The following is a 72,089-nucleotide window of genomic DNA, read 5'->3' as shown; positions in this document are numbered from 1 at the left end:
GCGCGGGTGCTCCAACGAGGACTAGTGGGGAGTGGCGACTCTCCGATACCTCGGCAAAACATCGCCGCGTTCCTTTCTCTCCCTATTTACTTTGAGCACTTACTTTGAGTATTTACTTTGAGCAATTCAATACTTGTTTTACATTCATAGAATTGCTATGCTAGAGTAAGTTTGAAACATAGGGTGCAAGTCATTTGTGCGTTGATTTGATAGAAACACTTTTCTAGGCACAAGGGGTTAATTGGGCTATCTATAGGATTTGATTATTGAAAGAAAATTTAGAATTAGCCCAATTCACCCCCCTCTTGGACATCTTGATCCTTTCAGATACAAAATTATAAAAGGGTCACACTCAATCTCAAAGGAGTCAACCTTGACTCCTAGTATAATGCCCCTAGATCAACCTTTTGGTTGGATCCATTCCCAGTCGACTACCTTAACGACCAACAAGAACAAAAGATAGCCACAGTAGCAACAAGAACAAAATACAGCCGCGGCCCGCCATATGTGGGAAGACCACCAAATTCTTGCTTCCTAGCACCATAAGCACAAAAAACTATCAATGAAAATAGATTGCAACCAACAAAGTTAACCCAGTTTAGATACCATACTGAAGAATAAATAGGGTCAAGAGGATTTTAGAGATTTAGGGTTTGCGAGAGAAGAGCCATCAATAGCCAGTTGGGTAATTCTGCAACGATCCTTTTAGTGTTCTTTTATTTAATATCAATTTACAGTTATCTCCTTTTAGTCCTTACAAATTAAGTAATTACATAACACGGCTTACACTTACATACACACCAAAGGAACATGCAAGATTGTCTAACAGGCAACATATAAATCGATCTGAACTAATTTTCTGTCATGACAAGCTTCCTCTAGTAGAACTTAATGCCCTAATGACACATACTTAGTAACATAAAATCCTTTAGGCATTGGACATCCTGCACAATTTGATTTTCCTTGCTAAAGATCTATTATATTGCAAAGAAATCAACATGATTGGACAATCATCGACACAGGCACTACTACAGAAATGAGTGTAGTCCCGGTTGGGAACTAGCTTTACTCCCGGTTTCCCAACCGGGACTAGCAATCTGGGGCTAAAGGTGTTGTTCTTTAGTCCCGGTTTGCCACAATCGGGACTAAAGATCCTCCTAGCTTTAAAAAAAATAATGCCTCCTACCGCTGCGCCCCGTGAGATTCGAACCCAAGACCTCATGTACTACCTCGCGCATAGCTTACCACCCCACCTACACAACACATCTAACAATGGATGGGATGCTTTCCTTTTGAACTAACCCATCCGGGGACCTTTAGTCCCGGTTGGTGTTACCAACCGGGACTAAAGGGTGTACCTTTAGTCTGGGTTGGTATTACCAACCGGGACTAAAGGTTGGAGGACTTTTAGTCCTGGTTTAGCCGTTGGGCAGGGACCTTTAGTCTCGGTTGGAGACACCAACCGGGACTAAAGCCTCTCTAGTCCCGGAGGCAAAAAATGCCGAGGCTAATGCCAAATTGGGATATCGTTCTAAAGTCTGTTCTCTAGTAGTGAGGGATTATTTTTAAATAATAAGGGTAGCGACAATCGCTTTTCTTTTTGAACCCAGTACATGACTGTGCCCTGCAAGTGGGCAGGCGCGTGGGCAACCCACGAGCTCAAGAAATCTTTGTTCGCACTTGCCCATCCCTGTACCTTCTTGCCCTGTCGGTGTTTAGGATGTTTTCCACCCATGCCTCTCCTAGTGGTTAGTCCCCATGAGATTTTCTCGACTTGAAGGTATGCGCCGCCATGCTTGGACTTCCAAAGCATCTGATACGAGGTAGCTGCCGCACTCTCGTGAAGGCAATCTACTGCCTTTGGTATCATAAAGTCGCCCAACTGTTCAAAGCAAATTTTTGCATACAAGCCATGTTTCACGGCTGCCCCATTGATCATTTCAGTTGCCGAACCCTCGACTCCAGGTGATAAATCTTCATAAGGGGCATGGGGATAGAAATGCACTCCATGTTTCAGATAAGGAAATTCACTCAATAAGGGGCTTGTTTTGCTTTCACCATCGGCGACTGGTCTCTGCATGTTGTTCCCAACAGACAGTGCGACATGGCCTAGCAAATACACTTGGATAACGGGTTCCAAGTATATATCACATGGCAATGATTCTGACGATGAGCTCTTGGAATTGTAGCTCTGGGAGTAGTGATGATCTTGCTGCTGGCAACAAATAGGGTTTGGTCGAAACCATTTGGACCAGACGGTGTGAAGATTGTTCTGCTGTTCAACACAATGGCTAAAAACCGGATAAGCATCGGACACCCAGCATAAGTATTGTGTTGGTACCTGAGTGAGCTTTGTCTTCACAGTCTCGACTGTTGAGCCTAAGTAAGGTATGAACAGGTGCTGGCATCCGACTGCAATCCTAACTATGTCTGTACTTTCTGAAAGCCGTAAGTTGAGGGCAAGAGCAAAATCATTCTCTGGTGCACTGGTACCTTCAAGTAACAATATTAGGCCAACCTCCATCCCATGCTCTTGTAGTGAACTACAGGGTTGTAGAAGAAATGAGAGATGCTGACCATTGCTAACAAAGCAATACTTAGTTCCTTTGCCAGTGATAAGATTGCGTATAAGAGGGTCGGAAAACATGTATCTGTGTGGTGTTCCACCAAGCTCCACGTATCTCAAGAATTCGCTAGCACCTTCTGCAAACCATTCGAATCGCAGGGCGACAGCGGATCCTTTCAGCCCATCATCGTTATCATGACTAAAGATTAATGAAACAAACGACATGGCTGTATGAGCAATCCTCTTCGGAAAGGAGGAGCTCCTTACCGCTTGCTGTACTTCTTCCTCTTCTTGCAAGCGCTGCCTACAGCTGCGCCGAGTGTTGTCCGCCAACGTAGCAGTGGCACGCTGGTAACGTTCCACTTGTTGGAGGTCTCAAGGGCGGCCTCCAGCTTGATGTGTGCCATCTCCATCCTCTCTATGTTCTCCTTTGCATCTGACTTGTCCTGGTAACCCTCCTTGATTCTTGATAAGATTTGGTTAACAGCCTCCTGGGCCACTGCAGAACTGATCATCTGTGCAGCCATTAGCATTGATCAAAGCAACGTGTAGAACTCTACTATCCTGCATGCTCAACCGGGAAGAAAGCAAAATACTATCAGTCGATACATATAGGAGTCAGAATGTCCCTGTTCATCAGTTTTGCAAGAACAGAGGAAATCAGAACCTGGTGAGGTTGAACTAGCTGTATCCTGTAGGGTTGCTAACTTCTGAATGTGACGATATGTAGTCCTGTTTATTTGAAGAAAAAAGGTTGCAGGGTTGTGGCCAGCACCAACATGAGTTTGTGAATCTATCCAGCCCGGCCAGCTAGTTGTACGAGGATAGACACGGAGAGGTACATTATTTGAGAGCGACATCGTGGAAATTTGTCATGAGTGATATGCACACAGGAAGACTTTGAAGACTTTGGAGTAGAGGGCAACAAGCACTGAGGTCGACACCTCTAGGAACGCGCCAGGCATGGTCCAGAATTATTCATCGCGTAGGACCAAACCAGAGTCAAAGTCGATGGTGACTGAAGGTAGATATCTTGGCTGGAAAGCTTGGAGCAAAAAAAAAAAAAAAAAAAAAAAAAAAAAAAAAAAAAAAAAAAACCGAAGCTGACGGCAAGCCCGCAGCTGCGAACCTGTGTCATGGGTGTTACCACTACAAGCAGGGCCGTGAAAAAAAATCAAGATAATAATAGAAACAAAGAAAGTTAGAAATATAACAAAATGAGTAATCCTGAATAATACATATGCCATTGAAGATTAATTCGGAGTGAGAGCAAACAAGTAAAAGACTAATTACATTAATTAACTAGGTTATTTGAGGATGTACGCTAGGGACTAACTAGAACGACGGACAGGCAATACTTAAAAGAACAAAAGAACTGGGGGAAATGTTAGGACACTGACCCGATACTAAATTGTATACATTGCTATTAGAGATTAACTAATCCATCAATTCGGACTCTCGCACGGGTTAGATTCTTAGAAGACAGTTCTATTTTTTTGAACCGAAACTGTGGGGAGAAAAAACCTATGATTTTACTGAAACCAAAAACCGAACAAGAGGCTAGTGAGAAGGTAACCAAAAAGGAAAACAACCACACAAAGACACAAAGAAAAGGAGAAGAAACATAAGAGAAGGAAAATATTAAAATTTGTTTAATACCGCTAAATATTAAAAATTATTTATACTAAAATGTGTTTTTCCTCCTTACTCATTTTCTAATACAATAAACATAATAAATATTTACGGGTTACTTTATGCTACTTTCACGAGGTAAGTAATATTGGGATTGATGGTTACTTTAGTCAAATCTTTTATAATAATGACAAGGGTTGGTAATTTGTATACAAATTTTTGGGTGTTTGTTGGTATATATTAATGCACACAGAATAATCCGCAAGCACACGGATATTATACCGATGTAGCACTTCACTAGGAGTACCCAGTTTTATATTGAACTCGAGGAAACGTGTGTGACAATAACCAAATCTAGCTTAGCCCAACTTCACAATCAAGGCTAGATAATAGGAGCGTAGAGGAGATCACAAAGGTCTTCTAGTTCTAACTTCGGTAAGCGTTGTCTTCTATTGTTAAGTTCTAGGGATATTACTAGAGAAAACACAGGCAGAGTATGTTTCATATAGCAACGATGTCCTGTTAGGCCTACTAACGGGAGGTGGACTACAAAGGATTCAACGAGGCCATAAGAGTCACCCTCGTGATCTACCACCGATCCGGAAAGTAGGGTACATCCACGAGTAATTGAGTCTAAGCACCACGCTTACACTACGAATACTACTTTAATCCAGGAGCTACAGCGATTAAAGTACTCAAAAGAGAGTCGCAAACCTGAAGAAGAATATGAACAAGATGCTTACTTGAATTAAAAGTCGATTACTAGAGAAATCTTAGAAACAAGCTCAAGAAGAACTTGATTCTGCTAGGGTACAAGACGTAAAGAGAGTACCGACAGGCCGGGACTCCTCCTAAGCTCTTCCATCTCACTCTATCTCTATATCTCTAATACAAGACTAGATCCTATGAAGGACTAATCTTCTCTTGATTGCTAGCTCTGATCCTAGTGAAAATATGAATTGGGGTTTTTGGCCCTCAAGCTCTTAGGATCAAATGCATGGCATATACCCCAAAGGGGGGGGGCACATGCAGGTATATATAGGCTGGAGCATCAATTCTGAGCCCTCGGATCAAACCGACTTGAATAAACAGCGTAGATGCAATCTAGGAGGCTGTGGAAAACCGACGTAGGAAGCTGGAGGCTCAAGGACACGCTGGCTGGCCTGCATGTGGGACCGGCCGGCCCCACATGTCAGTGGCTCAGGCTCCGCTTCGATGGAGAGCCTCCTAGAGTCTTCCCACGTTGTTTATCCTACGGAATTACGCGATTTCCTTTGACGAATAAGTCCTCCTTGGCGGTTTTCTCATTAAATCCTGCTGAAAACACAGATTCACCAAAACTCGTGGAATTTATTAGTTAAAACCCCTAAGTCTATGTTGGTGATCCATTTTAATCATTTATGACAGTTATATTGATGGTTTGTGATGAATATTAACTACCGTCAACAAACTCCCCCACACTTAGGCTTTTACTCGTCCTCGATAAAAGGATGGATTACTCATGACATAACTTTGGGACAAGACATGAACATAAAAACATTCCTAATCATACATGCTCTGCAGGATTCAAAGTGTCTACCATGAAACTTTGGACGGTTGAAGAATGGAATAGCTTGAAATAGATCACCATCTTCCTTCAGTCAAGTCAATTGGAGAAACATTTTAAGATTATTTGAAAACAAATCATAGCTTACCTTCTCCTTTTGTGGTACTCTTAAATCACTCTGTATATGTGGTATTTTTGGATCCTCGCCAAGGCATTAATGATCTTTGCCTTCTTTTTGCCTACTTCTAACAATTTATGTGGAGCTCAGGTACGGATAAATATGAGAACATACTTGCATTGCATATATTGTAAAGTCAAAACAATGATCCAAGGAGAAAAATATCATACTCTTAGATCAAGATGTGCATGTGTGTGGATATCTATATGGTGGCTATCCTAATTCTACTATGCTCCTTGAAACATATCTCTCTTGTTTGAAACTTAGAAAACTTTTGTAAGAAAACATGGGCTATCTTATTCATTTCTTTCTTCTTCTTTTTTCAGGTGGGCATCTGAGTACCCATTGTTTTAGATAACTCGGACACTTGTCCATTTTTTTCAATACTTTTCCTTTCTTTTATGAATAACTTTTGCATAGCCCATGCCTCTTTTTCTGCAATTGAAACTTTCAAGAGAGGTTTTTACAAGAACTTGGAGCATTTATCCTAACAAACATTTTTTTGTGTCTAATCCCAATGTAGGAGTAGAACATTTTTGGGTGGATAGAAAACATGTTTTTGCATACTCCCAATGTAGGAATAGCAGATATATGTGGAGTGTACGTGATCTTGATCTTGAGAGCATGATAAATTTCTCAACAAGGGTCACATGGTTTGACCAAACTCAATACAATGACAAGTAGTATATGTAGAAGGTTTTCCTAGTCTATGTATGGCTCTGGTGGGATATTGTTTTACCACAAAGGAGAGGTATAGCTACTCACTTAACTTTTTAAAATAAAATTCTCCAACAACAAGACATCAAGAATCAAGTTCTCATTATTTTACTATATCTCATTCCACAACAACTTAAGTAACATGGTGTTGACGGTAGTTATCAACCATTATAAATCATCAATTAAACATGGATAAGGGCATAAATATAATCACCAATGAAGGTTTTGGGGTTTAAACTAATAAATTCCATGTGTTTTGGTGAATCTGTGTTTTCAGCAGGGTTTAACCTGAAAACCGCCAAGGAGGACCTAAACATCAAAGGAAAATACGGATTTCCACCGCGGCACCAACGTGGGAAGGTTCTAGAAGGACCTAGAAGCCACATCACTAAAGCAGAGGGTGAGACGCTGCCAGGTGGGGCCGGCTGGCCCCACCTGTAGGTCGGCCGGCCTCCCTCGAGCGCACTTCTCAGTCATCTTCGAGGGTCAGTTTCCCACCAGCTTTGAGGACACATCTAGGTCGTTGCCTAAGTCAGTTTGATCCAAGGGCTCACATTGCAAGCTCAGGGCTATATAACCAGGCTCTGCCCCCTCCCTAGAGGCCATCCTGAAACCCTAATTCATATTCTCCTCATGAGAATCAGAGCTAGCGATCAAGAGAAGATTAGACCTCCATAGGATCTAGTCTTTAGAGATAGAGAGGTGGAGAGTGAGGGAAGAGTTTGGAGGAGATGTCGGCCTCTCGGTGCTCTCTCTATGGCTTGTACCTTGGCAGAAGTTAACCTACGTCTGAGATTTCTCTAGTAATTAACTTCTAATTTAAGTAAGCATCGTGTTTATATTGTTCATCTGGTTCATAGCTCTTTGAGTGCTTTAATCTATAGGACCCTATAGGTTAAAGTAGTAATTGTATGTGTAAGCATAGTGCTTAGACCGGGTTACTTGTGGATGTACCCTATATTCCGGATCGGTGGTAGCTTACAAGGGTGAATCATATAGCCTCGTTGAATCCTCTGTAGTCCACCTCCAATTTGTAGGCCTAGCAGGACAATTTTGCTATAGGAATCATACTCTGTCTATGTTTCTATAGTAATATCCCCAGTTGAACAATAGAAGTCTTGTTGTTACTCCGGGTTAAGTTGGACCGTAGTTAACCTCACACGTTTCCCTGTGGATACGATACTTGGAATACCTCTAGGTGAAAGCTACAGCGGTATTCGTGCGCTTTGCGGATTTATCTGTGTGCGTTAAAATATACCAACAAGCTTTCTGGCGCCGTTGCCGAGGAAACGGTTGCTGAATTAACTACGAATCTAGCCTAACCTTGTATCATATTCTTTTATCTTTTTATTCTTTCATTCTTTTTCTTTTCTTTTTCATTATGAATTCCACTCCTATCTATCAATACACTAAACCCACGAGCGTGAGCTTTGGGCCACCTAAATCTATAGAGCCTATCCTAACACCTGGCTATGAGCTGCGCCTGTGTTTAATAAAACTGATTCGAGATCAATCCTTCTTGGGAGAAGGCGATGAAAACCCATACTCACACCCGCGAGAGTTTGAGCAGACCTGTGCATGCTTGCATATCGTTGGTATGTCTGACAAGACTTTAAGATGGAAGTTGTTTCTATTCTCTTTGATGGGAAGAGCTAAACATTGGTATAGTCAAATCATTGGAAGTATGCAAGGAGATTGGGAAACTTTATGTTCTAAATTTTGTTTACGTTTCTTTCCCATCTCTAAGGTGGTTAGCCTTCGGAATGAGGTTCTAAATTTTAGACAACTAGAAGAAGAATCTCTTGGTACATCGTGGGATTGTTTTAATGAGGTCATCATCACTAGCCCAGACCTTGCCATTCAAGACCCTGTACTTCTTCAACATTTTTACATGGGTCTTAGCAAGGATTCCAGGGAATCCCTTGATGTAGCCTCTAGAGGTTTTCCTTCATTTGTCTACTAGTAAAGCAAGGGCTATGCTTAATAGAATTAGTGGAATCACTCCCTGCACTAGCATTCATAATGAACTCCTCGAGAAAGAGAAGGAATCACCTCCCGAACAAGAAGAGGAAGTTTTGATAGCCAAATCACAACCACTCCAATCCCAAGATTTAGCTATCAATCCCGAACCATCAATGCCCCAAAATCCCCTAAGAGAAGATGGAATTCCACCTTTAGAAATCCCTATTGAAATTAAGGATGATCTCTTTGGTGCTGATTTTGGGAGAACATTAAATTCTCATCTTCATAAGAGACCTTTGAGTGAATATAATTCAAATCCTTTCAAGAAGGGATCTCTTAGGAAGCGTCCTTATTCATCAAGAAGAATACGAGGATGGCATGTCTAGTGATGCCATAGAAGGAGAGCCAAGCTATTCAGAAGCCAATCTTATCTTCTCCCCTTCTATGCCCACATTAGATTTCTCATCTGAACCCATCTTTTAACCCATCCTTGACCCTGATGATCCCTCTTATACTCTTTCTCCTCAGTCTCATGATGACCCTAGAAATTCACTAAGACAACCAAAGCATAGGAATCATGAAGGTCACAAGGAAGACCAAGGAGAGCGACAACAATGGCTGGAGGATATTAAGAACTTATGTGTCGTTGCCATTGAATGGATGGACGAGATTTTAGATAAGATTGACCCGAGAGTCACCAATCCAAGGGAGATCTTGGACAATAAAATGTCCAATGATTGTCTTAGGCATGGAATGATGGAGACAATGTTTTTGCCTATAGACATTCATGAAGAAACACCCTTGCAGATTGAAAAGGAAGATGACATCAACGAACATGGAAGTCATTTCATGAGAACCTCATCAAATCCATGTTCGCATGAGAGATCTCCTGAATCAATCGGTGTCTCCAACATGGCCACACATGAGATCTTCAACCCCCTTATACTTTCTGTTCATAAAGACTTTGAAGGGGTGGTTGTAGATGCATATGTTTATCATAAATATTGCAAATCTCATAGGCATGAATCTTGAGATAGGTACACAAAGGTTGGTGTTGGAGGGGAAACCACTTCACCAACCTGAGTGCAATTAGAAGGTTTCCCAAGGACAAGCTTCTGTCCTAAAACAAACACTTTTGGTAGATAACATGAGCTTTTACCCTTTTTGCTGTGATGCCCTTGTGAAATAAGCATAGAAACATAATTGTGAAAATATTCCTTCAGGTATCATTGTCACTCAGGGACGGACCCACAGGGTATGCAGGGTGGGCCACTGCATACCCTGGGGTCCGCCAGTCATAGAGATAGGTACAAATTCTCAATGTAAAAAAAAATTTCACCGAATTGCATAAGAATTTTTTTTGCTGCGCATACCTAGAGGTAAAAACCTAGGTCCGTCACTATTGTCACTAACCATTCAGGGTTTAAAGCAAAAAGGATGAAGGATGACGACTCAAGGTATGTCCAACAAATCACCATGCAACATTGAATCACATCCATCCAAACTTGATTTTGCCTTGCAAAATTCAAGCATGGGGGATGGACTTCTCTAAAAAAAATTATGCCATGTTGATAATCCACCTTGGTTATCTCTACCTTTAAATTGTACTCAATTTGCTAAGTAACAATCATGCTCTTTCATCTCCATTTGAGTAAATCTCTATAATGCTTTCATGCTACCTTTGTTTACTATAGTATGTGTATGTTTTGAAGTATTTTCAAACGCCTTTTAAATTAGGCATGGTGCTTAGTTTAAACTATTTTCCTGAATTAAAGTAGGCAAGGTGTCTAGTTTGATTCTTGAACCAAAAGGTGTGCTGATTTTACTTCCAAAGGCTTCTAAATTGAGCATGGTGCTTAGGTTAAAATGCCTTCCTAAATCAAATTAGACGTGATGTCTAGGTTGATTTTTGAGCCGATAGTATGCTTTAGTAGACAATGGATATTTTGTTGGACTAACCTCTACAGGAAATTCCTAACTCAATTTGGGTAAGTCACGAGATGAATTCAAATCAAAGATGAAGCAAGGCTCATGATGAGTTCCAATAACATTGCACAAAGTAGACATAGCTCATTCATTATGGACGAAAGGACTGTAAGTATCAAAGGTCATTCACTTTGTCTTCTGCTGCAAGTTACCTTTGCCTTGAGCCATGTCCATATAGAACATGATAAACAAAAACTATGCTAAAATAATTCTAACGCTATCTTTTCATTAGCATAGAGGGAAATTACAAAATTATGGACAAACAACCCATGTTTCAAAATTGTATATTTCTTCGGGTATGTATTGTCCACTAATCCTTTGCAGGCATAAAACAATGAGATCTAAAAGGTGTAAAAAGATCGAAGAGTAGAAAGATGGCATGACAAAAGGATGAGAAAGAAAAGTGTGATCTAGGAAATAAGAAGCTCATGAACAGCTCAAGCTGTGAGGCTAGCCAAACAAAAAAACTTCAAGAAAAAGGGAAGGGCCATCATGAGTCATCTACCCTTCATCATATTGTGTCATTACGCTCCAATGACAAAGGAAACATCCTAAGGTAAATGGTTATTATTCAAAAAGCTTTTCCTTGATTCTTGTAGACACATAAATAAGAAACAAACATGTTTGAGTTACAACTTATCTGATCAAACCTGATTAGCTCAACATATCTTGTTCTTTAAGCTTGTTCCTAGCACCACTTTCTTGATCACATAGTTTTAACCAAATTAGCTAAAACATTGCGCCTCTTATCTCTGTAAGATGATAGTCATAATCATGTAAAGATTGATACATTATGCAGAGATAGACAATCCTTCCATCGGTTAAGCAATTCAACCCTTTCTGCCAAATGAACAATAATGCTACATTCATGCTCAATCTTCTGATCTTATCACCTATGCTATAATTAAACACAGCATATAACATCAACTTCATCTTGTTAAGTGCGCCTAAGGCTAGAGAAGAATAAATAAAGTTTTGGTTATGTTGGTGTTTTCCCACAAATAGAGCCCATACACTTGATCTCTACCTTGTTTGTATGAGCAGGACACACTTCAAGCTGAGTGTGGGAGAGTTATTGATTTCCCAATTTCTACAAGTGAAGGTTTTGAACCTGCTAAGCCAAAAATCAAAACTCAAACCCAAGATGGATTTGACGGAACAAGGTAACATCATCATTAGAGACACCGTCATAAGATATGCAGCCATCTAGGTCTCCATCGCTGAGACTGGATGATACACCCGAAAGGTAAATGACTCTTCTCTAACCAAGTCCTTTCAAGAGGACTTAAAAATCTGAACCCTGGCTATGAGGTAACATCGGTAGTTATCCATATTTCATTTTTAGCATTGCATGAATTATTTTCACTCTTAGCATATTTATTTTTTTGCATTAGCATTGCATTTAGAAAAGGAAAATAATAAAAAGTTTTTCATTACTGCATTACATCATTGCATCATTAAAGCTTAAAGCCCCATGTGAAAATTTTCTTGGAGTGTACCCAAGGGAATATTCATCGTGGTGGCATAAAAATAAAAATAAACATGCATACATATTTTTTCTACATTATATAAATAATAAAATCCAAAAATATTAAATAGACATCCTGTTAGAACTTGATCAACTAGGAAATCTTTCTAAACCTCCAAGGACAACAAATCTCTAAATGACTGACCGCTAACCCTTATCCTAATATGTGCCATGAGTTTTGGTGTTCTTGTTGGAGTATTTTGCAGGATGATCAAGAGGAACGCCATCTATCCGAAGTACATTCTTCCAAACCATTGCTACACCCGCTATGCGAGGAACACAACTTCTGGATGGATAAGAGACCACGACAACATCCAGCTTGGGGGAGGAGCATCCTCCATGTATCTAGCTAAGTATTTCTTTCTCTTTTTGGTTCTACTATTTTTTAAGTTTGCTTCATATTTGCAAAAGAAATAAAAAGATGCATAACAAACTAAAACAAAAAAAATTATCTTAGCTATATATCATAGTAAGGTGTGATTTTAAATTATGAAAACAAAATAAAAAGTATGTGTCTAGTTTTCTATTTTTTAAGAGTTAAATAAAATAAAGATGACTCAGAGAAATCTCTTAAATGGAAATGATAAATAGTTGCTCTGTTGTAATTCCTTTCAAGTACCTAGTTTTCATACTTGAATTCTTTAGAGTTTTTAATACAACTAATTTGATATAAAGATTTATTCTGAACTTGAAACTCATGGGTAGCGAATGTCTGATCTAAGTCTAGGTAATTGACGGATATGATATGAGAAGGTCTGGGCTGCTATTTATCTTGTTCCTAGTGACACTAAAGTTCTGGAGATTTTACTTTTTGAAAAACATAAAAATGTTACATGATGAGTTCATGTATGACAAAGATTAAATTCCCACCAGAGCCATATATGTTATTTTGGCTAGGAAAATTCCCATGTATATGCTGTTTGCTTTTGCATTACGTTTTTTCAAGCTTTGTTGACCCTTATGAGAGGTTTGTCATACTCTTAAAATCAAGATCACGTACACACCACCCAAATATGCACTACTCCTACACTGGGGGTAGGCGCAAGAACATGCATCCCATCTAGATCCACAAAAAAATGTTTTACTCCTACACTAGGAGTAAACACAAAAACATGCTTGATAGGTTTTTTATCCACCAAATAAATGCTCCAAGTTCTTGTTACTATCTCTCAAAAGTTTTGTTGTAGAAAAGAGGCATGGGGCTATGCAAAAGTTATTCATGAAAAAAAGACAGAAAAAGAGATTTGAGAAAAAAATGGACAAGTGTCCAAATTATCAAAATAATGGGTACTTAGATGCCGCCTAAAAAAGATGAATAAGATAGCCCCTACTCTCTAGCAAGTGTTTCCAAGTTTCAAAAAGAGAGATAAGTTTTCAAGGAGCATAGTACAATTAAGTTAGCCACTATATATATCCACCATATATTCCACACACATGCACATCTTGATTTGATTGTATGACTCAACTCTCTTTGGATCCAAGGTTTTACTTTACAATATATGCATTGCAAGTATGTTCTAGCTTTCTCCCTACCTATGAACTCTACATAAGCCTTAGTGGTAGGAAGAGAAAAAGGCATAACATCATTATTGCCTTGGTGATGATCCATAAATACAACATATATTGAGAGACTTGAGAGTGTCATACAATGGAAGATCTGAGTTTTATTTAGAAAACTTATAAAAACTCTAGAACAATGGTTGAATAAAGAACTTGAGACATAGTGCTTGACTTGATTGTTCTATCTTTCAATTGCTCAAGACCCAAGTGAAGGCTAAGAAGCCCCATGGTTGAAGGTAATATGGGTAAGTTTGAAAGTCAGATCAGTTTATTCTAATCTGGAGGAGAATTTTTGATTGAACAGCTATGTACTTTTGAGGCGTGAAAGCATAGTAGCAACTCCTGATCCATTGCTGAGTTGAACTTTGCTATGGGACTAGCAAAGGTTAAGCTTGGGGGAATTGTTGATGGTAGTTATCAACCATTATAAACCATCAATTAAACATGGATAAGGGCATAAATATAATCACCAATGAAGGTATAGGGGTTTAAACTAATAAATTCCATGAGTTTTGGTGAATCTGTGTTTCCAGTAGGGTTTAATTTGAAAACCGCCAAGGAGGACGTAAACGTCAAAGGAAAATACGGATTTCCACCGCGACACCAACGTGGGAAGGTTCTAGAAGGACCCAGAAGCCACATCACTGAAGCAGAGGGCGAGACGCCGCTAGGTGGGGTCGGCTGGCCTCCCCCAGGCCCACCTATCAGCCATCTTCGAGGGTTGGTTTCCCACCACCTTTGAGGACGCATGTAGGCCGTTGCTTAAGTCGGTTTGATCCAAGGGCTCACGTTGCAAGCTTTGGGCTATATAACTAGGCCCTGCCCCCCTCCTAGGAGGCCATCCTAAAACCCTAATTCATATTCTCCTCTTGAGGATCAGAGCTAGCTATCAAGAGAAGATTAGACCTCCATAGGATCTAGTCTTTAGAAATAGAGAGGTGGAGTGTGAGGGAAGTGTTTGGAGGAGATGTCGGCCTATCGGTGCTCTCTCTACGGCTTGTACCTTGGAGGAAGTTAACCTACATTTGAGATTTCTCTAGTAATCAACTTCTAATTTAAGTAAGCATCGTGTTTATATTGTTCATCTGGTTCATAGCTCTTTGAGTGCTTTAATATATAGGACCCTATAAGTTAAAGTAGTAAATGTAGGTGTAAGAATGGTGCTTAGACCAGGTTACTTGTGGATGTACCCTATATTCCGGATCGGTAGTAGCTCACGAGGGTGACTCTTATAGCCTCATTGAATCCTCTATAGTCCACCTCTCGTTTGTAGGCCTAGTAGGACAGTTTTGCTATAGGAATCATACCCTGTCTATGTTTCTATAGTAATATCTGTAGTTGAACAATAGAAGACATAGCTTATTGAGATTAGAATTAGAAGACCTTAGCAATCTCCTCTATAGTCCCGACTTTCTTAAGTCTTGTTGTTACTCTAGGTTAAGTTGGACCATAGTTAACCTCACACGTTTCCCTGTGGATATGATACTTGGAAAACCTCCGGGTGAAAGCTACAGTGGTATTCGTGCGCTTGCGGATTTATCTGTGTGCGTTAAAATATACCAACACATGGGGTCCCTAATAATAAGTTCCCAATAGTAGCATGACTTCTAGGAAAAGTATTATGTGAGAGTATCCTTGAGTCATGACTGAAATAATCTTACCTTAGGTTTTAAGTTGTTTTATCAAAGGATTTTCAATTCGGTTTGAGATAGAAAGTATAACATGTGAAAATAGAACATATGGGCCACAAACCTGACCGTGGACGAAATGCGAGGCGGGAGGCTAGTAGTGGGCCAGCTGGCCCATAGAGGAGACTAGGTGGCCTAGCGCGAAGCCTGTTCGGGTCCATCTTTGGTCAACGTGATTCTTGGTCCATTACTTTCTGAATTTCACAATTTTTGCGATCGAATTCCATCTTGTTGTCGCGCTGTGCTTCCCCCACACTAGTTTCCTGTTTACCTTTATGCACAACAAGTGGAGACAAACACATAGACAAAAAGAAATAGAGAGCAGGTAATAACAAGATTCCATTGATATCATAAGGCACTTTATTACACAATCAAAACAAAGCGCAAACTTTTGACGAGCTAACACAAACTTCAACCACTCTAGCAACTGAGCTAAATGATTAACCTAAATGTACGATCTTAAACACTTGACTTAACCACTTGTGCCTTATCATAACCTATCTCACTCTTACTTCCTAGGCTTGGTAACATAATGATTTAAGACGTTTACATCGTGTTGTAGGCTTTTGCGATAAACGTGTTCTTCGTCAATCCTCTATTCTAAGGTATGAACAAAATCGGTAAGATTTTCAATCGTCTTCTACAAGAGTGCCATTGTCATCCGTGGACGCTTCTCCTCATTCTCTAGAACAGCTGATGGCGCCCTCCTCTTCTTCTCCTTAGGAGGAACAACCTTGATCTACTTCGGCATAGCCCGGACTCCATCAATGGGTTGTACGTGGGGTGACCGACTTATACTTTGCACATGTGACATCCCCGAACTTATTGGTCTTCACTCTGGTCAGCACCTCGTGCCCCTTTGGAGGAAGGACGTTGATTTCTTTCGTCACCTTGATCAATTTCAGGACATCTATCTGAGGCTCTTGCTGACATGGATTGCCTTCAAGAAGTAGATGTGGAGGCGGCAGAGCGATCACCGGACGATGGACATTTTGGGAAAAAAAGGATTGGCTTTGACGAATGGGAGCTATCTCTTTTGGAGGAACGGCACTCAACGCAAGCGTGTCAGGCTTCTTGTTTAGATTAAATCCTAAGGGGACGATCTCTCTATCGGCCATTGGAACTAGGGAGGAGAAGAGCTTTGCTGCTGTTGGAGATGGAATGCTTTGATGGCATGGCTTTGGAGGCAGGCAGGGGCTCATTTTTATAGGGGAGAACAACTTGCAGCAGGGGTCAAGATATATCCATTAAGGTCTCATAACGAAGGAATATGCGAATGCGGCGAAAACTATGGGATTGTAGAGGGGAAGGTTCTAGAAGACACGAGAAAATTGATCGGACGCGAGGTGGCTGACAGTGGGGCCGACATGTCTGGAGGTGGGACTGGCTGGTCCCACATGGTGTCCTCCCTGGGAGATTTTTCTCACGGCGGTTTCTAATCCCTAACTAATCCCAAAAACAATATTTATCCATTACAAAACATAAAGAGAATACAGTGGTGTAAATCTATGGTAAAATCAGAAAATCTACCTCATCCAAATCCTCAGGTGGTTTTTTAGGTTTTAGAAAGATCTTAAGACAGTAGCCATTTACCTTGAGTAATGTACCTTCGTCATTTTGATGTGTTACCGCTCCATGCAACAAAGTGCTTATGACCTTGAATGGTCCTTCACATTTTCTTTGAAGTTTTCCGTGCCCAAATAATTTCATCCTAGAATTAAAAAGTAATACGTTATCTCTGGGCCGAACTCCTTCTTTTTGATCCTCTTATCATGCCATCTTTTGGTTCTCTCCTTATATATCTTGGCGTTATGATATGCTTTTTCACGCCATTCATCAAGCTCAGAGCTTTGAATTCTAGCTCAACAGGTAGATGACAGGTCTTCCCTTTGACAAGTTGATATGGTGACAGAATTTTCTACTCCCTTTTTTCTTTTATTTCTAAGTCAAATTCTTGGAGTAAAAAATCCATCTTTTAAGTCTAGGTTTAGCATCTTTCTTAGTGAGTGAGTATTTTAAAGCAGCATGATCAGTATAGACAATCACCTTAGCTCCTACTAAGTAAGATCTAAACTTATCAATAGCAAAAACAACAGCTAGGAGATCTTTTTCAGTTGTTGCATAATTAAGTTGAGGTCCTATCAGTGTTTTACTAGCATAAGCAATTGCATGATGCTTCTTATCTTTTGTTTGTCCCAAAACTGCCCCCATAACATAATCACTAGCATCACACATGATTTCCAAAGGTAGCGACCAATCAGGGGGTTGAATGATTGGTGCAGAGATGAGTGCTTTCTTAAGAATGTTAAAAGATTTTAAGCATACATCATCAAATTCAAAGGGACCATCCTTAGACAAAAGATTTATAAGTGGTCTAGAAATGTGTGAAAAAACTTTTATAGAGCGGCGGTAAAACCCAGCATGACCAAGAAAATAGCGGATCCCTCTGATATTTACAGGAGGAGGTAACTATTCAATTACTTCAATTTTAGCTCTATCTACCTCAATCCCTCTTTCGGACACCAAGTGTCCAAGCACTATGCCTTCTCTAACCATGAAATGACATTTTTCCCAATTAAGGACTAAGTGCTTTTCTTCACATCTTTGCAAAACCTTATCTAAATTTTTAAGACAATCATCAAAAGTTTTGCATAAACAGAAAAGTCATCCATGAAAACTTCCATGATTTCTTCAATCATATCAGAAAATATAGACACCATGTATCTTTGAAAAGAAGCTGGAGCATTACATAGTCCAAAAGACATTCTACGATAAGCATAAGTTCCATATGGACATGTAAAGGTGGTTTTGCTTTGATCATCTGGATGTATCGGTATCTGATGATAACCTGAATATCCATCAAGGAAATAGAAGAAAGAGTGATTTGTCAGTCACTCCAACATTTCATCAATGAAGAGCAACAAAAAATGATCTTTCTTTGTTGCCTTATTAAGTTTTCAGTAGTCAATACACATCTGCCATCCAATGACGGTTCTTTGGGGATTGATTCATTCTTTTCATTTTTTATAACAGTCATGCCTCCCATTTTAGGCACAACTTGAATAGGGCTTACCCACTCACTGTACGGAATGGGGTAGATGATGCCGGCGTGCAAGAGTTTTAACACCTCTTTCTTAACAACCTCTCTCATCGCATTATTAAGCCAACGTTGTGGCTCCCTAGAAGGCATAGAGTCAGGGTTTGTAGGGATATGATGGGTGCAAAGAGCAGGGCTAATTCCCTTAAGGTCTTGGAACGAGTAGCCAAAAGCAGAGGGATGCATTTCTAAGACAGTTATCAAACAGAGGGATTCTTCCTGAGAGATTTTATCACTTATGATCACAGGAGAATCCTAATCATTATTGAGAAAAGCATATCTAAGACTAGAAGGCAGAGGTTTAAGCTCAATGGTGGGCTTAGGTGGTTCCAACAGTTCATCTAGAGGTTCAGAATCTGTAGGATTTTTGTCTTCTTCTTCGATGAAGAACTGAGCATCTTCTTCAAGGTTGGGTTTGATCAAATCATCAAGAGATGCATCCTTAACCTCTTCCAATGGGTCTTCCTTGGGAATTGGCTCAGTCTCAAAGTTTAGAGAATGAGTAATAGGTATAGAAAGTTTAAAGATTTTCCCGAGACTTATCTTCAACTTCCCCGTTTGTCCTTCTTGAATAAGTCTTTGAATTAGTTGTTCTATCAACAGGTCAAACTCCATGATATCAAAGATATAAAAGATCAAATTAACCATGGTTCCTTTTACCTAGATAGGGACAACATACAGAATCCCCAAACTTGGGAGAATGTGTCCTGAAAGACCTTTCAATAACTTTGTTGTTGGGGTTCATGGCATGTGTTTCAATAAATCATGAGCAAAAGATGCAGACATGGTAGTAACACCCACAACTGGATTATAAAGAGTATCGAAAGGAGCTTTGTTGATTTGGCCACGAATGGAAATAGAAGGTGAATCTAGATGAATCACATCAGAGGAAAGCTCTCATTCTTCTAACCATTCATTGCTTATTATAGATAGTAGCTCTTTCGTAGTCTTTTTAAGGAAAGCTTCCTCATAAGGGTCTAAAGGTTCTTCATGGGATGATGATTTCCTAGGCTTCTAGGGTCTCCTCACAGTAAGGTAATTTGAGGTATCTCCATATTCATCAAAAAGTTCATCCTCTAATTCAAGCATGAAATCTAGAATTGGAGTTTCCTCCATTTTTGGTGGTTCGGGATTTGGGATAGCTGAAGCTGGTGCTGGGTTAGGTAAAAGTTTAGGTTCAGCTATCTAGGGTTCCTCCTCTAACAGCTTCTTTTCTACTTCTTCAGGGGTGTTCTTTAGGAATTTAGTAAGAATGCTTCTCCCCAAATTAGCAGATACATGGAGGAATGAGCCTCCTGAGGCCGTATCAAGATGCTTTGAGGTTTTCCTATCAAGACCCATATAAAAGTGTTGAAGAAGAATGGGATCTTGAATGGCAAGGTCAGGGCCAGTATTAATGAGAGAATTAAAACATTCCCATGATGTGCCTAGAGATTCTTGTTCTTCTTGTTTACAAGATAGAACCTCTAAACGAAGGCTGACTACTCTAGAGATGGGAAAGAATTGCGAGCAAAAGCTAGAACACAAGGCTTCCCAATCTCCTTGTCTACTCCCTATGGTGACCTTGTACCAATGTTTAGCTTTTCTCGTCAAAGGGAAAGGAAAAAGCTTCCATCATAAGGTGGGAATAGGGATTCTCATTATCTTCGCTCAAAAAAGATTGATCCTGAACCATGTTGATTAAACACGGGCGCAACTTATAGCCAGTTGTTAGGATAGGCTTTGCATATTGTAGTTGTTGTAGGCGTCCGCTTGTTGGTGCAGCGTATTGGTAGATAAGGGTGGATTCTAGATCCATGGTAAAAGAAAAGAACAAAAAGATAAAAGATAAAAGAATAATGATACAAGGATAAGCTAGGTTCGAAGTTAACTCAGCAACCGTTTCCCCGGCAACGGCGCCAGAAATGCTTGTTGGTATATATTAATGCACACAGAATAATCCGCAAGCGCACGGATATTATACCGATGTAGCACTTCACCGAGAGTACCCAGTTTTATATCGAACTCGAGGAAACGTGTGTGAGAATAACCAAATCTAGCTTAACCCAACTTCACAATCAAGGCTAGATAAAAGGAGCGTAGAGGAGATCATAAAGGTCTTCTAGTTCTAACTTCGGTAAGCTCTGTCTTCTATTGTTCAGTTCTGGGGATATTACTAGAGAAACACTACAAGGTTTTGCCCTGATGCAACTGCCTAAAAGTGTTGCAATAGGCCAAAAAGTGTTGCAATAGAAAAATTTGCAACACAAAAAAGTGTTGGGAGGCATTGCACTGTAACCGTGGTCTAAAGTTTGCACCACGGTTCATTTTGGTGTTGCAATAGGTTTTCCCTTATTGCAACACAAAGGGAGTGTTGTTGCAACACAATGGAGTGTTGCAAGACATAGTATAAGCAACCACCGTGGGCGTTGCAAACGTAACTATTGCAACAAACCCGGCGTTGCCAAAGATACCTGTTGCCACATACCCAAAGAGTAGCAATAGGGGCACTAGCAACGATAATGGGTGTTGCCATAGATCTTAATGCCATGCATCAATAGCATTGCAATAGATGGTCCCTTTATTGCCACACTATCTCTGTGGTTGCTATAGGTGGACCCTCTATTGCCATGACAAATATTTGGTTGCTACAGGTGGCCTCCCTATTGCCACACTATCTATGTGGTTGCTATAGGTGGAACCCTCTATTGCCACGAAAAATATTTGGTTGCTAGAGGTGGCCTCTATTGCCATAGTAAACATTGAGGTTGCAATAGGTTGAACCCTTTGTTGCCACGACAAACATATCATTGTTGTACTCGTACCCTCTATTGCCACACTTATTATTGTGTTACTATAGTTTGGAGACTCTATTGCCACGCCCGCTGTTTCGTTGGTTTGAGGCTTTTTTGCCACACCATTTGTTTGTTGCTATAGCATATATTGAAACACCAAATGACTATGCCAATAGTCCAAATTGCAATGTTTTGTTTGTTAGCTTCAAACAATAGTTGCACGCCGAACAATATATGATGAATGAAGCATTTAGACATCCATTAAACCAAAATATGCTTTGTTCGTACAAATCATTAATGAAACCATCCAATGTCAAACATAGTCGATAACACATGCACAACTAAAACACATAAGATATCTGACACACACTAGCTAGTTTGAACACATCAAAATGTAATGAGCTATGTCTAGCACTGCAGCAAAGGTTGGCTTGCTGTTGATCATCCCATCAATCATGTGCTCCACTCTTTCTTGCTCCTGAAAAGAATCATTAACATTAGTATATGCATTAGGTAAACTAAAATTGTATTATTTTGGCAACAATAGCATGGACTCAACAAAGTAAATTTGGAATCTTAAACTAAAGACTAACAGGTTTACAAAAAAATCACCTCTGCGTTGCTGACTTGATGGTTCCTTTTGCTTGATTGTCTCTTAGCCGTATTCTCAATGGAGGACGACCAATAGCTCCAATTACTTTTGTTGTCAAAGATTTACTCTAATCCATCAGAACCAACTAAAATGCCACCTATAGGATCTCACACAATTTAGGACATCTCAAGAAGTGTACGAATTCAGCAACTTTACCCTACTAGTATATTGCTCGTGATAACGCTACAGGCCACATTAAGTCTAAAGTTAATTCTATCAAATTTTAAGCACTTAGCTAATTGTGCTTTGTCAAAGTTGTTTGCCTGTAGGGAGTGATTATTAAATACAAGTGTAAAGTTCATACAAGAAGCTTGGAGGCCAGCTAGCTAGCTTACCGTGCGTCGTCTCAACTCTCAACTGGAAGCGCAGGTGGGCTTATGAGGGGGCAGATGGTGGTGAGATGTTCTCTGGAAAGGGGAATTAGGAACAGACCATTAGTAAGTTCAGTCTCAGTGATGGAGAAATCACATGAATTCACTCAGGTGAAGTTTGCTATATCAGGGAAAGTCATTAGTTGAACTGAGTGTTGTAATGGTCCAATGCAACTGACCTTCAGCTTGGGCATCAGAGACTCGATAGCAGCCCTTCTACTGCTGTTTGCAGCTTGCTGCAAAACACAAGCCAAAAGGAGCATGGTTAGAGACATGCGTGATTCCTGAATTCTGGAGCGTGGATTTTGTTCTCTTCTCCTCTCTGAATTCCTGAAAAGCTAGCATCAAAGGCAAGATATTTGTTTCATGAAAGAAACTGAAATGTGAAGTGGGGCAAAACACTGAAACCTCATATTGTCCTTTATGTTCCCTGTTTCCTTAATCTGCTAATTTGTTTTTATCTTGGGAGGAGAAGAGAACAAAATCCCTTTGATGTATAATTGTATATCAAAATTGATGTATAATTTTGTTATGGATCCTTCAGTTGCTACTTCTGTTTTTTGTTTCAAAACTGGACTTCTCAAGTCACTAGAACTCCCTTTGATGTATAATTGTATATCAAAATTGAGTCAAGCATTGGTCTGCAAAAGCTGAACTCTATGGATCCATGTATTAATAAGTTAAGTCCAAATGAAAACTACAAAAGGAAGTTCGTTCCGAGGCTAATAATTCAGAAATTTGTCAAAGCAACACAGGGGCAGTATTGATCCAAGTAGGCAGGTAGGGGAAATGAACAAGGCATGCATATATGTGAACCAAGTAAGTATGTGAATGAAGTAGCAACTGAAGGATTGATAACATGTGAACTGCAACCTCTACTCTTGATTCATTTTCTTTTGCCAGGAATCAAGTCAATTCACATAAATTATTGCCAAATTACCTCTACCACCATGGACTTTCTCAAGATTAATAAAATTGCAGTATTTTTGTGAGAATAAAGTTCTAGTATTGATAGATGTATATTCCAGGACTCGCTGATAATAAAAAGAAAGCTCAATTGTCATATGAATAGGATAATTAAGCAGTGATATGAAACTGTAAACCAAGAAGCATGTCCATGGCAACTTTGGATTATTCAGCATGACCAAGAAGCATGGACTCAATGGTAACTTCAACTGCGAGCACTTCAAATTGAATCGTGCTTGAACAACATTGGCACTGTAATGATTAAATGACCTTTAGCAATCAACCTATTTTTTCATAAAAAACAGTAGAGTAAACATGCACAAATCCTCACCAGGCATGTTATGGCAGAATTGGTTCAACAACTACATTAATACAAATAGTGTTTTCTGTATTGCCTAAATTTAAGATGCTTAAAATGGTTAGCAAATTCATGTGTTACAGTAAGCAAATAACAAATAGACCGTGTTTAAAAGGAAAAAATACTATCAGCCCGTGCGTTGCCCGTGAGTTATAATAGGTAACAATATTCAGAGGTGGACGGCAAAGTCATAGCCAATATTCAGAGGTGGACGGCAAAGTCATAGCCAATATTCATGCAAGTACCGAATTAGATGTCCAGAATGGCCAACTTCTTAATACTTTCTATGGACCTGTGAACTAGCAAGTACAAAATAACTAATACACATACGACATTCATAAATTGAAATCTACTTGCCCAAATCTAGCTACCATTTTTTGACTCATGGACATCACAATGTCAATAACTAATCTCATTTCATATTTCTCTACTCTTAAAAGACATAACGTCATCATAGTTTTGAGTGATAGTCACAGAGGACATTGAATTTTTTTTCTTTTAGAAATTAAGAGCTTACCAACTAAGGAGCAATGTCCTCATTGAGTATGAATATGTGCTATCTTCTCCTCTTTGTTTAAAATTCAATTCATGAGCACAAATTTGATCAATACTTGGCTGGACTTCATTCATCTGAAGAAATATATGACATGCATCTGACATTAGTTGGCATCAGAGAAGAAGAAATAGGAACCCTAACAGATGTACATAAAACATCCCTAGTTAGCAATAAAACACCAGATTCTTGTGAAGCAAAGCAACATATATAAAGTCACCCTACTGTATATAAACTAACATATATAAAATTACCCTACAGAATCAGATGTTAAAATTTCTTTTTTTTAGTGAGCATGCAAGAACCAAAACAACATAAAATTATTTTGAAAGCATGAATGGATTTTTCTCCACTGTAAATTGCAAAGGAGCTATATTCATGTCTCATTTCATATCCCCACACAACAGCTTCTACCAAAATGCATAGGAAACACGAATCAGATGTAAAGTAAAATGCAAGCAATAAATATATTTTGATGATTTAATGGTGAGATCAAACCATCTGTAGATGTGTGCTGTATGAATGAAACAAAGAAAGCACTCCTACTACCTTGCAGATCGCCTTCACAGGTTGGGATTGGAATCGACTGGATTGTAATGTTGTCCTCACCAGCAAGATCCACAAGGGGAGTGCCTCGGGCTCGAGTTCGATTGAGGGGGCGTCCATCCTCGTCTTGCGATGTGTAGAGGCAGCGGGGGAGGCAACTGGCGGCGTGCAGGCGTTGGCTGCTTCTGGTCTGGACCTTCTAGCAGCCAACGGCAGAGGCCAGCCAAGTGGAGGTGCCACTGGAGGCGGTGGGGTCGGCGTCGCGGCGTGGGGAGTCAGTCCCAGCCCCACTGCTTGCGGGCAGGAGGAGGGAAAAGTGGCGGTGGCTGACAAGATCACGGCGATGGAGGGGATCTGAAGGGGGCGGCGGCTGACGGGGGATCTAGAGAGAGAAAGGATAACGGATCGTGAGGCATCTTTTTGATTTATTAGGGTTGGAGGGATTTTTGGGTGAGGCGAGGAGCGTGCGCAGACTAAAGGAGTGGGAGGGTGGAGATTGGGATTTTTTTAAAAGAGCATGAGCGCGGGATTTAGCCAATTTTTGATTCGTGGCTGCGGTTTTCGTGTAATCGTTACAGGAAGAGCGGGATAGCCAAAGTTAGCCAAATTTTAGCTCAACAAGACAGGTACATGTTTCATAATCACAACAATGCACCATTGGCCTACATGCTTGAACAACAATAAAACTATGCAACCTAATGATTTCTAAACAGAGCAAAAATGATAGTGACATCAACATGTCATTGGGCTGGGAGGGGCATGTCACGTGAAGTCTCATCGTTGCTAGGTCGCCAGCCTTTTCCACATAATTGTGTCACACAAAGAAGCCCCGTAGCTAGCTAGGGCAGTCATACGGCCTTTTCCACGTAACTATGGACACATGAAGACATCCTGAAGCTTGTTCACAAAAAAGAAGACATCCCGAAGCTAGCTAAGGTGTGCCAACATGTTGACAAGAGTATCAACGATATAGGATATGATCGAAGGGTTTTTGGAAATGGCGTGGGTAGGGATGAAAACGGATCAGATACGGACGTATATCACTGATACTACATTTGTTTTCATATTTCTGTCCGGATTCGGATTCGAATACGGATAGTGCCAACCATGCTGGATAGGATACAAATGGATATCGACATCATAAATATGTGATTTGAGTATTCAGATACGGATATGGTATCGGATGTTGAATATTCGGACTCGGATACGAACAGATTCAAACACCTCTAAGGCTTTGTTTGGATGCACACAAATCCACCCCAATCCACATGGTTTGGGAGGGATTGAGGTGAAATTTAGTTTAAGTTCCACCTCAATCCCTCCCAAACCACGTGGATTGGAGTGGATTTGTGTGCAGCTAAAGAAAGCATAAACGGATTCGGTCTTGAATACTGTCGGAAAATATCCGTACCATTTTCACCCCTAGGCGTGGGGCTTAGGAAACGTTTTTTGGCTAGCCCTAGCTAGCAAAAGGCCCATGAAATACAAGTGTCACATACAACAACATATTGCAATGAAATACATTAGTCTATAGCAACACAAAAAAACCATGGCAATAGTAACATGATATAACGTCCATTTAGGATTGTAGTTGCAATAAGGACCTAACAATTGCAATGCCGTAGAAGATTATTACAACCCCAAAACACCGTGGCAATAGGAACATGCTACTGCAACCATTTTAGAATTCTTGTTGTAATAACCAGCTAGCAATTGAACACCACTGAAGATTATTGCAACACATAATAACTATGGCAATAGTTACAAGCAAAAGCAATCAAATCCAATATTGTTGCAATAACACCAAGTAATTGCAACAAAAATCAATACTAATGCAACTCCAAAGCTCCATGGCAATAACGCCAACTAATTGCAACACAATTCTAAAATGGTTGCAGTAGCACACTCCTATTGCAACGACAAACCACACATATTGCAACACATTTAGTCCGTTACATTATAGGCACATACTGCAACCATTTTACGAAAAGGTTGCAACACAACCGCCCTACGGCAACTAAATTAGTGGTGTTGCAATCATGTGGCATGGCATTAGAGGTGAATCCTTGTAGTGAAAACACAGGTAGAGTATGTTTTCTATAGCAACAATGTCTTGCTAGGCCTACTAACGGGAGGTGGACTACAAAGGATTCAACGAGGCTATAAGAGTCACCCTCTCGAGCTACCACTGATCCAGAAAGTAGGGTACATCCATGAGTAACCGAGTCTAAGCACCACGCTTACACTACGAATACTACTTTAACCTAGGAGCTACAAGGATTAAAGTACTCAAAAGAGAGTCACAAACCTGAAGAACAATATGAATAAGATGCTTACTTGAATTAGAAGTCGATTACCAGAGAAATCTTAGAAACAAGCTCAAGAAGTACTTGATTCCGCCAGAGTACAAGCTGTAGAGAGAGCACACACAGGCCGAGACTCCTCCGAAACTCTTCCCTCTCACTCTATCTCTCTATCTCTAATACAAGACTAGATCCCATCAAGGACTAATCTTCTCTTGATTGCTAGCTCTGATCCTGGTGAAAATATGAATTAGGGTTACTGGCCCTCAGGCTCTTAGGATCAAATGTATGGCATATGGCCTAGAGGGGGGGTACAGGCAGGTATATATAGGTTGGGGGTTGTATTTATCAGCTCCACCACTTTTTTCAAATGGCCGGTTGGGGGTTGTATTTATAAGCCCCACTAAGAAAGTAGCCGTTGGGGTCGAACTCCCGCAAAACTGCTACTGACCGGATGCTGAATCGTCCTGACCAGATGTGTCTAGTCGTCCCAACCGTTGAGCCGGCAATATACTGATTGGACGCTGGCCAACGTCCGGTCGCCTGCCACCGGACACGTCCGGTCGCAGATTTGCCGCTCTAGAACCTTACTGTACTCGATCAGACGCTGCTGTCCTACGTTCGGTCGGTTTCGCCGCCCGCGTCCAGTCATCTCGACTATAGAGCCACCGGTCCAGCGTCCGGTTGTCCTGACTGCAGAGCTACCGGTCCAGCGTCCTGTTGTCCCAACTGCCGAGCCACCAGCGTCCGGTCCAGCGTCCGGTCGCCTCTGTGAGCTCGTTTCTTCACGATCTTATGTACGGCTTGGTTCCAATTTTCATGCTTGGACTTTGCTTGATATCTTGGGTCTTCTCTTGTGCTTCTAAGGTCTTTCTTAAGGTGTTGATCATCGGATCACCACGTCGCCTTCGTCCAAGTCACGTCTTGCACCCTATTGAACTACAAAATAAACACTTGCAAATTCATTAGTCCAATTTGGTTGTGTTGGTCATCAAACACCAAAATCCAAAGTAAATGGGCCAAGGGTCCATTTTCCTTACACCTATGTTAAGTTGTCGCTCCACAGCTCTAAGCCAGTCATCAGCTTCTAGTGGGTCGCTTGCATGAGAGAATGTCGGCGGATGTTCCTTCATAAATTCACCACGCTTGTCCCTTGGTGGTGCCTGATGTGGGTTGATGCATACATTCTGAACATAGGTCTGTAGTAATTGAGTCTGTATCATCATAAATTGCTCTATAGCCGGAGGATTTGCTGGCGGTGGATTAGCATTAGGGGCATTCCTTCTAGCATCACGTGAAACACTTCTCCTGATAGAAACCATCTGTTTGGAACATTTAGCACAAATATTGGTTGTAATCCATGATCTAGAAGTAGTTCACATGGTAAAACAATCAATCTAAAATTTTCTGGACGAGAACTACCAGTGGCAGTTCAGAAAGACAACCATATCTCAAGTTCTAGAAATCATATGAAGGCATTCCTTATTTGGCTAGAAAGCTTATGAAATTCTCTACAACTTTTGTATAAACCACCTTGCCAGATTCTGAGGTTAAGTTAGTTAGAAACAGGGCGCAACCGAAACTGTCCAGACTCCCAGACTGTGCAGAAACTTCAACTTGTAGAGGTCATAACTCCCAATCCATAATAGATATGAAGGCGATTCCAGTGTCAGATGAAAGATACAGAAGTCTACTTTCATCCATAAAAACTTTCATAACTTTTGGGCATCTACCTTTGGAGATATAACCCGATGAACATTGACTGCTTAGAAAATAGCACACGCAGAGATGAGAAAGACCAACCCAACTATCTAAGCATTGGTCCTTATGCCTTATCATGTAAACTAAATGAAATTGTGAGCATAACCCACAAAATCGTTGCAATCATTACAAAGATCCAAATCAAGCATGAACAACAAGACAACCATTCAAACACTACAGGTTCATAATTCAAGCATTAGGACTTAATGACACTACTCACATTACTAGCGTTCTTGTTGTATCAAGGGCTCAAAACTCTATAGCTTCACCTTCATGTTGCGTAAGAATGTGGTAAGTGATAGCTCTAAAAGCAACTCAAATCAAGGGTGAGGATAGGGACAAAATTTATAGCAACAAGGAGGAGATGAACAGCAAAGACATGAATATAGTATAGGAGAAAATAACAAGGTTTATAGACCAAGGATTTCATAGCAAATTCTAAACCTTAAAATGATCATTTTCTAACTAGGCTTGCATCCTACAGTCGACATAGCTCTGATACCACTTTGTAGCATCCGGTTTTAGAGACAAAACCAGATACACACCATATGTGTGCCTAGGAATTCAATTCACACATATAGTTACAAATGAAGGGGTAATATCAAAGACAATGCCTTTATTACATAGCGCATAAGTATTTGTTACAAAAGACGTAGTCTTACTTTATAGTATATACTATAACTCTGTCCTTCTGGCGAGGCCTCCAACACCACAGGAATCGTCAACTGGTTGATCACAAGCCTAACACCTATTGAAAAACTCCACTAAAGAACCTCCATCTGGTACCTATCCAAGATTTTGCCAAAGTATTGAAATGAAACAAGCGTAAGCTACTATCGCTTAGCAAGCATAACATGAGGGGATGCAGGCTCAAAAGGCTTGACATGACTGAACTACGTTAAGCACTTTTAGTTGGTCATATTTTATTATTAATCATAAGTTGCTAAGTTGTGCTTAGGCTCCCAAATATGAATAATTAGAGATATTAGCAATTTTAATCATAACCCAAACCATCCGAGTAACCAACTATTCAGTAAGGATCCAGGCCGCTCGTGACCATGAGCACGGCTGATATACCAGTTTTACACTCTGTAGAGGTTGTACACTTTAACAATGAGCCGTGATACCCATATGCCCGGGTTTGCAACTCCCAAAACACTTCCAAGGTGAGCAGACAGGGTACACTACGAAGCTTTTCCCTAGTCGTTCTAAAAAGGAGCAGCCACTAAGGATTCCATCTTCCAAGTGTTATGGAGTCATCTCTAGAAGTGGCACTTATACACGTAGCATAGTACACACCCTGGGGATGAGGCCCATACCCATCCTGGTATGCCCCTCTTGCCCTTTCGGTAAACTGCTACAAACTAGAAAGAGCAAGGTACTGGACTAAGACTAGAGCCATGTGGTCCTCATGGTTGCACTGTAAGTCCTTGGTTGTCACTTAAAGATGAGTCCTTATGGAGAGAAACTAGAGCACCATAAGAAAAGACCCAATGATCTAGCCCCCTTGGTTCCATGTTGCTAAAAAACAACTTTTAATACCATGTTGCATATATCTTTAATTGTATTCTTTAATCAATATTGGTTGGAGCAAACTGAGCATACTACCCATATGCAAAACCCATAGGTAAATCAAGGACAGGATAATCAATATCAAGGTAAATAGACTCCAAGCGGTTCATTAACATATGCACATGAATTGAGATTGCATTAAAGTGAATAGGTAGCATTGAGCCTCATATTACACTTGCCTTAATTGAAAGTATCGCTGCTGGTCTTGATCTTCAAAGAGTTGCAACAGATCACCAACACAAAACTCACTGTCTACTCGAGATCAAACAGCACCACATAGGCATCCATACAATCATACATAGCAAACAAAAGCTATAGATTAGAACAGTACACCAATCAACATAAATCAATATGAAACGTTTCTAAAATGAATCTACGTCTCGCTACGATCACACAGACGCGAAGATCACAAAATTCAGAGCTAAAACGAAAAAGTTATGAATTAAACAAGATTTCCTTTAGTAAAATAATAGATTAAATCTAACCTCAAATTTTAAAAGTTGAAAACATACCTAACAGTAGTATAAACATGTAGACAGCGTGAATACGAACCTAACGCAAATTGACCGGGCCAAATCGGAGTTAAAACGACAAAGTTGTAGCCTAAATAAATCTATTGGCAAAACCGTAAATAACTGAAAACATATTTTTGAAGTCAACCGAACAAAATACGCTTTTGAAAGAAGAAGGCATAATCTGTGGAATACGCGATGAACCGCGGGTTCTATAACAGAAAAGCGAGGGGTCCTTTTGAAATAAGCCAGGGACTGTGGGTTAAAACTCAAATATTTGTAATGGCTTTTGTGCAAATATGCCAACGAACGGGTATGTTCTAATCCTGACCCTTGATTTTGGAGCGGACGGCTGCAGTGGCGCCAGGACTCGGTTCAATAGGTAGCATTGAGCCTCATATTACACTTGCCTTAATTGAAAGTATCGTTGCTGGTCTTGATCTTCAAAGAGTTGCAACAGATCACCAACACAAAACTCACTGTCTACTCGAGATCAAACAGCACCACATAGGCATCCATACAATCATGCATAGCAAACAAAAGCTATAGATTAGAACAGTACACCAATCAACATAAATCAATATGAAAAGTTTCTAAAATGAATCTACGTCTCGCTACGATCACACAGACGCGAAGATCACAAAATTCAGAGCTAAAATGAAAAAGTTATGAATTAAACAAGATTTCCTTTAGTAAAATAATAGATTAAATCTAACCTCAAATTTTAAAATTTGAATACATACCTAACAGTAGTACGAACATGTAGGCAGCGTGAATATGAACCTAACGCAAATTGACCGGGCCAAATCGGAGTTAAAACGACAAAGTTGTAGCCTAAATAAATCTACTGGCAAAACTGTAAATAACTGAAAACGTATTTTTGAAGTCAACCGAACAAAATACGCTTTTGAAAGAAGAAGGCATAATCTGTGGAATACGCGATGAACCGCGGGTTCTATAACAGAAAAGCGAGGAGTCCTTTTGAAATAAGCCAGGGACTATGGGTTAAAACTCAAATATTTGTAATGGCTTTTGTGCAAATATGCCAACGAACGGGTATGTTCTAATCCTGACCCTTGATTTTGGAGCGAACGGCTACAGTGGCGCCAGGACTCGGGCTGGCCGGAACAGAGGCGCCGACACGGTGGACTCCATGGATGGTGGTGAGACCTCACCAGAATCGGGTTTCTGAGCTCCAAACTCGACGGGAAAAACACCAGGAGATAGAGCATGGTAAGGAGAGCTCACCTAGGTGATTCTAGACGATGGGGAATCAACGACGATGACGTATGGCTCGACGGGGTGGGCGGCGGCTTCCTGCGAAGATCGGCGGCGATGTAAGAAACACAGAGACCGAGAGAGAGAGAGGGGAAAAGGTCAACTACGGCTTCATCACCTCAAGCCGAATCGAGGCGGACGGATTTTGACGACGGCGAGGCAGTGCCCGGCGTCAATGGCGGTGGCGGCTCTGGTTTCTCCCCAGCGAGATCCAATAGAGTAGCAGCAAGCGAAGCTAGGGTAGGGCAGCTGTGCTAGGGTTAGCTAAGGGTGGCGCGCACGTAGAGGCCGACTTATATAGGGCACCAGGCGTGGGGCGCACGCCATCCGAACAAATCAGGGCGGAGGTGGACTCCCATCGGTGAAGCAGAGTCTGGTGACGCGAGGAGGAAGAAAACGCGTCTGACGAGCGGGGCCACTCCGTCAGTCACCGCGAGAGAGGGAGAGTGCGGGCGGGCTGTCCAAGCCAAGATGGGCCAGCTGCTGGGCTACGGGGGGAAGCTGAGCGGGCTCTGGCTTCCGGCTGGGCCAGCGGGATGGGAACAGGCCACGGGCGCAGCAAGAGCAGGCCAGGCCGAGCGGAGCTGCTGGGCTAGCGTGGAGAGGAAGCAAGCCTGCGGCCAGGAATCAGAGAGGAAGATGGCCTTCGGTCCAAAAGCCAAGGGAGGGAGAGAATTTCCTTTTCTATTTTCCAAACCAATTTCAAAACAAATTTTAAATGCAAATTCAAATCAGTTCGAAATCTGATTTCAAACCACACAATACAAAAGAAATACTATGCAACAGCATGAATGCACAACCATGTTGCTAAACTTATGATGAATTTTAATTTCAATAAAGATTATTATTTTCCCTAGGTTTAAATGTACACAAAAATTCAAAATTAAGTGAATTTAATTCTATTTGAAGAAAAGCAAATTTTTGGGTGTTATAGAAAGCGAGGGCGTGGATCCTTAGTCTTGCCGTCCTACGTGATGGTGCTCGAGACGCCAATGCTGGCCGACACGCTGTCGCGGCGCCCCGAAGGCTTAGGCGCCGTGGAGCTGTTGACAGTCGAGGCCTCCGTCTGCCTTTGCTCATGGCTCATGGCTTGCTGCAGGTTCATCGGATGCTGCATCTCCACGTTGGAGGCCAGGGGCTGGCCCAAACCACCAGTGTACAGATCGATCTTTTTTCACGTGGAGAGGTGGTCGCAGCGGGGAAAGGAGGGTGAGGTAGCGCCGCGAGTACTCCTCCACCGTCCCCGTACGGAACAGGGCCTTGATCTCGGTGAGGGAGTTGGTGCAGATGGGGGCCCGAAGCGTAGATTGATGAAGTCGACGAAGTGCGGCCATGGAACCATGCCAATGTCACGTTCCATCTGATAGTACCACTCCACAGCGATACCATCGAGGTGCAGCGACACCATCCACACCTTCTCATCCTCCGGCGTGCGATGGCCGCGGAAGAAGTTGTCGCACTTGTTCAGCCATGTGAACGGGTCAGACTCGCTGTCGATGCTGGGGAAGGAGATCTTGGCCGGGCGGTGGGGTTCGCGGTGGCCGTCGGTGTCCCCGCGGTAACGGCCACCGCGATCGAAGGAAGACCGCTGCGGTCGAAGCCCCAGAAGCCGCAATCGTAGTCACGGCCTCTGCCGCGGTCGAAATCCCGAGGCCCGCGGTTGTAGTCGCGGCTGCAGTCGTAGTCACGGCTGACACGTTCATAGTCACGCGCGCCCTGGTCATCATAGTCATGGCTGCCGCATCCGTAAAACTCACAGTCGAAGCGCCCCTGATCACCACGGTCGAAGCAATCGGACGAGTCCAGGTAATGCTCCCGATTGCGAAGCGCGCGTTCGTGGAAGGCTGCCCGGGCGCGATCCCGCTCCACGTCATGCTCGTCATCCTCATCATCGCCGCCACCATGGTTGTCGTTGTCACCGCCGTGGTCGTCATCTCCGCCGGCACCCTTGCCAGCGGCAGGCTTGCCCGTTTCCACGAGCGCGAGCCGGGCGTCGTGGGAGTTGAGGCGATTCTTCATGGTGGTCAGTTGGCCCAAAATGCGGTCGAGCTTGGCATCCATGGCCGCAGGATCGGGAACAGTGCCGGACATGGAGGTCGATGCACCAGAGATGGTCTCCGATACCAAATTGATATGGCGTGGACGCCGTGGAGAGCACAGAGGAGAATGGAGAAGCAGCATAGACTGAGAATTGGAACGGAGAGGGTAGCGACGTAATGGCACAGTGGGGAGATCGCCAACGGCAGCGGCTGAACCGTGCGCAGCCACCGTCGAAGTGGAACCCCACCCGCTGGGAGGTTCTATTCTTCTTCAATAAAACTGATTACATTCACTAAGTGCCTCCTTTATAGTCTAGGTGCACTTCCTAACAAATAACCATCAGATCCTTATTCTCTTCTAAACCTGACTGACGCCTCAGCCACTGCTGTTGGCTGTGGCCCTCCTAGCCCAGCGCCTATATTGCTGGCCCACAAAGGAGTCTACAACATAAGCTCAGGCCGTAGCCAGCGCCAGAAGCAGCGACAGATCATTGAAACCAGCAGCCACCCAGGAATGTACTCTCGACTTCAAAACTTTGTACATCCTTCGCCCATGTTTCAATCAGATGATCAGCATAGGCTCTCACGAAACCCTCCGTACGCTTAGCCATCTACGCTCACATATATCCATGTGTGCGGATGGGCCCCACGAGAAACTGGCCACGCATTGGGAATGATCGTAGCGCACGATCGTGAAAGGACCGACGAATGTTATGTTACACTATGTCTAAGATATATAATAACACCAATATATTTAGAAATGTCAAAATATCGTATAATTTGGAATAGAGAGAGTATTACATTTTATAGGTCAACCCTAGATAATCATATGTTTGCGACACGCAACAACAGTTGAACTGTTTTATGTACATTAAGATAGGACAAGCAAGTGGAAATCCTTCAGGGGTTTCACATGCTGGACATCTTGAGCTTCCTTGCCAAATAACTGTGATGTTGCAAAGACAACATCGTGATTGGACAGTCATGGACGCAGGCATTATTTTTCAATAACAACGGTAGTGCGGATGGCTTTTGTTTCTGAATCCAATAGTCAACGATCAAGCCCTGCAACTGGGCAGGCGTGTGGGCAATCCACGAGCCATTGAACTCACTGTTAGCAGCGGTCCATCCCTGAACTGGAACCTTCTTGTCCTGCCGTTGCTTACGGCGTTTTCCAACTCTGTCACTAGTGAAAAAAGGGCTTCTATTCCCTGCCAACCCCCTTTATTCCTGGTTACGCAGCCGGGAATAGGAGTTCGGGAATAAAGGGTTAGTAGCCGGGAATAGAAGTGGACCTTTAGTCCCGGTTGGTGATACCAACCGGGACTAAAAAGGTAGCCACGCCAGCGCCTGGGCTGGCCCCTTTATTCCCGGTTGGTATTACCAACCGGGACTAAAGTGTCTTTTTTTTCTTTTCTTGCTTATTTCAATTGATGATTCTTTTTTGTTTTAATTTGGTTTTCGAATACGCATTATTCGCTGCAAAGTACTATACATATACGCGCGCGTACTATAAAGTTTTCGCTCGATCAATGCACGCAAGCAACACAAGTAAAAGTAAACTAAAACATAATATTACATTTCATCGTCACATGTAAAGTTTGCATTAATTGTACATTTCATCATCACATGTTCTTTGGATCAATATGAAATTTGGCTTTCATCATCACATATTTGGGTCATAGTAAAACTCGCCGCCGGGAGTTAAGACCTGATCATTGAGAAATCCACCTATTGTCTCTTGGATTGATATATATATATACACATTTCATACATATATACATTAATTGATATATATATACACATTTCATACATATATACATTAATACACATTTCGTCAATATAATTCATAAATATAATAAATATAATATATATATATACCGACGGTTTAGAATTAATGGAGTGTTGGAGACGGGCGGTGGTGGACAGCGGCGCTGGATCGAGGCACGAGGGCTCCTGGCGGGGCGCGGCGTCGTCGGGGCTACTCCGGCGAGGTGTGGGTGGGCGTCGGGATGCCCTCCGGTGAGGAAGAAGGCGCGGCGTCGGGCCGGGGTGGCCCGGGAAAGCGAAATCGGCGGCGGCGTGGCGCGCGCGCGGCGTTGGGGGCAGCCAAGGGCTCCTCCTTGAGGGGCGCGGCGTCGGGGCTACTCCGGTGAGGTGGGCAGGCGTTGGGGTGCCCTCCTGTGAGGAAGGCGGCGTTGGGGGTGGCCGGGAAGGCGAAATCGGTGGCGGCGTGGCGCGCGCGCAGCTTCGGGGGCGGCCGGGGGCTCCTCGGTGAGGGGCGCGGCGTCGGGGCTACTCCGGTGAGGTGGGCGAGCCTCGGGGCACCCTCCTGTGAGGAAGGCGGCGTCGGGGGTGGCTGGGGAGGCGAATCGGCGGCGGCGGAGCTCTGGGGACGCGCTGAAGATGAAGACGATCGATGAGGAGGAAGAGAGAAGGGAGGCGGCGGTATATAGGAGAGGGACCTTTAGTCCCGGCTCCATCCACCGCCCGGGACTAAAGCACCTTTAGTCCCGGCTCCTGCCACCAGCCGGGACTAAAGGGGGGACCTTTAGTCCCGGCTGTTGGAAGGAGCTGGGACTAAAGGATTTTTTGGCGGGCCACCAAATGCAGCCCACCTTTAGTCCCAGCTGGTGGCAGGAGCCGGGACTAAAGGTGGGCTACATTTTCATTTCCCGCAACCTTTTAAGCAGATCAGTTTATTTTATATATGTTTTGTATTTAAATGTTTAAGTCTTATTATTTGCGCAGTAAATTCAATACTAGGTATAAATTTTTTTAGAAAAAGTAATAAACTTTATTTTCATTTACTGCACAAAAAAAATGTGACCTAAACTATTATGTTTTTTATTATAAATGTTGAACATAATGCAACTAATACTCACTATTTTTGTTAATGCAAAAATGTAGACTTTAATTGAAATTATTAAATTTATTGGTTTTCGATAGGAAATTAGTTTTCACGTAATTGTAACGTAAATCTTTAGGTTCTTCATTAATCATTGTATAATTAATCAGTGAGTTCGGGCAGAAATTCAATTAAAGTTAAAAAAGTACCAAACCACCTCAGAAAATTCTCAAACTTGGTGGTGGCTACACACAGGGCATTTGTAGTCTTGAGAAAAAGTTTGAGACCAATCCGGCACTGGAAAGCAAATGGACTTCAGAGTCCCAGAGAACCTAGGTGTATAGATAGGGTTCGACGAAAGGTTCTATATACCTCTGTGAAGCACGTCGACTCCGCCTATGTCGAAATGGCTTGAAATTTTTTTGGCAGTCATTTACACCCAAAATATGGCCCCACACAAGATCTTAGATTTTTCTGATAATTATTTTTATTATTACATTTTTCTTTGTGCCGCGTGAGACGAAATACGGTGAATTACATATTGAAAACAATATAATTTTGCATCAACCTCCACAAATATTTGTCTTCTAGGGCACAATAGAACATTTGGCAAAGTTTGGCACCATTCCAGATCATTTAGGGGGTGGACCTAGTTCAATGTATAATTAATCGGTGAATTCGCGTGAAAATTCAATTAAAGTGAAAAAAGTACGAAACCACCTCAGAAAAATCTCAAACTTGGTGGTGGCTACACATAAGGCATTTGAAGTCTTGAGAAAAAGTTTAAACCCAATCCGGCACTAGAAAGCACATGGACCTCAGAATCCCAGAGAACCTAGGTGTATAAATAGGGTTCGACGAAAGGTTCTATATACCTCTGTGAAGCATGTCGACTCCGCCTATGTCGAAATGGCTTAAATTTTTTTGGCAGTCATTTACACCCAAAATATGGCCCCACACAAGATCTTAGGTTTTTCTGATAATTATTTTTATTATTACATTTTTCTTTGTGCCACGTGAGACGAAATACGGCGAATTACATATTCAAAACAATATAATTTTGCATCAACCTCCACAAATATTTGTCTCATAGGGCACAAGAGACCATTTGGCAAAGTTTGGCACCATTCCGGATCTTTTCGGGGGTGGACTCCGTTCAACGTATAATTAATCGGTGAAGTCGCGTGAAAATTCAATTAAAGTGAAAAAATTACCAAACCAATTCAGAAAAATCTCGAACTTGGTGGTGGCTTCACACTGGGCATTTGAAACCCTGATAAAAATTATGAGATCAATCAGGCACTAGAAAGCACATGGACCAGAAAATTCAAAGTATAGTTAACAAAAGAATATAATCAATTAAAGGGTCTTTTCTCTTATTAAATAAATGTTTGGGTGCTTTCTTGTCGAGAAAGTGACTTAGTTCAGATGACTAGCTAGTGCGATGCGGTTTGGACCTTGGCTATGAGGTCGTGGGTTCAATGCCTGGCTGCCCTATTTTTTTGTCTAGCGCGACTATATTATTTTATCAAGAAAGATTTTATCCCGGTTATAGTCTAGAGCCGGGACTAAAGGTCATCCTTTAGTCCCGGCTGGAGCCTCAAGCCGGAAGTAAAGATTTATTCCCGGTTGGAAGGTCCAGCCGGGACTAAAGGATAACCTTTAGTCCCGGCTCTGGGCTATAACCGGGACTAATTGTTGCCTGCCGTCGCCACACACTTAGGGCAGGAACTTTGTATCCTTGTTTGAGGATACAACCGGGACTAATAGTCCCTTTAGTCCCGAACACAAAAATACCGGGACTAAAGGCAAAAATAGAGGCGGAATGAAATGTCTGTTTTCTAGTAGTGTGTGCTTCCTAGTAGTTGCTCTCCATGAGGTCTTCTCGACTACCCGAAGGTATGCGCTTCCATGCTTGGACTTCCACAACATCTGATATGAGGTAGCCTCCACATTCCTACTAAGGCAATCTACTGCTTTTGGCATCGTGATCTTGCCCAGCTGTTCAAAGGAAATGTTTGCATACAAGCCAGATTGTTTGGCTTCATCGTTGATTATCTCTGACACTGAACCTCTGACAGTAGGTGACAAATCTTCAAAAGAGGCATGAGGCCAGAAGTGTGCTCCAAGTTTCAGACATGGAAAGTCTCTCGTGGGCCTTGTTAGCCTATTGTTCCCAACTGACAGTGCAACATGTCCTAGCAAATACACTTGGAAAACTGGTTCCAAGTATATATCACATGGCAATGATTTTGAAGAGGAGCTCTGTGCATGGGGATGGTCTTGTTGTTGACAACAAAATGGGTTTGGTCGAAACCATTTAGAACACATGGTGCGAAGTCTATTCTGTTGTTCATCACAGTCATAAACTAAATAAGCATCGAACACCCAACACAAGTCTTGCGTTGGCATCTGGGTCAGCTTTGTCTTCACAGTCTCGGCTGTTGAGCTCAAGTACGGTATGAACAGCTGCAGGCATCTGACTACAACCCTAACTATGTCAGTACTCTCAGCGAGCCGTAAGCTGAGGGAAAGAAGGAAATTATTCTGTGGCACATGGCCATCTTCAAGTAAGAATAACAAGCCCCCCCCCCCCCCCCCCCCCCATCCCATTGTTGGGCAGACTAAAGGGCTGTAGAATAAGTGAGAGATGTTGGCCCCCACGAACAAAGCAATACTTTGTTCCTTTGCCAGCGAGAAGATGGCGTATAAGAGGCACGGAGAACATGTATCTGCATGGTGTGCCACCAAGCTCCACGTACCTCAAGAACTCGGTCGCACCATCTGCAAAGCGCTCTAATCGCCGGACAACGGTGGATACTCTGAGCTTGTCGTTGTTACCGCTACTAAAGATCGACGAAACAAATGACATAGCAGTATGAGCAACCCTCTTAGGAAAGGAGGAGCTCTGTACCGCTTGCTGCACTTCTTCCTCTTCTTGTAATCGCTGCCTGCACCGGCGCAAAGTGTGGTTGCACTCCTGTGTGGCACGCTTGAGCTTGCTCCGCCAGCGTAGCAGTGGCGCGCTGGTGACGTTCCACTTCTTGGATGTCTCAAGGGCCGCTTCTAGCTTGATGTGGGCCATCTCCATCCTCTCGATGTGCTCCTTTGCATCTGACTTCTCCGCATAACCCTCCTTGATTCTTGATAAGACTTCGTTAACAGCCTCCTGGGCCACCGCAGAACCGACCATCTCTGCTGCCATTAAGACTAGTCAAAGCAACCTGTAGAATCGGTTGTCCTGCATGCACAGAAAGAAAGCAAAATATTGCATACATATACGAGGCAGATGGTCCCTGTTCATCAGTCTGAATTCTATGATTGATCTTGTAAACTGCAAGTGCGGAGAGGAAATCAAAACCTTGCGTGTTTGAACACTTGAAGTAGCTGTGTAGGGTCTCAGAAAGTCGACACCACAGCAACTGAGACACAAGAGTTGGGGAATCTATCCTGCCCAGCCGGTCAGTTGTGACCATACATATTGAGAGGTCTTCATTTGTGAGGGACCAAATGGAAGACGTCGATTGTGGGCAATGGAAGTTAGCTAGGATCGCGTATCAGGTGTGGGCAGCATGTCCAATTGTGCGCTAGAATTCCATGCACAGGACCGAGCAATCTAGTCGACGGTGGACTAATAAAAGTAGAATACAAGTATGTACATGTGTCGTGTTGTTACCCAAAAAATATGCTTCAACTTTGATATTCGCAATATATTACTTCCTCAAAAAAAGATATTCGCAATATCACTATTTCATGAGTCAAATAACGCCTGTGGTATAGCTGTCAGTTAAATATGATATTAGCTATTTATTATTGGTCAAATCTCTTCAGAGGCGGCTGTGATGCCTCTATAGAAGCGGTTGACAAGCCGCCTCGTCTCTACAAATGAACAATTTGTACGATTTTGTAGAGGTGGTTCTCCAGCCGCCTCTAGAAATTGATTTGTAGAGGTGGCTTATCCAGAAAATCACAAATTCAGGTCAAAAAAATATAAAAAAAATAATCCTGGGAGACCCAATAGCCACATGTGCGCCATCACTAGTCAGCAACTATTCGCGTGAAAAACATGCACAACCTTAGGCCTCGCTTGTTCATCCCCTAACCACTCCTCCCATAACACACTTGTATCTATTTGGGATATTCGTCTTACTCATTTTACCTTCATCCAATTTCAAATTAGTATTTAGGGTCCTAAACGAATTCAAATAAAAAAGTTGTTAACAACAAAGTCTTGTAACTTTTCAATATCTACAACTTTAGTTTTGTTTTTTCTCCATCCGAGGTTGCTCGAAATATTTGAATTTCAAATGTTAGAAATTTAAATGTAGATTTTCTGCATAGATGATTTCAAATCAAAAAGTCGTTAACTACAAAGTTGCATAACTTTTCAAGATATATAGTTTTTGTTTTGGTCGTTTCTCCATCCGTGGTTGTTTGAAAATTTTCACATTTCAAAACGTGAGAAATTCAAACATAGATTTTTCATACATAGATGATTTCAAATGAAAAGGTTGACAACTACAAAGTTGCATAACTTTTCGAGATCTACAACTTTTGTTTTGGCCGTTTCTTCATCCAAGGTAATTTGAAAATTTTGAATTTAAAATGTGAGAAATTCAAACGTAATTTTCCATGCATAGATGATTTCAAATGAAAAAGTTGTCAAATACAAAATTGCATATTTTTTAGATCTACAGCTTTCGTTAAGGTCGTTTCTTCATCCGAGGTAGTTTGAAAAAAAAAATGAAATTTTACTGTGCAGCTTCTATTTTTAGAGGCGGCTGAAATAGATTCTATGGGTGGCTGGAAATAGAGCTGCCTGTATAAATCGATTTCTAAAGGTGGCTGAAAGTAGAGTGCCCTCTAAAAATGGTATTTTTAGGGGCGGCTCAAAATAACAGACGTCTCAACAAATGCATTTCTAGAGGCGGCTCGGTTGGCCTCTAAAAAACTCCCGTTGCTAAAAATCAAGTTTATAGTAGTGTGTTATATCACAAAGCGTTAATTAATGTTACTGATTGCTACACTACACATCCCTTTATCTAGCTTCTTATTAACCTTCCTATGTGGTCATCATAACAATGAAAATATCTTTAGTTCATCTAGCTGTCACCGAATGGATGTCGTGCGCATCAGTTTTTTTTAGTGAAAACCGGGCCCAAAAACTACTAACTGGGAGAGAGCACACTCCTCCTGACCAACTTTGGAACATCGTCCAACCAACTAATAATGACTTTACCCTCCTACTACTTGCTCAAACCTTAGCCAACTTGGTCGAATACGTCCCTACTAGCAACTCAACTGCACTAGCAACTAGCTGACAACTAAAGCACATGAGAGCAATTCAAACCAAGAAACCAAGAACCAACTAGCAAAAACAACAAACTCTACCAACCAGCTATGAGCACAACCAACACATGTTGGAGCAACGCCAAGGCCAGATGACGTGAGAGCAACAGCGGAGCTCGAAAGCCTAGCCACGCCTCCAAGATGGAAACGATGCCAATTTTGATAAGGCTTGGCAAACTGCCTCCTCGGCCACTGCAGAACTGACCATCTGTGCAGCCATTAGGATTGATCAACGCAACGTGTAGAACTCGACTGTCCTGCATGCTCAATAGGGAAGAAAGCAACAAATACTATCTGTCAATACATATAGCCATAGGAGTCAGAATGTCCCTGTTCATCAGTTTTGCAAGAGCAGAGGAAATAAGAACCTGGTGACGTTGAACTAGCTGTAGGATTGCTAACTTCTGAATATGACGGTATGTAGTCCTGTTTATTTGAGAAAAATAGGTTGCAGGGTGGTGGCCAGCCAGTTGTATGAGCATACACACGGAGAGGTACATTATTTGAGAGCGACATCGTGGAAATTTGTCATGAGTGATATGCACACAGGAAGACTTTGAAGACTTTGGAGTAGAGGGCAACAAGCACTGAGGTCGACATATGTATCACACCTCTGGGAACGCGTCAGACATGGGCCAGAATTATTCATCCGTAAGACCAACCCGAGTCAAAGTCGACGGTGACTAAACGTAGAAATCTTGGCTGGAAAGCTTGGAGCAAAAAGTAGAACCCGAAGCCAACGGCAAGCCTGCAGCTGGATACCAGTGTCATGGGTAGGTTACCCTCGACATGGAGCTCCGGTCTTCAAGCCAACAGCAATCATACGTAAGAAAATGCATGCACGGAAAGAATATAGACAACAATTAAATAAATATGTGTTATGATACATAACAGGATGAAAAACTTGACAAAAAACAGTAAATATTACAAAAAGGGGAACAAAATTAATTAATTTGCCTTAGGTCTCTAGCCTTCATTGAATTAATCTATGTGGGGTTACTCCTAGTGTCCCACCCTCGCTAGAGGATAGGCGGGGGGAGACCGAGGGTTTCCCACAGGATATCAAACCAATACATGTGCGATTTGCGAGGGAATCCTGGAGGGAATGCCAGAAATAAGTGCGGATTAAATGCCCATTAAATTTTCAAAAACACCCTCTCTTGAACAACTGCGACCCGGGGTATTTATATCCCATACCCGGGGCCGTATTGAAATTACAAAAGGGTTGACGACTGACCAGCAATGCCAATACAACGGCCGTGGGCAATGAGACAATCCTCCGTAACCCGGGACCAACCACTCCTAACCCTAACTGGGCGAATGGGACCACCGCCGGCTCCTTGTCGGGTCGCTCCCGTGGCTTCTGGCGAACCCTCGGCACCTCAGTCGGGGGTTCTCCTTCCCGCCAACGGTCTTGAGCCCTTCCCTGTAGTTAGTGGCCCCGAGCCAAGTCTCGCCGAGGATACCTGAAAAGAAGGGACGGGGAGGAAAACCTTCGCTGCGATGGTTATGGCTCGCAGCGGGGTCAGTTATCAGGCCCGGAGCGAAGGTCGGGAGATGGGCGGGGGGTCAAGCTAGAGGCGCCTTCCTCCAACAATCTAATTCTTAGACTAGAAAAAAATCATGATAATAGTAGAAACAAAGAAAATCAGAAATATAACAAAACGAGTCCTAAATAATACATATGCCATTGAAGATTAATTCTTAGTGAGAGCAATGTAGTCCTTTATTTGAGGATTATCTGATCTAGACCTTCATTTTCCGCCCTCTTCCAATTAGCTCTGACTCCACCACTGGTGTGCGATTTATAATTGTAAGGCGCGACGTTGTGAGGAAGCTACCATGACCATGATAGATGGGAGGGAGGAAGGAAGCAACCACGGTGCTGTCTTGTGGCGAGGGAGACTCAAAAGAGAAGACTGAAGAAAATGGAGGCTTTCTAGGCCCACGTGATATTTCCGGATGGATAGAGTTATCGCACGACGGGTCTCGCTCCCACGTGAGCATGCAACCCCGCCTTCTGCCGCCTCACTGCACCGCCCGCCCTCCACCCCCGCCCGTCAACCCCAACCTCTGCTAATTTGCCTCATCCATCAACCGGTTACCGACAAGACCCCCGCCCCTATTTGCCCAAACTACCACCTCCACCACCAAGGCTGGCGCAGCGCTCCACCGTCTCGCAGCGCGCCTACCCACCATAACCCACCGCTAGGCCAACCTGCCGCCGGAGATCTAGATCCGGGGAAGACGGCCAAACCCTAACCCGCCTTCGGCGGAGGCGGCACCACCGGCGCCTGCGTCGGCACGACTGTCACATGGTGTTGAAATCGTGCGACCGTCGCCTGCTAGAGTTTGCGTTTTCAGACTGAGGAACGTTGCCATGCATGTGGAGCGGTTGACATGGTCACTCGCACATAGACACACACTAATGGACGTCGATTGTTTCAGTTACCAGCGCGTGGACCATGAAATGGATCACGCTTTTACGCATTTGACTCAGCTAGAAGCAATCTAGGTGTTGTAGGCCCATTTACCCATTTGCTCGCATGTCTTATATTTTCCCAGGTGACCATCAGCTAGTAGCTAAGTTAAAAAAAACTTTATAGTAGCATATTACAAATACTCTCAACTTCAATACTTCGCACATCCTTCACCTAGGGTTGAATAAGCCGATCAGCATAGGCACTCATGAAACCCTCCATGCGCTCTGCCATGTGTGTTCACCACTACTACAGGAATGGTTTCTAGGGGTGGCTGGTGAGGCTTTGTAGAGGCGGCTCGGCCAGCCGCCCCTACCATACCGTCTCTACAAATCATGCATTTGTAGGGGCGATTGCCAGACCGCCCTTACAAATCGATTTATAGAGGCGGCTGGTGTTATCAGCCGCCGCAACAAATCGATTTGTAGGGGCGGCTGTAGTACTAGCCGCCCCTATAATACCTGTTTGTAGGGGCGGTTCAGTCTAGAACCGCCCCTACAGTACATTTTTCCGCAAAAAAAATCAAATTTACAATTCAAATTCGACCAGAACATATATATATATATATATATATGCATATATAATTCAAACCTGACGAGAACATATATAATTCAAATCTGACCACAATCATAAGAGCATTATATAAACTACCATTACAAGTCTAATTCATAAGAATATATACAATCCATCATTAAATTGACATAATTTACAAGTCTAATTCATTCCACAAGTCCAAACCGTCCCACAAGGTAAGACCAATGTCAAATTCCATACACATTGTTATCAATGGCCTAGAGCTAGCCTTTTAGTCTCACAAAGGTGTTGGTACTCAGGATTTCTACCAAAGTCAAAATCTCGGTCATGGTAGGTGCCTTTGACGCGTACAATCTGGTCCAATATGAAGTTGCAAAGGTCGCCGACGAGCTCTAAGAGTTGGTCATCCTTGTATGGGTCTCTTTTCATTTCTTTCTCTTCTTTCCACTACAAGAGAACAAGTTTCGGTTTAGTATTTCATATCATGTGCGAAGTTTTTAAACTACAGGTGAAGAGGTTCAAACTTACCCTTAAGGGGTGTCTCCTGTAGGCACCGGTGTTACTCATCATAGAACATACATAATATCCACAATGTACACTCCTAGGCTTGTGCTTGGGGCACTGTGTGTTTTGCATATGGAAATGTTAAGTAATGCTTTTCACAACCATGTAATGGAGTACTAAAGTAAGTTACACTTACTGCACATAGTGTTTTTACAGCCAGCCTTTCCTTCCTTACTGGATCATGCCTTCCGTGATGTTTATTGACATAGAACCTGAAAGCCCTGTTCAAATTATTTTAGCAAATGCAACTTGTTAGTATCCAAAAGTAAACGTTACAAGTATGTATACAAACATATAAGCTAATGAGGATTGTTGATATGTATACGTCTTGAGAATCGATATGAAGTCTTTGTATGTCACCGAGTCCCTATCTATTGAATCAAAGACCCATGCCATGCTCCTCCCAACAACGACGCCTATACAAATCCAATGATTGCTGCATGAATTTAATCATAGAACTAGATAAGCTCTTTTGCATCGAATAAAATAAATCGAACAAAGCTTTAAGTATAGAGTTGAACTTACTCGAAGTTGTATGGTAGCCATATAGTAGAGTGTTGTTGGAGATTTTTAAAAGCCAGGGCAATGTATGTCGAAACCTTAAGGGACTTTTGCCTTAGTTTCTTCGCACGGATGTCCTCTTTCTCCGGAAGGGTCTTTCCAGCAGCTAGCTCTTTGGCATCCAGTTTCCACTGTCTAGGGTAATTAAAATTTGTTTGTGCTATAGCTTGATGGTCTATATACCCGGCTTTCACACTTGGCATTTGTTTTACAATGTGCACTTGCATTCTATAAATCACGGCGTGGGTTAGTTACAACAAAATCCAAAGATTACATTCATATCATATCGGGAGGGCAAGGACTTACAGGCACCACGTGTGAATTAGATTCATTTCCATTGCTCCAAGGTGAAAGCATGTCTGCATATCATTGAAGTCAAAGATAATTTTCTTGGCTGGGCTTCCAAATGTGTCGGTGGGGAAGCATGCTTGTACGAGGTCTATGCTCGTTAGGAGAACATGCAAGTACCAATCATGGAACCTTCTCATTCCATGTGGTAGGCGCTGGATGTCCCAGTTTTGTAGGAAGGTCTTGCCTCTTTCATATGTTTTTAGGCAATCCTTTGACCATTTGATGGCATCAACATTTGGATACTTCTTTGCTGTTTGGTGGACTTTGTTAGTGACGGCGTCCTCAGAAGCCCGTGTTGGGACTTTTTTAACTTGGTTCTCAGGCTTGAACAGGTCATGGGCATACCACTTGTGCACCGACGAGACGTCTTTCATTGTAACATAAATTGGCCTTATGGTGATTGGATGCTTCTTTCGAAGTTCCCATTCAGGCACGTCCTCATCTTCTTGTGCATCACCTTCTTTAGGAGGCACTCGTTGTTCATGTATCGGTTGCGCTTGTTGAGAAGACTATGGCATCTCATCATGCACTTGCTCGGTACGAGTTGGAGAAGGTTATGGCTTATCAGGCACATGCTCGCTAGGAGGCGGGGAAGAATGTGGCATCTCAGGAATGTGGTGGTCACGAGATGGTGAAAATATCTCCCCATCCTGAACAACTCGCTCCAAATTTGAGACAGGAGGAGGCGGCAAAGCAGTCAATATAATGTCCCATTTGTGCCAGAGGATGAACTGCCCCATTACGTCTCCGAGTAACACCAGCCCCTTGGAAGTTGTGTAGTCTATCCTCCACTGCATGAACTCAGGCTTCATGGTATGCACCTTGACCCTAGTGTAGTCTAGTGGTATCTTATTATTGTGGTGTAAGCCACTGGGAGGATGTGCCACACCCGTTGCCACCTCCATCACAATGTTCTGTCGGCCACTGAGAAACACCAAGGTGCAACTAGTTGGTTCCCATATGTGATCAACGGGGGTTGTGGCTGTAGTGGAACCTTGGCTGCTAGGAACTTCCAGAGGGCTGCCAACTAATGCCAGTTCTCCCATTGGCTCCATTAATGTTCGTGGCTCCGTAGACAGTCCTTGCTCCTCCAGCGCCTTCACAACTAGAGCCTTCACTTGGAGCTCAAGATTAGCCTCCCTATCTCTACCATGTTTCTTGTACATGTGTCTGTCCTCTTCGAATCCGTGCTTCCAGGTCGTCCTTTTCCCTAGCCCCCTGGTGCAGCTTGTGTGCTCGTTGTTTCCCAAGCCAAGCCTAAGCTTGTCCCTCTCTTTAGAAGGATTGAATGAGCCCTTCTCCTTGTCTTCAGCATATTTTAGTATCCTTGATACTGCCACTTGGGTCTCCGGCTTATCAAACTTAAGATTACCGCCGGATGATTCTGTACTCCTCGCATATATCCAATTCCTTTAGCGTACCTTCAAATTCTTCACATCGATATTCCCAGAAGTTGTGGCCTCTTCGTCCATCTTCCTAAACTACTCTTCCTTGGTATAGTAGCCACCGGGGCCTAGATGATGGTGGTGTTTGTTCCTCTTCGCCAGCTCGGTGTTATGGGCACTGAGCTCCAATGCCTCCGGTGAAGTCTTCTGAGCCACGAGCTCCTCCCATTGACTAGGAGTTATGTTGCCAAACTCATTGAAGGGAGTTAACCCCTTTTGGATATACTTCTTGTTGAGCTCTGACCTCCAACATCGGAATGACTCTCCCATGATCTTGAAAGCATTTTTTTTACCCGTTCTTGCTTACCCTTCGGAAATATAAAAATGAGCTTCAGCTGCTTATCCAATAGTTCATCCTTTTTCTTCTCAGGTACCTCTTTCCAGTTAGGGATTGCTGGGTTTAATTTATCTCTTACTAGGGCCCTGATCGCATTACGGAATCGTCCTCTAAATTCCTTTGGCTCAAGGATCTCCCCTGCTGGCCCGACCTCTATTATCACATAGCATGCCTTATCTGGATATTTTTTTCTTTTCTATCCCCTCATTTCCTCTTTGGCTTGGTAGTTGTGTTCGTGGTTGTGTCTTGAGGTTGTCGAGCAGAGGCTTCAATGTCCATCTCGGTGGTTGTTGCCTCTGCTCTCCTTTCCTCTACTCTGTCTTGTCAAGCGAGATGTCATGGACGTCGACGTCATCTTTTCCGAGTTTCAGGAGGGACCTATAAATACGACAGGTCAAAGTGTTAGCAGAGGTAACACAACCAAAGCTTTAGCAAAATTTACAAGTTAAGGCTTTATCCCTACCTCCTCGTTCGGATCAAAATCCTTGTTCAAATCTTCCTCCGTTGGCCTCCTTCTGGCTTCACATGGGAAAGGATCCTCGAGACTTACATATCCCTCTTCTGAGTCCTCATCATCATCATCCTCTTCTTCTTCGCCTTCAGCAGCCTCTCCCGTTCTTCCTTCTGGTCCCCCTTCCTCCTTGTCACACTGCTCCTGAGTAAGCATCACCTCTAGATCCTTTTCTTACTCGTTATCGAACTGCTCCTGAGTAAGCTGGTCCTCTAGTGCTTGCTCCTCATAGGTTGGCTGCTCATCATGCTCGGGGCATCGGGCTGCACTATCTGGTGTCCGCGACATTATTTCACGCTTTGTTCTAATAGATGCAAGAAAGTGTACTTTAGGTACGCGAGAAGATATAAGAAATAAAAAAGGTCTATAAACCAAAGTAGCCCTATAAATAAATAATATATAAAAAAACGAGTAGTAGCAGTAGTAGAGGCCTCAGAAACATGTCAATCATCATTTGATCATGAATTTGGAGCATTAAGGCATCATAACAGAGAAGAGAGGAGAAGGTAATGTAGGGGCGGCTGGTAATGATGTCAAGTTCCTCACAAGTTCTTGATAATCAGCTCACATTCCATATAATGTATGGACTTGGACAATTTCATCATCGGCAAAACAAAGGAGAGGAGAGGGGAGATTTGGCAAAAAAAGCAACAGCTGCTTAGCAAACATAGAGCAGCAGCTGATGGCAAAAATAGCCAAAAAAACAGCAGCATTGGTCTCATTATTAGCAGAAAATTGATGAACTAGTGACCATATATATTACTGACCATATAACATATTGCTGCCACATGGTTGGAAGACCAACGTAGATCCACCAAGCAACAGCTGCTTAACAAACATAGACATACTGCTACAGCTAGGACAAAAGCAAACTTAGGTGAACTAAGTACGTGCTGGAATTAAGAGTAACAGGCAACACTATTGCAAGAAAAAATATAATCACACAAGTTCAGACCTGTACTGACAAACAATAGGAATATAGAGATGCTTTGAACTGACTGAAAAACGGAGAGCGCAGCTAATTCAGACAACTTACAGAAACAGAGATAACAATGCAGAACTGCTACTGCACCCTGAATGCATTCCAGAAAAGATACAGGAGTACAAGAAAAATAAATACCGCATACCTCTAGAACTCAACGAAATCGAGTTAAACTCAACTGAATGAAAACTGAACTGCAAAACTCAACTTATGTATTTATAATTTTAAAAATTAAGCTAGCTGACATAACCAGCTATAACCTGTGACACAAACTGAACTGCAGAGGGGTCAAGTTAGACTCCAGCTGCAACCAGCAAGAACTAAACTAGATCTTATTGAGAAAACTTAATCAGACAAATGCACAAGAAATTTTTCAGCTAAATGCATAAGAAATCAGACTAGATCACAGGGAGCAATACTAATTTCAGCAGTACTAATTTCTCCATCTCAGGTAGCAGTACAAAATCAAAAACTATTTCTTGTGATCACAGGAAGAAACTATTTCTCCATCTCTATTTATTTGTTCTCAGATGTACAACCATAAACATTAGTGTATTAGTAGCAATGTACAGTACAGTCATGAAGCGACCTTCATCGCTTACCTCAGAGCAAAAGATGATACTTATTATCCATTTAAATGACAAGAATCATTCACGCATTAGAGAAAATATGAATTGGAAGTAGTATTTCCTTGTTGAGCTATTTCAACAGAAGTGATTGAGACTTATTTTTCCCTCTTAGTACTTAATTATATCAATAACCAGCACTCTGATTATCAGATGGCATAAAAACTTACACAAGAGCATTAAACTATCCAGCACATGGAATCACCTAAAACTAGTAATCGAAGAGAGGTACCAATGTAAAGCAGACAAGCAGGTAATAGAGGAAGGCTTCATACATTTGTTAGATCTTCAGGTTAAACAAATTGTAGTAAGCCTCGCAAGTAGTGGGGTGGGGAGCAGTGGAACAGATTTCTTCAAAATTTATTCAAACTAAAAAAATCAATAGAACTGTAGGGGTTTAGGGGGCTCTTGCTAGATCCAAACTCACAAGTACACGCTAGGGCTAAGAACATCAAACAAGCAAAGAAAACACTACCAGACCCTTTAATTTGAATGCGGAAAATAGATCTTAGTAGCTCACAAACAAGAATACGCAGTACAAGGATTGTGCTTGTACCTCGGATTAGGTCGGAGGATGGCGAGGGGAGGTGAAAGCTCTAGTTTGGTTTTGGTGAATTGATGTAACCCTAAGTGCTAACCTAGTTTATCAAAGTGATTATGAGATAGGTAGCACTACTCCAAGTGGTGAAGCAAATGAAGATCATGACATGATGATGGTGATGCCATGGTGATGATCAAGTGCTTGGACTTGGAGAAGAAAAAGAAAAACAAAAAGCTCAAGGCAAAGGTGAAATTGATAGGAGCTTTTCTATTTAGTGATCGAGACACTTAGCGAGTGTGATCACATTTAGGATCGGTAGCTGTACTATTAAGAGGGGTGAAACTCATATTGAAATGTGGTTATCAAAGTGCCACTAGATGCTCTAACTCATTGCCTATGCATTTAGGATCTAGTGGAGTGCTAACACCTTGAAAATGTTTGTGAAAATATGCTAACACAATGCACAAAGGTGATACACATTGTGTTTAGCACTTGGGAGCAAGGGTTCGAAACTTCACCAACGGAGTGTACGACGGTGCCACCGGCGCCCTGTACAGAAAAGACAGGGTTTCACAGAGTGTACCAGATGCTAGTCACGCAGTGACCGGACGCTGGGTCCTGTGTCTGGTCAGTGGCGCAGTGAAGGCCACCCTCGGTCTCTTGACCGGACGCAGGCGACCGGACTCTGGCTAAGCACTATTTAGCGTCCGGTCGTGCTGATGTGGCAGCGCATAGAGAAGACTGTGAGTGACCAGACATGGGTGAGTCCGGTCATGAATTTCCACCTCTGGAACCTTACTGGAAGTGACTGGACGCTGGGGTCCTACTTCCAGTCATGATCAAACTGACATGTTCGGTCACGAGTGGAACCTTACTGAAGTGACCGGACACTGGGGTCCTGTGTCCAGTCCAACACTGTAGAGCATCCGGTCACAACTTAAGTCCACTGATGACCGTTGAGATCGGGCGATCAGTATTTGAAGCAGGGGCCATGTGGCGTGCATCGCGCAACCGAACGCTGGGTCTTGCGTCCGGTCGAACTGACCGGCGCGTCCGGTCGATCTGACCGACGCATCCGGTCGCCCTGACTTTTCAGGGAATGACTCTATTCATGGGGGCTCTCTATTTAAGCCCCATGGCCGACTCTAGCTCACTCTCTTGACCATTTGCATTGACATAGCAACCTTGTGAGCTTAGCCAAAGCTCTCCCACTCATCTCCATCATTGATTCATCATCTTTGTCAGATTGGGAGTGAATCCAAGTGCATTGCTTGAGTGGTTGCATCTAGAGTCACTTGGTATTCGTGTTTCACTGCGGGATTCGCTTGTTACTCTTGGTGGTTGCCGCCACCTAGATGGCTTGGAGCAGCGAGGATCATTGAGCGGTGGTTGGTGATTGTCTCTGGCTCCGATCGTGGTGATTATGAGGGGTTCTTGACCTTTCCCCGGTGAAGAGCCAAAAGGTACTCTAGTAAATTGTTCGTGGCTTGTGTGATCCTCATCTTGTGTTGGTTGTGTGGCACCCTATTGAGGGTTTGGCGGGTGATGTCAATCAGCGCGTGAACCTCCAAGTGAGTGAATCGCCACAACGAGGACTAGCTTGCCGACATGCAGGTGAACCTCGGTAAAAAATCATTGTGTTCATCATTTGATTCCAAGGTGATTGATCTTCATTGGTATTTATTTTTGTGATTGATTGGTTCATTCCTTGACTCAGCGGTATATCCATCTTGCTCTATCTCTTTACATTACCGCAACTAGTTGTCAATCTCTTTAGTGTAGCTATTCGTGAGAGCTTGTTACTTTGGTTAGTGTGGCTCTCTAGTTAGTCTTTGAGAGCACACTAACTTAGTGTAGCAACATAGCCATTGTGTGGATAGAGACTATACAAAATAGAATTGGGTAGGTGGCTTGCAACCCTAAGTATAGTGCTAGCGCAAAATTCGCTTCGCCATCTTATTGACTAATCATTCGTCTTAGTGTTATTGTAGAAATTTTTAATAGGCTATTCACCCCCCTCTAGCCATTAGGACCTTTCAAGAAGGGAGCGGCATTTCTTCCAAGAGGATGGAGTGTGCGACCTTGCTTCCCGACGGATGGTGTACGTCGGCGGCGGTGGTGGCGCTCGAGGGAAGACGACGTATGGCGGTGGATGTCCTCGACCATGGCTAGGGTTCCATAGCGGGTCCCAGTGGCAGACGGAGCCAAGGAAGACGGTCGAGCCCCAGCGGAGGCGACGACAGAGCTTCTCATCACCACAAACGGCGGCAGCGCTTGGGTTAGCAGCAGGACCCCGCGGAGCTCCAAGGCACGGAGGATGAAGAGGAAGAGTGGGGAGGACTGCCAGAGCGCATGGCTGGGTGCACAGGGGCCGACAGAGGTGAGAGGAAGCGGCGCTACGGCACGGAGACGGTGGCGGCAGCAGCGGGTTCGGTAGCCTGACGGCGTCTGCAAGGAAGAAGAGCGCCTAGACTTAGCTAAATTTTGGCCTCCCCACACACCCTACATTTATACTGGGAACGATTTGTAGGGGCTGCTGGTGAGTGAGCCGCCCCTACAAATGTATTTGTAGGGACGGTTCCTGACTAAGCCGCTCCTATAAATATTTTTTAATTTATTTTTATTACTTGTTCTATATATATATATATTTTTCTATATATATAAATGTATATATTTTTGTTTTATTTTATTCTATATATATAAATGTATCTATATATACATTTTTTATATAGAAAATATATAATTCTATATTTTCTTCTTTACAAAAATAATATTTTAAAAATTGAAAATTTGAAATTCAAAACAACTAAAACAATTTTAGGACACTAAATGACCTCAAATGGAAATTTTGTAAACATTAAAGTTGTAGAACTCATCAAGATGTACAACTTATATTTTGGTCATCTTATCATTTGACAAAATTTAAAATTTTGAATTTCAATAAATGGCAACTTCAAACAAGATTTTGAAACCTTAAATTATTTCAAAAAAGAAATTCATGAACATAAAAGTTGTTGAACACATCACTATCTACAACTTTTATTTTGGTCATCTTTTCATTTGACTAAATTTGAACAGTTCAAATTTTGAATTTTAATAAATGACAACTTCAAACAAGATTTTGAAACCTTAAATGATTTCAACTAGAAAGGTCATGAACATAAAAGTTGTTGAACTCATCACTATCTACAACTTTTATTTTGATCATTTCTTCATTCAACATAGTGTTAGTAAACATTGTTCACAAATGCACATATCAATCATAGTTTCATAAACTATACGAGAGACATGTTGATTTGTGAACATTATTTACTATCACTTTGTCAGATGAAGAAATGACCAAAATAAAAGTTATAGATCTTGATGAGTTATACAACTTTGATATTCATCACTTTTTCAGCTGAAATCATTTGGTATTTCAAAATCTTGTTAGAACTTGTCATTTTTTAAAATTTAAAAATTTGAATTGCTCAAACTTTGTCAAACAAAAAGAATGACCAAATCAACATAGTAACTTGATAGGGCATGATTTTAGAAAATTTTAGAAAAAAAATCATCACATTTGGAGTTAGTGTGAGGGAGAAAGACTAGTTACAAATTTTACCCAAAGATTAAAAAGAAAAATCACAACTATTCATGATGATCAATGATGAACAAGTGTGATTTCTCTTTTTAATCTGTGGCTGAAACTAGTAACTAGTTTTTTTCCCTCATACTAACTCCAAATGTGATGGTTTTTTTTCCTAAAATTTTCTAAAATCATGCTCTATCATTTTAGTCTGGTCATCTATCTTTGTCACTAATTTTGGACAATTCAAATTTTGAATTTCAGAAAATGACAACTTCAAACCTGATTTTCAACCACTAAATGATTTCAGTTGTAAAGGTGATGAATATAAAAGTTGTATAACTCATCAAGATCTCCAACTTTTATTTTGGTCATTTATTCATTTCATAGAGTGTTAAGTGCTTGTTTTAAGTATTTCAATAGTAGTCCGAACATGTTGCAGTAGTAATAAGTGCCTGTTTCAAGTGTCTGTGTGTTACAGCTGTTTTAGTAGTAATAGAGTGGATGTTACAATAGGTTCATCTGGATGTTGCAAAAGGATAGTCTCACACAAATGCATAAATATAGTCTCACACACATACATAAATATATTGTCTCACACACATACATAAATATATAGTCTCACACACATGCATAAATGAAGTCTTACAAACACAAACACTTAGACACACACTCCACGTTCAATAACTAGCTAGCCCACTATAACGACTTTTCCCTTGACACCTTTTCATTCCCATGGTAACATGTCTTTGGGCAGGTTCTTTTCCACAACACTGATCTTCTTAGGAAAGTCTGTGAATAGCAGCATCTCATCATAGTTATTGTAAGCTTCAACATCGTCCACGCCATCAACTCTAATAATGTGCTGTTTCCCGGAGGCAACCACGTGCTTTGTCTTCTTCTTCGAGGGAAGGTTACTTTGTGGGTCAGGCATATAGAAAACTTGTGCAACACGTGAAGCGAGCACCCAAGGGTCATCTTGGTAGCCTAGGTTCTCGAGGTCCAGGACTCTCAATCCGATCTCATTTAGTTGGTGTTGTTTGATCCAACGGCATCGAAACAGGGCCACCATTATATCCCTTCCATAGTCAAGTTCTCATATCTCTTCAATGATGCCAAAGTATTGGATCTTTCGCCCCACTCCATCGAGAGCTTTCTATTCGAATGCCGCTGTTTTGGTTCACATATTTACTATCCTTTGCGTGGGTATAGTACGTGTACTCATTGATGTCATAAGCTTTCTAAGATATCACTTGTCTCGATGGTCCCTCCACCAACCTACTGATAGTAATAGAGTCTATGGTTTCTCCAGGCGGTATGTTTTGGTCCTTCAACTATGTAGTTAGTCGTTGCTTGTGTTGTTTCATGACACAATCATCTGAACGACCATTTCTCTCCGTCATAATGATAGCTAAGTGTTCATCAATGTATGGTTGCATCAGTTGTGTACTCTGCAAGACACTATAATGCACCCGACTCACTTCTTTGTAATCATGGTCGATAAACACTTTTCTACCACTGGTGCCCTTCCCAGCCAGCCTACCCTTATGACGAGAATTGGGTTTACCAATCCCTTTCTGTACTTTTAGGTACTCTTGACAGTACTCGATGACTTCTTCAGTAGTGTAACCCTCTATCATGGAGCCCTCTGGGTATGCTCGATTATGCACATATCGGCTTAGAACTGACATGAACCGCTCGTAGGACCACATTTCATGCAAGTAGCAAGGGCCCAGCGCCAGTATCTGATGAACCATGTGAATCATGAGATGTGGCATTATATCAAAAAACGCAGGAGGTAAACACATCTCTAGTTGGTTTTGTGTCTCCACCACAAATTCATGTAGGTCACTCAGCTCTTTCTTGCCAATCGTCTTCTGTGAGATCTTCAAAAAGAAGTAGCACATGCGGGTGATGGCCATTTTCAAAAACTCTGGCTTTATAGCCATGATTGCAATAGGTAGAAACACTATCAGCATCACATGACAATCATGAGCCTTGCATTGTGTTATTGACAAGTCCTTCATCGACACTAGCTTCTTCATAGTCGCTGAAACCAAGTCGAGACTTTGACCCCCTCAGGGAAGTACATATAGCTCTCTTCTCTTTTGGTGTTAGGTTGAAGCACGCCGCGGGCAGAGTGTATTTTCCATTAGCCTCAGGTACTAGGTGAAGTTGTGGCACCACGTTTAGTTGCACCATGTCTTTCCATGATTTCAGACCATCCTTTGACTTGCCTGTGTCCATCAAGGTAGCAATGAGACTCTCAAAGACATTCTTCTGCATGTGCATAGCATCAATGGCATGGGGACCTCCAAGTTTGGCCAATAAGGCAGATACTGAAAGAAGACCGATTGTTTCTTGAAAGGTACGCCTTCGATAGGCGGTGTGCTTCTATCTCTTTTTGTCCCATCTAGATTCTTCTTTCCATAGACGACGCGTATGTTTTTCACCATTTTTTACACGTGTTCTCCATTATGACGTCTCTCTGGAGGGGGTTCAATCTCCGGAGTGTTGTCATAAAATTTAAAGAATAATTTGTTGTGGTACTTGTGACTTGTCTTTAAGAAGCGCCAGTTCCTTAGGTAAACTATCTTCTTGGATGCATCCAGGAACACCCATGTAGTACCATCCAAGCAAACTAAGCATCTTGTCTTCCCTTTGATCTATCTAGACAAAGCAAACAACGTGGGGTAATCATTGGTAGTAACAAATATTATTGCTCTACATATGAATTTCTCCTTTCAGAACGCATCGTACATCGGCTCCCCATGCCTCCATAGCCTCTCCATTTCTTGCATCAAAGGAACGAGGAACACGTCTATATCAATGCCTAGTTGTTTAGGGCTAGAAATAAGAATAGTGAGAAGAAGGTACCTTCTCTTCTGACATAACCAAGTTGGGATGTTGTACATGGTCAAGATCACTGGCCAAGTGCTGTGGTCGCTCATCCTCTCATTGAAGGGATTCATTTCATCGGTGCTCAAGCCAAACCGTACATTCCTTGGGTCATCGCTGAATTCTTTGTGCTTCTCATCGATCCTTTGCCACTGACTACAATCAGTCGAGTGTGCAATCTTATCATCATCCACCTTGCGCTCATCATCCCACCATGTCATGAGTGTGGCTTCTTTAGGGTTTAGAAAGATACGTCTCAAGCGGCCGGACACTAGCAGGTACCACATTACAAAGGCATGAATTCTTCTCTGTTTTGCATCGTTGCCTAATGGAGTGTCCTCTGGGGGCTGAGATTCTTGTACCACCTTTTTCGTACCCTTCTTATTCCTCTTTTTCCTATGGAGGCTTTGTCCCCACCGTAAAGGTCATTGTTCTTGTACCGGCTGGCCCCACACCGGGGACATTTATCCAGTGACTCGAACGTTTTGCCACGAAAAAGGATATAGTGGTTGGGGCATGCATAGATTTTTTCAACCCCCATTATCAATGGACTTATGACCTTCTTCGCTTGGTATGTGTTGGCAGGAACTGAGTTTGGTTGTGGCAGCATCCATGACAGGAGACGCAATAGATCATTGAAACTACAGTCTGACCAGCCGTACTTAGCCTTTAGGATGAGTAGCTCAAGCACAAAACATAGCAATGTCCAATGTGTCGAACAACCCTTTTCAACATCATACACAGTCTCCTTCGATGCTTTTGTCACCCTTTCTAAATTTTCTAGACCTTTCGAGCTCTTTAGTAAAATCTCTGGTCCAAGGACCCGAATCATTTCCTCCAAATCATCAAAATCATCTTCATCACCAACATGTGCTCCTCCATCATTATTGGCACCACCTTCGTCGTTACCATCCCAACCACCAGCATCACCACCTTGTTCATTGCCAAACTCAAGATTCATTTGTACATCAAGCTCTTCTGAGTATTGGGACAGGTATTCTAGGGTTTCGGCGTCGTCTTCTTCATCATCGTCGTCATTATCAACAACCGTTGTTTCACCATGATGAATCCACACTGTGGAGTCCTCAACAAATCCTCGCACAATCAAATGTTCTCTGATGATACTCACATATGTCCATGCCATAAGGTTCTTACAATCTTTGCTGGGACAAATAATTGTATCCTTATTCTCTGTCAACGTCGATGCATGCTTCTCTATGGCTTCAATAAATTTGTCCACCTCTTCACGAAAACCTGCCATGAACCTTAACGAACCATACATTCAAGACTTCGTGTACTCCATCTTTTAAAACACAACAATCAAAGAAAATACATTAAAGGACTATTAATTTAGATATATATGTAAAGGAATCAAATTAATAATTAATTACTTGACAATAATTCTATATACTTCAGATATATATAAATATAAATATAAAATAAAATTACATGAAGCATATCAAACACACACCATGGTAGAGGGTAATTAATTAGTGGCCTATTTATCAATAAATAATTAAAAAAATATTTATTAATTAAAATAATTAATTTCAAAGACAACAATTTGCAACAATTAATATTTTACCCACTACCTTTCATGCAAACCCTATTCCAATTTCATGAAACATAAATTTACAAAATTAAAATAAAAAAAACAAACCCTAGATCTAGATCTAAATCTACATATACATGAAACTAGGGTGTAATCTCAACTAAAATCAAGCAAGATCGACTAATAAATGGTGTAATCTCATTTATCTAACTAATTTACACTAATAGCTTCAAAACTAGAGTCTAATTTGCTTCATACAAAGCTCAAGCACCATAGAATAGAGAGAAAAGCAAAACTCTAATTACGATCACTAACCAACCATTAAACTTCTAATAAAGGCTTGGAATAGCATTTTTTTACCTTATACAACCTCTCCACCAAAGTATTTGAGATCAAAACCTCCCCCTAGTAGAGCAATTTTTGGGAGGAGCCCAAGGCCTAACAATCTTTTTTGCTCGAGGTTAGAGAGAGTGGCCCAAGGTGGAAGAAGGTGGCTGCTATATATACAGCGGGCATTTGTAGGGGCGGCTGGTGATTCAGCTGCCCCTATAAATGGACAAAGCAGGGGCGGCTGGTACCAGCCGCCCCTACTGTGTCATTTGTAGGGGCGGCTGCTGTGCTGGAGCCCAAGCACGCCACTGTAAGGGCTACTCCAATATCAGCCGCCCTAAAAACAAGCCCCGTTCCTACAAACTGTTTTTCACGTAGTGCACATTACTTACATGTATGGATGGGCCCCACGAGAAACCGGTCACGCATTGGGAACGATCATGGCACACATGCGTGAAAGGACCGAGGAATGTCATGATACACTATGTCTAGATATATAATAAAAATTAAATAATATATTTAGAAATTCCAAAATGTATTATAATTTGGAATAGAGTATTACATTTATAGCTATATTTGCAACATACACCAACAGTTCAACTTTTTTATGTACATCAAGGTAGTACAAGCAAGTGGAAATCCTTCAGGGGTTTAACGTGCTGGACATCTTGAGCTTACTTGCCAAATAACTGTGATCTTGCGAAGACAACATCGTGATTGGACAATCATAGACGCAGGCGTTAGTTTTCAATAAAAACGGTCGTGTGGATCGCTTTTCTTTCTCATTCCAATAGTCGATGACCGAGCCCTGCAACTGTGCAGGCATGTGCGCAATCCATGAGCTAACGAATTCATTCTGAGCACTTGTCCATCCCTGAAATGAATCCTTCTTGTCCTGTCGTTGCTTACGGCGTTTTCCAACTTTGTTGTCCTTCCTAGTAGTTGCTCTCCATGAGGTCCTCTCAACCCGAAGGTACATGCTTCCATGCTTGGACTTCGACAACATCTGATATGAGGTAGCTTCCACATTCCCACTAAGGCAATCTACTGCTTTTGGCATCGTGATCTCGCCCAGCTGTTCAAAGGAAATGTTTGCATACATGCCACATTGTTTGGCTTCATCGTTGATTATCTCTGATACTGAACCCCCGACAGTAGGAGACAAATCTTCAAAAGAGGCATGAGGCGAGAAGTGTGCTCCAACTTTCAGATATGGAAAGTCTCTCATTGGGCTTATTTGGCTTTCGCCATCCATGACTGCACTCAACCTATTGTTCCCAACTGATAGTGTAACATGTCCTAGCAAATACACTTGGAAAACTGGTTCCAAGTATATATCACATGGCAATGATTTTGAAGAGGAGCTCTGTGCATGGGGATGGTCTTGTTGACAACAAAATGGGTTCGGTCGAAACCATTTAGAACAAATGGTGTGAAGTCTGTTTTGTTGTTCTTCACAGTGATAAACTGAATAAGCATTGAACACCCAACACAAGTCTTGCGTTACAATCTGGGTTAGCTTTGTCTTCACAGTCTCGGCTATGGAGCTCAAGTACGGTATGAACAGCTGCAGGCATCTGACTACAACCCCAACTATATCAGTACTCTCAGAGAGCCGTAAGCTGAGGGAAAGAAGGAAATTATTATGTGGCACATTGCCATCCTCAAGTAAGAATACCAAGCTACGTACCCCCCATCCCATTGTTGGGCAGACTAATGGGCTGTAGAATAAGTGAGAGATGTTGGCCCCCATGAACAAAGCAATACTTTGTTCCTTTGCCAGCAAGAAGATGTCGTATAAGAGGCACAGAGAACATGTATCTGCATGGTGTGCCACCAAGCTCCACGTACCTCAAGAACTCGGTCGCACCGTCTGCAAAAAGCTCAAATCACCGTACGGCGGTGGATCCTGTTAGCTTGTTGTTGTTACCGCTGCTAAAGATTGACGACAGAAATGACATAGCAGTATGAGCAACCCTCATAGTAAAGGAGGATCTCTGTATTGCTTGTTGCACTTCTTCCTCTTCTTGGAATCGCTGCCTGCACTGGCGCAGAGTGTGGTCCCACTCTTGCGCGGCACGCTTGAGCTTGCTCCGCCTGTCCGCCAGCGTAGCAGTGGCGCACTGGTGACGTTCCACTTGTTGGGTGTCTCAAGGGCAGCCTCTAGCTTGATGTGCGCCATCTCCATCCTCTCTATGTGCTCCTTTGTATCTGACTTCTCCGCATAACCCTCCTTGATTCTTGATAAGACTTCGTTAACAGTCTCCTGGGCCACCGCAGAACCGACCATCTCTGCTGCCATTTAGACTGATCAAAACAACCTGTGGAATCGGTTGTCCTGCATGCACAGAAAGAAAGCAAAATATTGCATACATATATGAGTCAGACGGTCCTTGTTCACCAGTCTAAAATCTATGATTGATCCTGAAAACTGCAAATGCGGAGAGGAAATCAAAACCTGGCGTGGTTGAACACTTGAACTAGCTGTTGTAGGGTCTCAGAAAGTCGACACCACAGCAACTCATACACAAGAGTTGGAGAATCTATCCTGCCCAGCCAGCCAGTTGTGACCATACATATTGAGAGGTATCGTGGAAATTTATCAAGAGTGATACACTCGTAGGAGGACTTTGTACCAGTGAGGTTGTTGTACGGATCACATCGCAAAGACCGCCAGATCAGCAAGTGAAAGATTATATTACTTTAAGTACACCACAAATACTGTCTGGTCAAAATGTAAAGATCAAATCGCAGAGACTGCCAGAGTGGAGTGATATATATATATATAGACACACATTGGAAGTTAGCTAGGAACTCGTCGTGTGTGAACAGCATGTCTCATCGTACGTGTACTACAATTCCATACACAGGACTGAGCAGTCTAGTCGATGGTGGACTAATAAACGTAGAATGTATAGAAGATCTAGAGGGACACCAAAAGCAATGGACCCCAAATTTTCATCCCAATTTCAAATGTGGAAAAAATAGAAAACATGACTGGTCAGGATAACAATAAATAAATACACGTGGGTTGAATGCAGAAATTGGACCGAGACGGAACATTGTTTACTCCGAGTGTTTTCACCCCTGATAACAATATCCCACCGAAAGTTAGTCTACTTTATTTTTCGAGGCAAACCGGAGCAGGGAATACTAAATATTTATTAAAATAAGGTGAGCAATAAGTTTACAAACGGTTCAGGAAACAAAGAAAGAATAAATTTCTTATGGTCATGAGGATACAAAATTATACAAGGGTCGCACTCAATCTCAAAGGAGTCAACCTTGACTCCCACTATAATGCCCCTAGATCAACCTTTCGGTTGGATCCATTCCCACTTTCCCAATCAACCACTGGTACAGAACAAAGCTTTACTCCCGGTGGAGAGCAAGCATCCGGGACTAAAGGGGGTCCTTTAGTCCCGGGTCAGGAACCGGGACTAAAGGGTAACACCAACCGGGACTAAAGGTCCTCCCAGCTTTAAAAAAAATAATGCCTCCCACCGCTACGTCCCGTGAGATTCGAACCCAAGACCTCATGCATTGCCTCGCGCGTAGCTTACCACCCCACCTACACAACACATCTAACAAAGGATGGGATGCTTCCCTTTTGAACTAACTCATTGGGGGACCTTTAGTCCCGGTTGGTAACACCAACCGGGACTAAAGGGTCCTTTAGTCCGGGTTGGTGTTACCAACCGGGACTAAAGGTTGGGGACTTTTAGTCTCGGTTGGTGGCTCCAACCGGGAGTAAAGGTCCACCTTTAGTCCCGGTTGGTGTCTCCAATCGGGACTAAAGGTCCCCTGCTACTGTGCTGAGCGCAGTAGCCGTTGGGCAGGGACCTTTAGTCCCGATTGGAGACACCAACCGGGACTAAAGGTCTCTCTAGTCCCGGGCGCAAAAAATGCCGGGACTAGAGCCCATTTTGACCTCGGATGAAAGGTCTGTTCTCTACTAGTGAACTACCTCAACCAGCAACAAGAACAAAAGATAGCCGCAGCCCACCATATGTGGGAAGGCCACCAAATTGTGGCTAACTAGCACCATAAGCACCAAACAATCAATGAAAATAAATTGCAATCAACAAAGTTAACCTAATTTTGGTACCATACTGAAGAATAAATAGGGTCAAGAGGATTTTGGAGATGTAGGGCTTACGAGGAGAAGAGCTATCAATAGCAAGTTCGGAAATTCTGCAACAATCCTTTCAGTGTTCTTTTATTTATTAGTTTACAGTTTTCACCTTTTAGTCACTACAAATTAAGTAATTACATAACAAGGCTTACACATACATACACACCAAAGGAACACGCGAGATTGTCTAACAGGCAAAATATAAACCAATCTGACTTTAATTCGGTCATGACAAGCTTCCCTAGTAGAACTTAATGCCCGAATGACACATACTTAGTAACATAAAATCCTTTAGGCATTGAACATGCTGCACGATTTGATCTTCCTTGCTAAAGATCTGTGATATTGCGAAGAAATCAACATGATTGGACAATGGTGGCCACAGGGATTATTTTTAAATAATAATGGTAGCGGCAATCGCTTTTCTTTCTGAACCCAGTCTATGACTGTGTCCTGCAAGTGGGCAGGCACGTGCAGAACCCACGAGCTCAAGAAATCTTTGTACGCACTTGCCATCCCTGTACCTTCTTCCCTGTTGCTGTTTATAATGTTTTCCACAAAAGCCTCTCCCAGTGGTTAGTCCCCATGAGATTTTCTCGACTTGAAGGTATGCGCCGCAATGCTTGGACTTCCAAAGCATCTGATACGAGATAGCTGCCGCACTCCGTACCAGAGGCTAAAGTCGCCCAACTGTTCAAAGCAAATTTTTGCATACAAGCCATGTTTCACGGCCGCCCCATTGATCATTTCAGTTGCCGAACCCTCGACTCCAGATGACAAATCTTCATATGGGGCATGGGGATAGAAATGCACTCCAAGTTTCAGATAAGGAAATTCACTCATGGGGCTTGTTTTGCTTTCACCATCGGTGACGCTCTTTGCACTGTTCCCAACAGAGAGTGCAACATGGCCTAGCAAATACACTTGGATAACGTGTTCCAAGTATATTTCACAGGGCAATGATTCTGACGATGAGATTTTGGAATTGTAGCTCTAGGAGTAGTGATTATCTTGTTGCTGGCAACAAAGAGGGTTCAGTCGAAACCATTTAGACCAGATGGTGTGAAGATAGTTCTGGTGTTCAACACAGTGGCCAAAAACCGGATAAGCATCGGACACCCAGCACAAGTCTTGTGTTGGTACCTGAGTGAGCTTTGTCTTCACAGTCTCGACTACGGTTGAGCCTAAGTAAGGTATGAACAGGCGCAGGCATCCGACTGCAATCCTAACTATGTCTGTACTTTCCGAGACCCGTAAAATGAGGGCAAGAGAGAAATTATTCTCAGGTGTATTGGTATCTCTAAGTAAGAATACTAGGCCAACCTCCATCCCATGCTCTTGATTACAGGGTTGTAGAAGAAATGAGAGATGTTGACCATGGCTAACAAAGCAATACTTTGCGTGGTGTTCCTCCAAGCTCCACGTACCTCAAGAACTCCCTCGCACCATCAACTAACCGCTCCAATCGACGGACAGGCGGTGGATATTCTGAACTCGTCATCGTTACCACCGCTAAACATTGACGAAACAACTGACATGGCTGTATGAGCGACCCTCTTAGGAAAGGAGGAGCACCGTAGCCCTTCTTTCACTTCTTCCACTTCTTGCAAGCGCTGCCAACACCTGTGCAGAGTGTTGTCGCACTCCTGTGTGGCACGCCTGAGCTTGATTTGCCAGTGCAGCAGTGGCACTCTGGTGATGTTCCACTTGTTGCACGTCTCAAGGGCGGCTTCTAGCTTGATGTGCGCCATCTCCATCCTCTCTCTGTGCTCCTTTGCATCTGACTTCTCTGCATAACCCTCTTTGATTCTTGATAAGACTTGGTGCAGAACTGACCGTCTCTGCAGCAATTAAGATTGATCAAACAAACCTGCTGTAGAATCGGTTGTCCTGCATGCAGAGAGAGGAAGAAAATTATTCGGTACATATATATGAGCCAGATTGTCCCTGTTCATCAGATTAAAATCTATAATCTATCTTGTAAAGTGCAAGTGCGGAGAGGAAATCAAAACCTGGCGTAGTTGAACACTTGAACTAGCTGTAGTGTCACAGAAAGTCGTACCAGCACTATGACACTCGACAGTCTATCCTGCTCAGCCAGTCAGTTGTGAATTGTGATCATACATATAGAGAGGTACTTCCTCGCAAAAAAAAAATATAGAGAGGTACTTTACTTGTGAGAGGGACATCGCAGAAATTTGTCAAGAGTGATATGGACGCAGGACTTTTGTGTAGAGGGTAAAATTAAACTCTGAGGTTGGCATAGAGTGCATACCAGCTGACTGTAAGTGATGATGTACAGAGGTTGATGATATAGGGCCTCTTTGGCACGGCTTATGTCGGCTTCGGCTTCATCTATTTTGCGCAAATCGAGGTACTATAGCGTGAAGTCGTTTTGTAAGCTGGGGTTAAAATGAACTAGAAGCCGGGAAAAGCCAGTTTTTCTGGCTTTACCGGTTTTGGCTTCACCGGTGAAGCCGTTTTGAATGAGCCATGCCAAAGGGGGCTATAATTGTGCCAAGCTCCTCCCAGGATGCAGTTTTGGCCTTGCTAAATGATCTGAAGTCTAAGTTCCAAACCCCGAGGTAAGTCATGTGACGGGTTTTGCAGGTGCGCAGCAGACGGTCAGTGATGTCATCGTTGGCCGGCGGCGGGATACGGGCAAACCATGGCGTGGGCCGCTTCTGCTGAGACGAATTTCTCCGCGGATCACCATTGCTGATGCCATGGCTAAGGCGGTGATGGTCCGGGGCGGCGTCAGAACAGCGACAGCACCTTCCCAGGCTCCGCTGGTCACGGTCCATACTTCGTCTACGACACCGGTGGTCCACGTAGAGATCCGGAGAGTACGTGATTCACGTACATTACACGATTCAATTTTTGAATACGTAGGCTACTCTGGATGCGTCACTCTTCGACTAAAGAAAGGTAGAGGACGGTTGGACAAGATTAATTTTCCTGTTGCTCTCGGTTGCCTTCTTTCTCGTCCAGGACACCGGTGACACAGACTTTGAAGACTTTGGAGTGGCAACAAGCACTGAGGTCGATGTATGTATCACATCTTGGAGACCGCCAGAATTTATTGATATATAGACACCTCTAGGAACGCATCGGACATGGGCCAGAATTATTCATCCGTAAGACCAACCGGAGTCAAAGTCGACGGTGACTAAGCGTAGAAATCTTGGCTGGAAAGCTTGGAGCAAAAAGCAGAACCCGAACCCGACGGCATGCTTACAAGTGTCACGGGTAGGTTACCACGAGTCCACGACAAGCAGGGCGGGGCCCCAATTTGGGCATAGGGAGGGTCTTTAAGCCGACAACAATAATCATACATAATGAAATGCATGCATGGAAAAAATATAGACAACAATTAAATAAACATTTGTGTTATGATACATAAGACAGCTGAAAAACTTAACAAAAAAAAGGGGAACAAAATTAATTAATTTGCCTTAGGTCTCTAGCCTTCATCCAATTAATCTAATTCTTGAACTAGAAATAAATCATGATAATAGTAGAAACAAAGAAAATCAGAAATATAACAAAAAGAGTCCTAAATAATACATATGCCGTTGAAGATTGATTCGTAGTGAGTGCAGTGTAGTCCTTTATTTGAGGAATATCTGATCTAGACCTTCATTTGCTGCCCTCTTCCTATTAGCTCTGACTCCACCACTGGTGTGCGATTTATAATGGTAAGGCGTGATGTTGTGCGGAAGCTACCATGACCATGAGAGATGGGAGGGAGGAAGGAAGCAACCACGGCGCTGCCTTGTGGGTGAGGGAGACTCAAAAGAGAAGACTGAAGAGCATGGAGGCTTTCCAGACCTGCGAGATATTTCTGGAAGGACAGAGTTATTGCACAACGGGTTTCACTCCCATGTGAGTGCGCGACCCCACCCTCTTGCGCCTCTCACCACTGCCCATGGCCGCCAGCGACTTGCCGCCTCGCTACACCTCCCGCCCTCCGCCCCCGCCCATCAACCCCAACCTCTCGCCACCTCCATCAACTGGTCACTAAAGAGACTTCCCCACCCCTGTCCCCCCCAAACTGCCGCCTCTACCACCAAGGCTGGTAGCGCTCCGCCATCTCGCAGCACCGCCTACCCACCACATCCCACTGCCAGGCCAGCCTACCGCTAGAGATCTAGAGCCGGGGAAGACTGCCAAACCCTAACTCACCTTCGACAGAGGCGGTGCCGCCGGCGCTGGCACGATGGTCGCATGGTGTTGCAACCATGCGACCATCGCCTGTTAGAGTTTGCATTTCCAGACTGTAGAGCATTGCCATGGCACGAGGAGTGGTTAACATGGTTGCTCGCACGTACAAACCAATGGACGTTGGTTGTTTCAGTACTAGCGCGCAGGCCGGGAAGCGGATCATGCTTTTACACATCTGACCTAGGTGTTGTAGGCCCATTTACCCATTTGCACGCATATCTTATATTTTCCCTCGTGATCATCGGCTAGTAGCTGAATTAAAAAAAAACTTTTTACTAATAATTAAAAACTTTATAGTAGCATACTATGAATAAACTTCGTACTCTCAACTTCAATACATTGCAGATCCTTCGCCCATGTTTGAATCAGACAATCAGCATAGGCTCTCATGAAACCCTCCGTACGCTTTTGTCATGTATGCTCACATTACTTACATGTGTGGATCGGCCCCACGAGAAACCGGCCACACATCGGGAACGAACGTATCCCAGGAGCGTTAAAAGACAAAGGAATGTCATGATACACTATGTCTAGATATATAGTAAAAACAATGTATTTAGAAATTCAAAAATGTCTTATAATTTGGAATAGAGTATTACATTTATATGTCAAACCTAGATAATTTTATATTTGCAACACACACCAACTGTTGAATTTTTTGTGTACATCAAGGTAGTACAAACAAGTGGAAATCCTTCAGGGGTTTAACGTGCTGGACATCTTGAGCTTCCTTGCCAAATAACTGTAATCTTGCGAAAACAACATCGTGAGTGGACAATCATGGACGCAAGAATTAGTTTTCAATAACAACGGTAGTATGGATCGCTTTTGTTTCTGAATCCAATTGTCAACGATCGAGCCCTGCAACTGGGCAGGCCTGTGCGCAACCCATGAGCTAATAATGAACTCACTGTTAGCACCTGTCCATCCCTGAGCTGGAACCTTCTTGTCCTGCCGTTGCTTACAGCGTTTTCCAACTTTGTCCTTCCTAGTAGTTGCTCTCCATGAGGTCTTCTCGACCCGAAGGTACGCGGTTCCATGCTTGGACTTCCACGACATATGATATGAGGTAGCTTCCAGATTCCTACTAAGGCAATCTACTGCTTTTGGCATCAAGATCTCGCCCAGCTGTTCAAAGGAAATGTTTGCATACATGGCACAATGTTTGGCTTCATCGTTGATTATCTCTGACACTGAACTCCCAACAGTAGGTGACAAATCTTCAAAAGAGGCATGAAGCGAGAAGTGTGCTCCAAGTTTCAGATTTGGAAAGTCTCTCGTGGGGCTTGTTTGGTTTTCGCTATCGATGACTACGCTCTGCCTATTGTTCCCAACTGACAGTGCAACATGTCCTAGCAAATACACTTGGATAACTGGTTCCATGTATATATCACATGTCAATGATTTTGACGAGGAGCTCTGGGCATGTGGATGGTCTTGTTGTTGACAACAAAATGGATTTGGTCGAAACCATTTAGAATACATGGTGTAAAGACTGTTCTGTTGATCATCACAGCCATAAACTGAATAAGCATCAAACACCCAACACAAGTCTTGCGTTGGCATCTGGGTCAGTTTTGTCTTTACAGTCTCGGCAGTGAAGCTCAAGTACGGATTGAACAGCTGCAGGCATCTGACTACAACCCCCACTATGTCAGTACTCTCAGAGAGCTGTAAGCTGAGGGCAAAAAGGAAATTATTCTCTGGCACATTGCCATCTTCAAGTAAGAATACCAAGCTCGCCACCACCCCATGGTTGGGTAGACTAAAGGGCTGTAGAGTAAATGAGAGATGTTGGCCCCCATGAACAAAGCAATCCTTTGTTCCTTTGCCAGCGAGAAGATGGCGTATAAGAGGCACAGAGAACATGTATCTGCATGGTGTGCCACCAAGCTCCACGTACCTCAAGAACTCGCTGGCACCATCAGCAAACCGCTCAAATCGCCGGACGGCAGTGGATCCCCTTAGCTTGTCATCGCTACCGCTGCTAAACATTGACGAAACAAATGACATGGCAGTATGAGCGACCCTGTTAGGAAAGGAGGAGCTCTGTAGCCCTTGTTTCACTTCTTCCTCTTCTTGCAATCGCTGCCTGCACCGGCGCAAAGTGTGGTCGCACTCCTGTGTGGCACGCTTGAGCTTGCTCCTCCAGCGCAGTAGTGGTGGGCTAGTGATGTTCCACTTGTTGGATGCCTCAAGGGCGGCTTCTAGCTTGATGTGCGCCATCTCCATCCTCTCTATGTGCTCCTTTGCATCAGACTTCTCGGCATAACCCTCTTTGATTCTTGATAAGACTTCATTAACAGCCTCCTGGGCCACCGCAGAACTGACCATCTCTGCTGCCATTAAGACTGATCAAAGCAACCTGTAGAATCGGTTGTCCTGCATGCACAGAAAGAAAGCAAAAATATTGCATACATATATGAGTCAGATCGTCCCTGTTCATCAGTCTAAAATCTATGATTGATCCAGTAAACTTCAAGAGCGGAGAGCAAATCAAAACCTGGCGTGGTTGAACACGTGAACTAGCTGTGGGGTCTCAGAAAGTCGACACCACAGCAATTCAGACACAAGAGTTGGAAAATCTATCCTACCCAAACGGCCAGTTGTGACCATACATATTGAGTGGTACTTCATTTACGATAGAGACATCATGGAAATTTATCAAGCTTGATAGGCATGCAGGAGGACTTTGAAAAGAGGGAAAAGACAATTAAGTGATGTAGAGGGCAAAGTAGCAGTGAGGTTGGTGTACGGAAAGAAAGTGTGAAGACCGCCAAAGTGAGTCAAGATTAGATTAATTTAAGTAGAGGGCAATGCTGTGAGGTCGATGTACAGACCAAAAATCGCGGAGACTGGAAGAGTGGAGTGATATATACATATAGAAACGCCATTGGAAGTTGGCTAGGAATGTGTCGGGTGTAGTGGGCAGCATGTCCCATCGTGCGCTAGAATTCCATACCCAGGACCGAGCAGTCTAGTCGACGGTGGACTAATAAACGTAGAACATATATAGAAGATCTAGAGGGACACCGAAAGCATTGGGGCGATGATGATTTATAGACATATACTATACTAGCTAGGCTCCAATTCTCTCGCCTCAATGCGACCAAAAACAAGACGTGTGTCCAGCTCCAGTTAGCTAGATACTCCAGAGGCTGAGACGAGATGGGGAATTTGTTCTGATCCTCAAGCAGGCGAAGTACAAAGCGAAGCGGCCGAACTACTCACCAGAGTTCTCCATTTCATCACACCTCCGACTCTCCAAGACCCTCCCACCGCGACATGGTCTGAGACGTGAGGATGGGCAAAGGCTAGGCTGCAACATCGGTCAACTCAATCGTCCCCATGGGCACGAGCAGTGTCCAATTTTTAATTTCCTTTTTTTTTGTTGTCAATATAAGTTTATCTGATCAAGCAAAATTTCTTATGCCGGCTCTGACAGAGCCGCTAAAACTTTGCAGTTGGCTAACGAATCTGTATATGGTCGTTGTGGGCATGGACATGATGAGCCGGCAACACCTCGCACCTCTCCTACGTGCATGTCTACGCGACGCATCCGCTATGTCCACAACTCGCGCTTATACTAATGGTCACTAATATGATTACCTCTCCTACATGCACCTCTCCTACGTCCATGTCTACGCGACGCATCCGCTATGTGCAATGACAATGTCACGATACAATGACTAGAAGAACGAGAGAATGTCACTAATATGATTACCTCGAAATCCCGAATAAAATCAAACTCCCGTCATGCAAAGATACGGGTGAAAGCGAAACTGGAAGATATCGGTTACCGAGGCTCGTTTCCAAGATTTTACCTTGTTTTTGACTAAAATAAAAAACAGTAGCGGTAACTGTAAATACCGTATTCATAAAGGCAGCAAAATACAAAAACACTTTTCCAACGGTATGTGTGTTTTACCATTTTCTCTAGAGAAAAACAAAGAGATCCTCTCCATCTTTGGGAGTCTAGGACGAACAGGCCTACCAAAGCTACCAAGTGCTGCACACCCGAACTCCAGTCGCACCACCATCCGGTCCACTAACTGCACGACCCTAAATTGGGCAGAGACACTACTGCAAAAAGCATTTTTAGGGGCGG

General features: G+C 42.7%; 1 protein-coding gene and 3 pseudogenes across 1 annotated transcript; all 4 read right to left on the bottom strand.

The window, feature by feature from the left end:
* Window positions 1-1,531: 1,531 nt before the first annotated feature.
* On the bottom strand, window positions 1,532-3,333 carry LOC136480111 (uncharacterized; annotated as a pseudogene).
* A 35,207-nt stretch (window positions 3,334-38,540) lies between these two features.
* Window positions 38,541-40,542, bottom strand: LOC136482188 (uncharacterized; annotated as a pseudogene).
* A 19,663-nt stretch (window positions 40,543-60,205) lies between these two features.
* On the bottom strand, window positions 60,206-62,170 carry LOC136482187 (uncharacterized; annotated as a pseudogene).
* Window positions 62,171-68,544: 6,374 nt separating this feature from the next.
* Window positions 68,545-70,573, bottom strand: LOC136482186 (uncharacterized). Its single transcript, XM_066479421.1, has 2 exons — window positions 70,485-70,573; window positions 68,545-70,363 (listed from the first exon to the last, which is right to left on the bottom strand). The coding sequence occupies exon 2, from the start codon at window positions 70,325-70,327 to the stop codon at window positions 68,678-68,680; it is 1,650 nt and encodes a 549-aa protein (XP_066335518.1). The 5' UTR covers window positions 70,328-70,363; window positions 70,485-70,573; the 3' UTR covers window positions 68,545-68,677.
* Between the last annotated feature and the right edge of the window lie 1,516 nt (window positions 70,574-72,089).

Source organism: Miscanthus floridulus, chromosome 9 (assembly GCF_019320115.1).
Source record: "Miscanthus floridulus cultivar M001 chromosome 9, ASM1932011v1, whole genome shotgun sequence".
Classification (NCBI taxonomy): Eukaryota; Viridiplantae; Streptophyta; class Magnoliopsida; order Poales; family Poaceae; genus Miscanthus; species Miscanthus floridulus.
The sequence above is the reverse complement of the archived record's forward strand: the minus strand, read 5'-3'. Positions and strand labels throughout refer to the sequence as shown.

Excerpts from the sequence above, each read along its gene's own strand:
- LOC136482186 (XM_066479421.1), bottom strand. The coding sequence starts at position 70,327 with ATGGCAGCAGAGATGGTCAGTTCTGCGGTGGCCCAGGAGGCTGTTAAT.